Raw genomic sequence first — 72,089 nt, 5'->3', positions numbered from 1 at the left:
CAATTCATAATGACTACTTCATTCTTGGGTCGTGACAAGAGTTTTTGTCCCTAGGAACTTATGTCCACTAGCCACTATTCTCATCCATCATCTTTTGAACCATGTGTTAGAATTGGGAGCATTGATAGTCTTGTAATCCTCACAAGAAACCGATCAAACACCCCTCAACACATTCTCAACTCACCCGGCCAACATACAAGCAACACAACAGTTAATAAAGAACAGAAATAAAAGCATAAACAAAACAAGAAAGACAATTAAACCACATGAGGAGACAAAATTTTATTCTGGTTCATGCCACGTGAATAGCATTACATCTAGCCTTAAAACCACCATCGAGTAGCCTTCTTTATTGATGGATAACAGTATAGGACTTTCCCTCTTTCTCTCTCCCACAATATAAGTTTTTCCAATAATGTACAAGACTATTCTAACTCATAGCCTTCTCACTCTCTTGGCTCTCATGAAAATAAAAAGAGAACATGCGATTCTTAGACTCTCAACCCCCCTGGCTTATTTATAGAAAATAAGGTGATATTTCTTAGGGCCGGTTATGATATTACCGAATTTTCCTTCCACTAATAACTAATATTACAAGAGTGTCACTCGCTTGTCAACTACCCCATAATCGCATACAAAACACTGCACATAATCCTATCACTAACTCGATACAATCTTCAACAAATCTCCACCATTGTCTTGAGTGTGATACCTTCCATCTTCATCCATCAAAACCTTTGGCTTGCTCTTCCTTCGGTTTCTCGCATGATAACCTGACCATCAAAACAATCAACATCAATAAACATTAAGAACATCAAAACAATGCTGTAAATTTCAATAATGGGACACATTGGATCATACTTCCAACTACATAACCTACACATGCAACTTTAACTAGGATTATTCCTCATTCTCAAGGGGTTTCCCTAATGAATATATTCCTAACATCAATATGATTGATCTTTCCATGGTAGAACTAAATTCTAAACCAATTTGAACTGTCCATTGGCTATCCCAACTTGACATCACCTTTAGGGTTTCTACTAGGCAAACCGCAATCTATACCTCCTAAAAAATACATGGCTTTTCATCTAGATACACTCCACCATAAACCAAATCCATACTCTATGTTATTCCTTAATCCCAAAGATTCCAAACTTTTATACAGCATCACATCAACAGTTTACTATTAAGTTTGAAATGCTATGGCACACACCAAGAGGGGGGTAAATTGGTATATAAAAATTCTTTTCCCTTAAAAATTCTTTTGATAAGAAGGAAATGTTGTCTATGAAGACCATGAGTTCGTTAAACCTCAAGACCTTAAAATGGTACGATGAGGTACCAACCGTATAAAAACAATCTCATCTTGACAATGGAACACAAGATTGAAAAATATGAAATCTTTTTCAATGAAAGGTTAAATATATGAATCAAGTAAGGAATATAGAGATGTTTGAAAAGATAAATAAACAAAGAACGCAAACACAAGAGAACACAAATGATTTATAGTGGTCTGGCTTAAGCCAAGCCTAATCCACTACCTTAGCTCATCACTATGGATTTTGCAAACCAATTTACTATAACCTCCTACTTGACCCCAAGTAGGCCCTTTAGTCCAAGACTAGGAATTGCAACCTTCTACTTACACAAGTAGGCCCTCTAGCTACAGAAGTTAGGAAATACAAGAGTTAAATAATAAGAGAGAATCTAATAGATAAATATCTTAATTACAATGATCTCTTAAAAATAAAGTTTAGGGCTTGAACAAGATAATACAAATGATAATCAAAGCCTTTGAGAGAGAAAAATTAAAGCACAAATACAATTTGAGAAGATGAATAAATTTTGCTAGCTTACTTCACTTCATTCTCATCCATTAGCCTCTTCTTGATCATCTTTGAGTTGTATTTATAGGCATCCCAAAAGATCTAAGAGAAAACTAGTCGTTTGTGATCGTTGGGATTTGAAAAACTAACCATTATGATTTATGTGAAAGAGACTTAGTCGACAGATAAAAATGGTTAGTCGATAGAATTAGGCAAAATAACAAGCTTGGTCGACAAACAAAATAGGTTGGTCGACCAAGACATAAATAACCATGGCACTTAGTCAACCAAAGCCATCATTCTGTCGACAAACTTAAGGAGTTAGTAGACCAAGTCAGAACATAAGCATTGTTAGTCGACAAATCTTATAGCTTAGTCGACCAAGATAGAATCATGTAAACTGTTGGTCGATAGAGCCTATAACTTAGTCGACCAAATCAAGTTTTAAAATTAATTTTACAATATTGAGCATACTGTTAGCTGACCAATGAAGAGCATTTAGTCGACATATGAATTTGATACATAAATGCTCACATTACAACATATTTACATTTCTTTAGTTTAAGTAAATGTCTTCATTTTCTTTAATTTATATTTTCTTCAATTTACTTTAATACATAAATGTAAATAAGAAATTACACCCCATTTAGATTCAATAAAAATATCTAAAAAATCAAAATCTATAACCATAAGAAAATAGAATTTTGGTTTTAGTACAAAATCAAGATTTAACAAATTTACCACTCTCAAAATACATACCTTATATTTATTGAAAAATTCATTAAAAATCGTTTTAACAGGAATGAATACTGGCTATCAAAATACCGGGAGATAGTTTTTCAAAATGTTTATTTAGAAGTTAAATATCAAAATACACAATAGGATGATTAGAGCAATTTGGATCAACAACATGGTCTTTTAACTTTGAAACATTTTGCTTCATTTATCCAATGATTCAAAACCAATTTGAAAAGCCATTTAGGAGATTCTTTTAAATCTTAATACTTGTTTGTGCAAATCTCCATCTATAGAAAATTATAGATCATTTGGTTTTTATTTTCACAAAGGTACTTGAAATTGATTTTTGTTTCCAAATCATATTATCAATTTTGTTTTTTATCATCAAAACTAAACACAAGATAAACACAAGAGTAAAACATCATGCACCATACTCGGATTGGCCTTAACATTGCTAGACTTACTCCTAGCTTCCCAAAATCGGTCTTTAGGCTTTACCACTATCCTTCATTCTCACGTTTGTTTCAAACTTAAAGGCTTCTCATCTTTTTCTTTTAACTTTTCTCTATCTATCAACTTGATAGAGTATGCTTAAGTTTGGGTAATCCTATTCCAACCTCTATGCCTTAGAATTTCCAGCTTCTCCTTTATCCTACACTCTCAAACACTGACCTAAGTTCTCAGCTACACCTTGAGAGTCCTCATGGACAAATTTCCAGAGAAGTTTCCTTACATTTCACTAGGTATACCATTGGAATACTCATAGCTCCCTCATGCACTCAATTTTAACCCTTGGACTTATCCTAAAGGGATCTGATTCCTTATACCTTCACCTTGGGAATTACTATCATTCCTAGAGAGACCTTCTAAGCAATCAACCTTGCTTACCTTTCCCTTCAGCCTCTATTCCCTTGGGCTACTCTATAAGATCAATTTTCCCTTAATTGTCACATGGATCATGGTTGTTAGAGATACCTATTTGACCCAAATTAAGCCTTCATATGCTGCTTTAACCAATGGCCATTTGTCTAGCCTTTTTCCTAGACCTTTTCCCCATTTTCAACACCTTCCTTAATTCTCAAATAGACACTTCATAGAACTCCACCCCTTTAACCTAAGGGATCTTTCATTTAAGTCCAAGTTTCATTTCTCCCCAAATTTACATGGCTCCATGCCATTCATTTGGACAAGAGTGCATCCATTTTCTTATGCAAGAGGTTCTATTTTCCAACTTGTTCCTTAGCACTCAAAACCAGTGCACAAGTATCTTAAACCCAATTCTTTTCATATCTCACTGGTAACTCACTTTATGTTCTATCTTTTACCTATCATAGGCAACACTAGACCTTCTATTCTCTTGCTCATTACCTATAAGATGATTCTCCTTCTCTTTCCTTGCTTAACTCGAATTTTAATCAACATGGGCTACACCATACAAGATAACACTTGCACACACCCTTTTCCTCTCACTGTTCACAAGGACCCTCAGTGCAAGAGCCAAAACTATCTTGAACGCTAGCTTTCTCCCTCTCACAATCCAACCCATGCTTACACAATGAGAATGATAAAATTTTTTTTCTAGATTTTCCTATTGTTGTACCTTAGTTCATAGGCTAGTTTTAGACATTCCCAAAGGATTCGCCTTGTTATTTTTCTTTACATAACATTCCAGATTCCATCCCTTGCCCTTAGCATAAGCTAATTTCATGTCCTATTGGTAGAGTTTTCCCTCATAGGTAATTTCCCTTAGCTTTAGAAGACCTAGACATACCTATTCTACAACTCCACAATACCTAACCCTTCACACCAAAAGAAATTCCAACAAGATTATATTCAATTCCAACAAGCTCGTATACGCTTGGGAATTCTTAAGGACAGACCATCTCCACTAGGTTCACTTCACATAGATCCACCATGAGATAAGGCCTAGATAGGTTCCCCCTAGATCCTAGAAACTAATCTCTAATGAGCTTTTGACATATATAAGATCTGTTTTGGAGACTTCTACATTTGGTAACCTTACCAAAATACATGGTTCCTATTCCCTTATACTTGTAAACTTTTCCTTCCCCTAATATCCCTAGCCTTAGATACATTTTCTTAGTCCTTGCTCAACATGTGAACTATCCTCAACAAATGACGTCGCCTAACTTATCCTAGGCTATCCTTAGTGGCTACAACTTATCCACATAAAAAATGCCAGCTTGCACCACAAAAATTCCATTCTTGAGGGTTGTTTCCATCTCTATAAGAGATCCTTGTGCAACTTCTTAGGACTCCAATTCTCCCCTATAGGAGAATACATTTTTCTATCTAATTCTCCGAAGGACATTAGGCTTCATTTTATAGCTTCTAAGAAATTTTGGAATAGCTCCACCATGCTGCCTAATTTCTCCCATCTCCAATTCCCTTAACCTTCGTTGTTGCCTAGACAAACCTATTCCTCATCCACCATGTCTTCTATTGGAAAATACCTATTTCTTATGAGAAGTGCATCATAAACCTAGTGCCTATGCTGCTTTTCTTGCATACCTAGAAAAACTATAAGACATTTGTACTCTTATAGCCAAAACCACACATGATGCTTGAGCATTTGGGGCTGGTTCTATCTTGGAATTCTTTCTTCCTATTTGGGCTGTCCTTCTTCATATGCCTTTCTTCATGGCAATGAAAGCATTTAACTTGTAACGACTGGGCTCCACGTAGCAACGTATTATCCGGTTCTGGTTGCAACCAATCCCTAGTTTTGTCGCTCTGGGATTTAATCCCAAAACGCGCGTCACTATATAGAACACCCTTTGCACTTATATGCCTAATTCCTTCCCTTTGCATGGCCGATGTGGGATTCGCCTAAGTTGTCTACATGCACCCTCCTTAGGAACTCAACGTCCTTGCTGGGATTTGCCCCACCATCGCGCTTAGAGGCTCGGGGGTTGGCTCTGATACCATTCTGTAACGGCCAAGGTCCACGTAGCAATGTATTATCCGGTTCAGGTCGCAACCAATCCCCAATTTTGTCGCTATGGGATTTAATCCCAAAACGCGCGTCATTATGTAGAACACTCTCTGCACTTATATGCTTAGTTCCCCCCCTTGCATGGCCGATGTAGGATTCGCCTAAGGTGCCTACATAACCACTCTCTTGCCACTCCTTGACTTAGATCGAGACTTCCCATTTAACCTAGGGTCTCTATTTTCTGTTCTAGAGTTTATTGCCAAAGCTTCTATTGCAGATTTTTGGGACTCTATCTTGTGTTGTAAATCCTTAGAATTCAAAGCTCTTATCACATCATCTAGGGTCAGCTTATCTCTCCCATGCTTCAAGATATCTATAAAGGTCTCATAAGACATAGGAAGAGAGTGTAGTAAGACTAAAGCCTTATCCTCATCTTCATACCTAATATTTATTTTCTCAAGATCCAAATGCAATTTATTAAAACTGTCCATATGGTCTTGCAACCTTTGACCCTCACTCATCATGAAGGAAAAAAATGATGTTTTCAAGTACAGTCAGTTAGAGAGAGTTTTAGTCATGTAGAGTGCATTTAACCTATTCCAAAGCTCCTCCGTGGTTATCATCTTTGACACCTCCCACAAGCTTTGTCTCTTAGGCTTAGAATAAGGGTGTTAAAGGCTCTTTTGTCATCTCTTTCCTCCTATCCCTGATTTCCTTTTTCTGGACTTCAGTTAGGGTTTCGGGAATAGGCTTTCCAACCTTTAAGACATCCTCCAGTCCAAGATTTCCCCAAAAGGCTCTCGTTTTCATCTTCCATAGGCCAAAATTGTTTTGGCCATTAAATTTCTCAACATCATACCATGCAACAAAGAGGCTATAGAAGTCATTCATGCGGTTATGTGATGAAATTCTAAGTTCTTGATGGTTCTTGATGAGAAGACCCGGCTCTTATACTAATTTATTAAAATTGAGAGCACTGGCAACCTTGTAATCCTCACAAGAAACTGATCAAACACCCCTCAACACATTCTCTACTCACTTGACCAACATACAACCAACACAACAGTTAATAAAGAATATAAATAAAAGCATAAACAGAACAAAAAAGACAATCAAACTACATAAGGAGACAAAATTTTATCTTGGTTCATGCCACTATATCCAGCCTTTAAACCGTCACCGAGCAACCTTCTTTATTGATGGATAACAGTATAGGACTTTCCCTCTTTCTCTTTCCCACGATACAAGCTTTCCTAAGAATATACAAGACTATTTTAACTCACAGCCTTCTCACTCTCTTGGCTCTCATGAAAATAGAAAGAGAACATGCAATTCTTAGACCCTCAGCCTTCCTGTCTTATTTATAGAAAATATGGTGATATTTTCTTGGGTCGGTTATGACATTACCGAATTTTTCCTCCACTAATAACTAATATTACAGGAGTGCCACCCGCCTATCAACTACCCCATAACTGCATACAAAACACTTCACATAATCCTATCACTAACTCGAGACAATCTTCAACAATATGGCTGTTCTTCTGTTAAGTCAATTTTAATTGTTCCCTTTCTACTAAAACTGACCCTAGAATTTGGTTTACACTAGTTGAAACGACAACAAGACTTTTATATTGTCCAAGATAAAAAACACTCAAAACAATAGGAAGATTTTCTTCCACTGGAATTATTTGAACTTGTTTGATGTGTGCTTTGACCAAAGCCATGAACTCCTCAACATTCTCTCGAACCAAAGGCAAATGAACAATATCCTTAGGACCTTCTTTCTCAAAACCATTCCTCCTAATAGAAGTTCCAGCGAAATAATGCCTTTCCTCAACCTCTAGCTTCTTTCTTTGGTCCAAGTCCTCGTTGAATGCCTATCCATACTCATTAAACTAAAGATCAGTTTCCTTATAGCTATTATTAGTTTGTTATGGTCAGAATTGCTCCATAAAAACTTCTTTAATTGCATGTGGACCTCTAATCTACTAGTTTCTCATAGAATAACTTTTAGGTGGCAACCCATGTTTTTTAAAAATGGCTTTTAGCGCAAATTCTTGCAGTCTAGCCTTTTTTGTAGTTTGTTCTACCATGGTAGACTGTATCATTTTCACAGTAGATCTCAACGCATTGCCAAGACCTCAGATGAAGTTTGATACAAAATAAGACTCATTTAAGGTCAGATGGGAATTGAGCATTCGTGACCTCAATTCCTCAAACCTAACCTTATAATCCATTATAGAGCCTTCTTATTTTAGGTTATTAATTTTTTCACTACACCTCTCATCTCCAACCTAATTTAACACTAATTCATCGATTGTCTGCAAACCGGAAACATTAGGTATGCTTCCAATGCTTGCTCTAATTGGTACTACAATGGATCTAGAGCTTTCCTTTATCTCTGAAAGCTGACTTCATGTATGAGTAATGCTTAAATATCCATCTATCGTCGAATCTTATCCTTTTCTTTGAATAATTGGATTTGAATAAAGTAACTTAGTTGGAAGGTGAGTCTAAAATAGCTTGGCTACCATAATCATTATTTCGTCTAGATGTCTGTTGAGTTTAGTGCATGTTTCCTCAAATCTTACATCCATAGATCACTTTTGAAACTGCTTTCATTGCGCAACTCTTCCACCTAAACTTGATCGATTCAATTGCAACTTCCTGAGAAGCGCCTACTATTCGATTCAATAACTTAGATTCAGTCACTTGAAAATCACCTGAGTATCAATCTAATATGAAATCATTTCCTAAATTGATCGACACTAAGATCTAAGGTGATTAAGTTTGTCACTAAATTGCCTTCAAATGTAGCTAGGATTAGGATCGATTACTCTGGATCACTTAGCAATTGCTGCTGGTCAATCAACCACTTAAGGAACAACTTCTAACAGCTGGCTTCCTGATTCACCTCAATCGCAATGTAGTAGTCAAGATCCAGCCGCTCTAGATCAATTGCTAAAGATCGATCAGTTGACGATCAACTTCTTGTTATTCAATTATCTATGTTATAGTCTCTTCAAAGTCGCCTTTGTATCAACTTCACTAATTCGTCATTATCACCATGTAGCGGTCGTGCATCAATTGTTAAAAGAAATTTTTAGAATCACAGTTGAGAATCGTCAGCGTTGATACCAAATGTCATGCTCTTAGGGTTTACTTAGGTTTCAGAATAGAATTATGAAAAAATCAAGAATGAGAGAGTAGAAAGAGAGAAATCATAAGAAATGAGAGAGAATTCAGAGGAAACATATGATATTTTACTCTTGTGTTTAGTTTTGATGATGAAAAATTTCAAATGTATTTTTTTCTCAATCAAAGCATATGGTTTGGAAACAAAAATCAATTTCAAAGTGCTTTGATCTATGATCTTTTATATTATTTGGAGATTAGCATAAACAAGTTTTAAGATCTAAAAAGAATCTCCTTGAAATCGTTGGTCAAAATAATTCTAAGGCAAAAGACCAACTAGAACATGTTTTTGAAAGTGTGTTCATTTTAGAAAGTGTTCATTTTAGAAAACTATCTCCTAGTATTTTGATATCTAATATCTCTTGGTAATGAATGGTTTTGATAAATGACTATATGAAAATCAATTTCTACTATGTGGATTATATGAATGAGAAAATGAATTTTTAGTATATAAGTTTTGAAGCAAGATATGAAAACTTATAGAAGAAATATTGAGTATGGTTGAGAGTGATTTGAAAAACTTGCTTGTTGAGAGTGATTTGTTTCAAAATATACTTTTGATGATCTCAACTTGCTTTCAAAATAATCGAAATGAGGATTCAAAAGAATCAAATGAGGATTTGATAAATTTTCAATCTTTTCAAAAGGATAGTCGACTATGTTTTTCATTCTGTTGACTATGCCTCAAAATAGTCGACTATTTTGGTTGTTCTGTCGACTATTCAAGGCATCTGTCGACTATTTTTGCCATCTGTCGACTATCGAGTAAGGATAGTCGACTATGCCTTTTGGTCTGTCGACTATTTTTGTTCATAAGTTTCAAAATTTTCTTTACATTTTTGCATCTGTCGACTATTGGAATGTGTCTGTCGACTATTGAAAATTTGTGTTATAAAATAGTCGACTATTCGTTTTGTCTGTCGACTATTTCTTGCTTTACTTGTAAAAATAGTCAACTATGCATTTCTTCTGTCGACTACTTCTTTTTGCAGAAAGCTCCAACAGCTATTTTTTCAAATCCCAACGGCTCCAAACAGCTATATTTCTCTTCAACTTTGTGGGACACTTATATATACATGTCATAGATGATCAAGAAAAGGCTAATGGACGGGAATAAAATTATTTGAGCTTACTGTTATTCTCATTTGTATTTAAAATCGTCTGTGCTTTAATTTTCTCTCTTCAAGGCTTCAATCTTCACTTGTAATTATTTACTTCAAGCCTTGTATCATTTTTGAGAGATCATTGTAACTAAGAGTTGTACTCTTAGATTCTCTATTCGATTGTTTGTATTTTTTCTAGCAATAGCTAGAGGGCCTATTAAATTAGGAGGTTGTATTTTTCCTAGTAGTAGCTAGAGGGCCCATTAAATTGGGAGGTTGTATTTCCTAGCTTGTGTAGCTAGAGGGCCTACTTGTGTAAGTAGGAGGTTTTAGTGAATTGGTTTAAAATCCTTAGTGGGAGCTAAGGTAGTGGATTAGGCTTGGTTTAAGCCGAACCACTATAAATCCTTTGTGTTTTTTATTCTTCTTGCTTTACATTTATCATCTCATATGTTCTATGTTTTAAGTCACTAAAACCTCAATTGGGTCAAAAAGTTTTCAAGTTTCTACCAAGTTTTTAATTATACCAATTCACCCCCCTCTTGGTGTGTGCCATAGCATCTCCCGTTCTAACAACATATATATATATATATATATAGAGAGAGAGAGAGAGAAAGAGAAAATTTGAGAAGGAAACAATATTCAATTCATTCAACATCATTTTCTAATTACTGTAACCTATTTATAGGCTTTATAACTGAAGGTACTAACAAATACAACAAAAGAATACAACCAAAAGAATACATGTAATACATAATGACTGGTTTATCCTTAGGGATTCTTGGGGCCATGACACCTGTCGGCGATGCTATTTTTTTTTCTTCCCCAAACCCCACCAATGCTTATTCTTCCCTAAATCCATCACTGGGGTTACTACTGTTGCTTCTTCTTTTCCAAAACCATCATTGACTTCGCTGTCTTTTCTTTTTCCCCAAACCTATATGTGTTTTTGCCTATTTAGTACAGCGTTTGAAACCCATCATCCCCAAACCCATCGCTGATTTCGAGCCTCACTGTCCATTTAGTATTGTCACTTCTTCGCCATTGCCAGTCGCCGCTCTTCTTTTTTCTTCTTCTTCTCCATCTTTCTCTCTCTTTACTCTTGATTTGGAACCCAAATGCATCAGTTGATGGGTTCCAGCAATGGCGCCCATCTTTAGAACTAGCAATGGGTGCCATCACCACTGCCATTGGTTCTATTGGCCTTTTTTTTTCATTTGTTTACTTTTTAATTACTAATTAGAGAGGTTAATAATTAATTAAATGCCCCTCAAACTTTAATTAAATTGCACTAATACCCAATAGATTTTAGAAGAATTATATTTTGCTTTTACATATATACTCTACAACCCAACAACAATTTAAAATACTAGTATAATAATATAACATCATATTATTAATAGTATTATATAACAATATATTATGATATTGTATAATAATAGATTGCATCAATATTATTTTAGTTAATAATATTATTATTATATTACAATATTATAATAACATTGAAAAATAATAGTAATTTTGAAGAATTTATAATAAATCTCATCATGATTTTAAAATATTGTTTTGATTTTATAATTGATTATTAATTAATGTATTCGTTATTAGTTTGAGATATTGTTATAGTACCACAAAATAGGGTTTATAATACTAGGACTTCAAGATATCATGAATTGAGATTGCACTACCATAAAATGGGATACTCAAAGGTTGTTGGGTTTACAATACTAGGACTTCAAGATATCATGAATTGAGATTGCACTACCATAAAATGGGATACTCAAAGGTTGTTGCAGTATAAGAAATGGTGTTTGGGTACTAGAAATTGAAGTTTTTTTATGGTACTAAGAAATTGGTGTTGCAATTTAAATTGGGGTCAAAAATGTCAAGTCTTCGTACTTGAACATTTAGTTGATTAAGAGGTTATGTTTAATCAAGTAACTTTATAATTAATCAAGTAATTACATGTTTTAGTCAAGTAAAAATTATCAAACATAGTGTGAGTCTCTGCACTTGAATTATTAATCAATTAAGAATAACTTGTACTCGCATTATGTCATATTTTAATTAAGTATCAAAAGTTGTTAATTAAGTAATATTTCCAAATTTACAAGTGGATAAAATGTTAATTAACTATGATATACTTTTAATCGAGTATCATAATCTTACAGTTGAGTAACATCTAAGTTTAGTCGGCTAATCTTTAAGCTTACTCGAGTAACTATATATCTTACTCAAGTAATACCAAGTTTACTCAACTAATGTTGTGTTGAAATTAAAAAACTAGCCATTACAAACAATATTAAATGCACACAGTTTTTAGTTTTCAAACATTCTTACATGCTAATGCTATGTGATAAATCTTTCATCAAAATCAATGTTAAAAAATGCAAACTAGGTTTTAGGTAGCCCCTAGCTGTCGCGATTAAGGGCAACTCGGCATCCCTAGGTGTCGGGTTTGATTAATCGGGCCTAGGTGGCCTGGATCGTTATTTCCCTTTTCTCTTTCCCTTTCTCTATTTCCCCTTTTCCTTTCTCTCTCTGGTCGTTCGCTGCCTGGGTCATTTCTCTCTCTCTCTCTCTCTCTTACTACTACCACCGATCTCATCTCTTGGTCGTTCTCTCTCGCCGCTGATCTCGTCTTTTAGTCATTCTCTCTTGCCGCCAATCTCGTCTCTTGGCCATTCTCTCTCATCGCCGATCTCGTTTCTTGGTTGTTCTCTCCCTGCCGGTTCTTGCTCTTCTTCCTTCGGTACATATGACCATTTTCCTCCAGTAAAAAAAATTGCTCCTTACTGTAGCAAGAAGCAAGCAACAAACGTTGTTGTAACAACTGCTTGTTGTTACTGCTACTTGCTGTAGCAAGCAAGAATGTTGTTGCTACTTGTTCATCTTTCTTAGTTCATTAGTTGTCTATTTTAATTCAATGTTAATTACTCAATACTAAGGGGAAAAAAAAGAGAAAATATAAAGTCAAATGATGTCGAATAGGATTGGGAGTACAAGAGCATCATCCGAGGCCTTCCCAATTCTTAAAAGGAAGTCAAATGATGTCTGATGGGAGTATGGAATGTTAATTGATCCAAAGAATATGGATAACATTAAATGTAAGTTGTGTGGTAAAGTTATGTTTGGAGGTGTTTACAGAGTAAAAGAACACATTGGCCACATTTCTGAAAATGTTTTTGCATGTCCAAAATCTTCTTCAGTTGATCAAGCAAAATGTAAGAATGCTATTGTCGAGGAAAAGAGTAAGAAGAAGGAGGAAGATTTGATGAGATCCTCTATTAATATCTCTGAAAGGGGGGAAATGGATGATAAAGATGAATTGCAAGAGTTAGGGAGCAGAAAAACATCTCGTACTCTTAGCCCTATAGATAAGTTTGCAAGCTCCATTAGCCCTGAAACTTGTTTGAGTGCGTGAATGACACAAAGGCAACAAAATATCAACAAAACACTCTTTAAAGAGAGAACACAGTTTGTTCATGAATATTGTGCTAGATGGGTGTACGAAGTTGGTATACCTTTTAATGCTATTGACCTGATAACTTCAAATTGTTTGTTGAGGTGGTTAGTCAATTTGGGTCGGCTTCAAACCTCCCAGTCAATACCAGTTGAGGGAACCGTTATTAGAGAGAGAAGTTGACAGAATAAAAGAGTTACTAAAGAAGCATGAAGAAAAGTGGGCACGAAATGGGTGCTCCATTATGACGGATGCTTGGACAGATAGAAAAAGGAGGAGCATCATAAACCTATGTGTTAATTCTAACGCGGGTACTGTTTTTCTTTCTTCCAAAGAGTCTTCAGATGAAGCATATACAAGTGAACTCATCCTTGAGTATGTGGACAAGTGCATTAAGCAAGTTGGGCCACAAAATGTCATCTAAGTAATAACTGACAATGCTACCAACAATATGGGAGCGGCAAAATTGTTGAAGGTGAAGAGGCCAAATATCTTTTGGACCTCGTGTGCTACTCATACCATCAATTTGATGCTTGAAAGTATTATAAAACTACCGAGGTGTAAGACAGTCATTGAAGCCAAGAGTTTGACAATCTTCATTTATGCACACTATAAGATCTTGTCCTTAATGAGGTCATTTATGAAGAAGAGGGATATAGTGAGACTGAGAGTCACTAAATTCGCTTCTTCTTTCCTAACTCTACAGAGTTTGATGGAGAAAAAGGCCCAAATGAGGACAATGTTTACAAGTTCTGAATGGGAAGAGTGCAAATGGTTGAAAATTGTTAAAGGAAAAGCAGTTTATGCTACTGTGATGAGCATTTCTTTTTGGAATGATGTGACTGTATGCCTTAAGGTTTTTGCACCTTTGGTGAAGGTGCTTTAAATTGTTAATGCCCATAGAAAGCCTTCTATGGGCTTTTTATGTGGAGAAATTAAGCAGGTAAAGGAAGATATTAAGAAGGCTTTAAATGATCTTAAGAAGAACTATGAGCTTGTTGTGGAGATTATTGAAGCAAAGGTGAAAGATAGGCTAGATAGTCCACTACATTTTGTAGCTTTCCTTTTGAATCCCTACCACATTTTCAAGGATATTGATATACAACTTGATAATGAAGTGATGGATGGGTTTTTTAACTGTGTGGAGATGTTTTATGATAGTGAATTGCAAGGCCATGTTATAAATGTTGAGTTGTCAAAGTATACTTGTAAAGAGAGAGTTTTTGGGAAATCGTGGGTAGCTCAAGGGTGTGTGAAAAATTATGACAATTATAATCCAGGTATAAAATTCCTTTAAACCTTTCTATTATGTAATAATGTATAAATTTGTTAACTTTATACTTGTTTGACCTATGTAGTTACATGGTGGATAACTTATGGAAATCAAACTCCAAACTTGCAACGAATGATGAGAAGGATTCACTCGTTAACCACTAGTTCATTTGGTTGTGAAAGAAATTAGAGGTGGACCGTCCGGACCTAATCTAGGCCCAATCTCGACCCTCCTTCTGGGCCCAATCCTGGTCCTCTCTCTAGGCCTAACCTTGGCCCAGTGCCAGCCTGCCATGGCATCATTGCAACCCCCGCTGGGTATCCGCGCGGTCGCCTCAAATCCCATCCACATTAATAAGGGTCCTGTCGCCACCATGCTACCATTTGGGAACCTCCATTGGCGCCGGATAGTCAGTCCGATTACTTGCAAACACACACATGCATGCATGAGGACGTATCCTCCTCCTATATCAACTAACTTTTCTCAGAGCCAAGGTATGTTTTGACCTCTGACCTTCTGATACACTACATTTTCCTTACTCTCTTACTCACTGGAGCGTCGAAGTGCTTGCGGGTGCCAGCTGCCCCCTGGACGGACCTGTCGCCGGAGCCTGCGCCCTGCCGTTGCGACCCCAACTTCGATCATCATCTTTTGGTCAGGAAGGAACATCTGGCGCCCACCCGTGGGGCTTGATAAAACTTACCTACCCTATAATCTCACGAGAGCCTTTCAAACCAACCTCCCCGTTGCCATACTATGGCACGAACTGGAGACACCCATACCTAATGATTGAGCGACACTCGCCACCACCCACCCAACTACCCACACCCCTACCCACATCAATCCACCCCTAGCTGATTGGATAGTCGGAGTCATTGACACCATTTCCAGAGGTTTTGCCAACAAAATGCGAAACTCAACACAAGAGTAATACTCCCACACAGTCATGTCAATAGATGATACCAAGAAGAAATCAGGAAGAATAGCCCGACACCTTGTGATCTGCTTCACAGACAAAGACTTCGAAGGAGTTGATCCGCACCCTGATGATCCCATGGTAATCTCGATCGTTGTCACGGGCTTTTTGGTAAAAAAGGTCCTGGTAGACCAAGGCAGCTCGGTCGACTTGTTGTACCTACCAACCCTAAGAAAGATGGGTATCCTCGAAGGAAAGCTAGGACCATTTCACGAGAACTTGATTGACTTCTCAAGAGAGTAGGTAGGCGCCATGGGTTATATCGACCTGTCGACCTCATTCGGGACAGCTCCGCTAGACAATACCATCACTATCCAGTACTTGGGTGTGGATTGTCAAGTGCCATACGACGCGCTCCTCAACCGACCGTCCCTCAACGCTTTGGGCGCAATAGTATCCACCCCCTATCTGGCCATGAAATTCCCGGTATCAAACACCAAGGTTGGAGTTGTCCATGCTAACCAAGAGGAGGCTCGTCGGCGTTACCACAATAGTCTAAAAAACTCGGGGCCCCAAGCCTAGCAAGGGCGAGAAGAAAAATGAAGGCCCCGGTGGCAGCCAAGCAACAAGTATCAACAATTAGGGCCCACAACACCATATACATATGGTCGAATTAGATCCGCGAAGTGAACTCTCGAACAGGCGTCCCCAACCCATAGAGGAGCTCTACCTTATAAGCCTGGGTCCTTACCTCGAACAGGTCGTCCGCATAGGCTCCGCGTTACCAAGTGAACTAAAGGAAAGGCTCATCAACTTACTCCGACAGAATGCTAACCTTTTCGCTTGGACCCTTGCTGATATGCCCGGGATAGATCCACTTGTCATTTGCCATAGGTTTCTGTTGGATCCAGAGGCCAGACTTGTCTCCCAAAGAAAAAGAAGTCTGGGAGAAGAAAGACGGAGTGCAGCCGCTGAAGAGACAGCCGAACTCCTGAAGGTCAGATTCATCAGAGAGGTTCCATACACAACGTGACTCGCCAACGTAGTCATGGTAAAAAAATCCTCAAGAAAGTGGATAATGTGTGTTGACTTCATCGACCTAAATGAGCGTGCCCAAAGGATTCATACTTGTTGCCCAACATTAACCGACTTGTAGATGCGGCCTCCAGGTACAAGTACTTGAGTTTTATGGATGCTTACTCTGGTTATAATTAGATCCAGATGCACCCTAAAGACGAAGAAAAAACAACATTCATCACGGAAAATGCCAACTTCTGTTATCGGGTCATGCTGTTAGGACTAAAGAATGCAGGCGCAATATATCAATGACTGATGAACAAAGTATTCACCAAGAAGATTGGCCGGAACATCGAAGTCTATGTAGACGACATGGTGGCAAAAACTTCAGAAAAATAGACCACTGCTCGGACCTAACCGAAATCTTCGCACAACTCCGGCAACACAACATTAGGCTTAACCCTAACAAGTGCCCATTCAGGGTGCAAGCCGACAAGTTCCTGGCATTCATGTTAACCAGCTGGGGAATTGAAGCCAACCCTGACAAATGCGAAGCTATCCTCACAATGCGTAGTCCTGTCAACTTAAAGGAGGTTTAGCAGCTAACAGGCCAAATAACAGCTTTATCTCGCTTCTTCCCAAAAACAACCGACCAAGAGAAGCCATTCTTTCAATGCCTAAAAAAGTCAGTCAAGTTCTAATGGAGGAAAGAGTGCGAAACTGCCTTTCAGGAGCTAAAGGCCTTCCTAGCAGCCCCCCTCCCATCCTTTCAAAACCAGAGCCTAGAGAGGAACTTTCACTCTACCTCTCTGTCATCGTTAATGCTTTCAGTGCAATACTGGTTAGGGAGGAAGGAAAAACACAACGGCTGGTATACTTCATCAGCAAAACCTTTCAAGGAGCCGAATTACGCTACTAGAAGATTGAAAAGTTAACTTTAGCACTGGTGACGGCGGGCCGAAAGCTCAGGCCGTATTTCCAAAGCCATCAGATTAGGGTCCAGATTGACTAACCAATCCGGCAGATACTCTAGAAGCCAGAGCTTTCAAGAAGAATGATCGCTTGGTCAGTCGAGCTCTCAAAATTTAGCATACAATACCAGCCACGTAAGCACATCAAATCCCAGGTACTTTCCGATTTATGTGCTGAACTTTCTCCCTCTAATCAAAACCTGGAGCCTAACCCTTGGATATTGTTCGTTGACGCTCTAAAATAAAAGGAAGCAGGGCCGGGATCATCCTAGAAGGACCCAGTGGGCTGATACTCAAACAGTCACTTTGCTTCAACTTCAAGGCAACCAACAATCAAGCAGAATATGAGGCCCTTATAACCAAGCTAAGCTTGACAAAAGAAGTCGGAGCATCCTGGTTAGGGAAATCCAACTACCTCGGATGACCCCTTTCCAATGATAATAGTGAAAAACAACCGCCGTATTAGATCTGTAGCCAAGAAACTCGACTAGCACCTCGAAACCACACATGAAGCCCCAACCATTTGGATGAAGTTGCGTCGAAGCAACATTCATCACCTATAAAATCGAGCTCTGAAACTTGATTAGAGGGAGCCGAAGATGTAGTTTTGAAAAAAGTACCTCATACATGTAAACAAACTCAGAGTCCGGGATCAAGTGGCAAACCCGCTCCTCTCCCTCACAAGGGTGGTAGACGAAGTTTTCCTCCTTATCCTTCCCCTTCCCATCCTCGGTCCAGGAGGCGAACTTCTTTCTCGTCGCCTCCAAAGACGAATTGGTGGAAAACTTCGACGCAATTCGGGTAACCTCCTCGCTTACCCAGTCATACACGTGAGCGAAGTTCGAGGTCAAGACAACCATCAATAAGTAGACTAGTGCAAATAAGAAAAGGTAAGACAAGCAAATAGTTAAAAAACAAATGCGAGGAAAATGAACTCACGGAAGATACGCATATTAATAAGCGTCGTGTGAGACACCCAATGAGCAAGCAACAACCAGTGCGATTCCACCACGCGTCCCGCAATGAATGCCCTGTTGAACCTGCCCCACCTAGCATGGTGGGCCACCCCATGCGCCCAGATGATGCTCACATTCTCGGATAGGTACGTCGATTCTCGGGGCCCACACGCAATCAAGTAAGGATGTCAGAGTAACACTCCAAAATGCCCAGTCAAGCACAACCAGATAACTCGGTACGTCGCCGTGCCCAATACCAAACTACTCAAAAGCAACTGGAAAAACATCCGCAAGCTCGGATCTCCTCCCTCCCCCCTCACACGCGAGCATCAGACCAAAAGTGCCAAGAGGTCTACAAAAAAAAAAAAAAAATAGGAATAGAACATTACGAAAGAAGAGAAATAGTAGTTTATTATGAAATAAAAAATGCAAAGTTACAAGACTTGTGCATCACATCTCTATAAAAAGCCTACGCTATCATATAGACCGGCTCAAAATCATGACTCAACCTGACTTCCCTTTGTTGGGTCTGCAAGACAGTTGTCCTTGATCACCTTGAGGGGACCAAAGTCTGAGAGATCTAACTTCGAAAAGACAACTCGGATGTGGGACAAAGCCACTTCGTACCCCTCCCTTTTGGCCTCGGTAGCCTCATCCTTCGATCTTACCACTTCGGACCGAGGTACTATCACCTCGGCTTTCGCTTTCATATCTATCTCAACTGCCTTGGCCTTGGCTAATGCTACTTTTGCCTTCTGCCTTACCAGCTCCGCACTGGCAGCATCAAGCTGGCTTTGGAGAACGCCAGCTGTACATTCAACCTCATCGGCCCGCCTCTTTGCCTCAGCAGTAGTTGCCTCCATAGCCTTCTTAATTTCCCCTTTTGCCAATTCCTAGGCCCGACCCAATTCTTCTTCATGGTCTGCCTTCATCTTGGTAAGCCGAGTCACCGTACCCACCTCAAGCAAATGGTAATCTGCAGCAAGATGGAGTACCTGACGCTTGACGTGGTGAAACACAGTTGATTGCCCAAGGCATAGTAACCTCTTTCGGTCCGATAACGGATCAAGATAGGCATCGAAAAGATGTCGCTTCGAAATTCTGGGTCCCAAAATGAAACCAAGTAGCTACCACACCCAGCAAGACTCGAGTAGTTAGACGATCGAATCTCCTTATCAAAACCTTTCTGCTGTTTCTTATGCTGAGGCAGCTCCTCGGAAATGGTAGGCTCCCTAGAGCTTGGGATCGAAGCCGTGGTGGCAACAACCATAGAAAGGGGCTGTGTGGCAGAGGCAACCGACGTTGGTGCTGCCAGGGCCTTCCCAGCTGCTTTGTCTGCTAGCACAGAGCCTGATGCTGGCACGACTGAGTCCTTCCCAACCCCCTTATCCGCTGACACAAAGCCCAATGCAACTTTGTTTTCCTCCTTGTGGAGTATCTCCAACTATTCCTTAATATCTTTCTTACGAAACGCCAATGCCATTTTTTCTGTTCTTGCAAGAAGGAATACACTAGTATGAGAACGAGCAAAGCAATAGGTTGCTTACACACTTGGGAGAATTCCCCGCCGTGCCCAGCATAGGCCCACAATAACAAAAAAGGCCTAGGCTCGATGAGTTACTTGGCCAAAATTGCGGATGGAGGAAGAATGCGAATGGATAGCGCAGTCCCAATCGAAGGCCTCGAAGACAAAAGGGGAACCCCAAGGGCTCAAGAAAGCACGGGGATACAAAGACTGGAAGAAGTAAGGAAAAGAAAACCCTAGACTGAATGGGACCTTTATAAAGGTCACCAAGCGGCGTATCTGACGGTCGAAAGCCATCCATCACGGATCTATCGCTATAAAACCACCACCTGTCACATATTTAAAGAGCTATCAGTTACTTGTCTATAGCACCCCACCTCTCAAACAGAACGCCTTGAATCTCGAAACCACGTGCACCACAAATCAAAATGTGAAGAGAATTGCTTCACCATAGAGGCCAAGCTGGCTTCAAGTGTCCTTAGAACCAACATCTGTCCCCCCAAGACTGTGCGATAACTCAGCCATCTATCTCGGCCGAGTCCTAAAGACAATCTGACCCTCAAAAACTGGCATATATAATAAAACTCGCCCAAACTTCTCCTCCTCTAGCTCAAACGTTCGTTTCTCGAGCATTTAACCTGGGGGGCTGTGAACCATCCCGGCCCAATCTTAGCCCATCTCTCATGCCCCGATCTCGACCCATCTCCCATGGGCCAATCTCGGCCTGATCCTGGCCCTACGCCAGCCTGCAACAGCATCATTATAGCAGTATGCTGGAAACTCGCGTGTTTGCTTAAGATCTCATCCTCATTTATGGCGAATCTCATCCACATTAATGAGGGTCATGTCAATGCGATGCTATTGCTTAGGAACCTCCACCAACGTCTAATACTCAATCCCATAACTCTACAAACATATGACATATGCATGCAGGAGGACTTCTCCTCATTTTATATGAACCTGTTCTCCTCAGAGTTAAGGTATGTTCTTTTCTCTGACTCACTGAAACTCTGCCACTTTTTACTCCTTTATTCACTCGAGCGTCGGAGTGTTTGCAAGTGCCAACTGCCCCTCGACGAGCTGATCGCCGGGGCCTGTCCCCCACTGCTACAGGCTTGCCTTCGACCTTCTTTTATCAGAAAGGAACAGTTGGGCTACTCGCTGTTCCTTCCCGCTAACTAAGAAGAAGAAGTCGTAAGAAAATCCTCTATTTATTTTTTATTTTTCACTTTCTTTTTTTGTTTTTTAAATTTCAATTTCTGCTTTGTTCTCAGCCAAGCTTTTGTCCTAGCTTGTTTTTTAATTTTCTTTCAATTTCTCACTATTTCAGCCAAATTTCCACGAGAAGTTTCTTCTTCTAATATATATATACTAGGGAATGCTCGTGCCTAAAGGCACGCTGTAAATAATATAAGACTAAATAATACTAAGATTAAAAAAATTGTTCTACAATCTCAACAAATTAAATTAAAATTTAAATATCAAACAATACATACCAGTTAGTGCTATTGTTGCCAATCAAATATAAAAAAATTAAATATCAAATACTACTATTGCTATAAATAGAAATTAAAATTAAAATGCACACCAATTAGTGCTACTGCTGCCAATTAATTATAATTACATAAGAAAAATAATATTATATGATCATTCACCAAAAGAATAGGTTAAAATTTTACAAAAAGTGGGTTAAAGCTTTATAAAAAATGTATGCTTTACAAAAAATGTGTCAGTAACATGTCTTCAAACATGTGTTTGCTCGAACTTCCTCCTCATTACTTTCCAAAAAGTCTTCGTATCAACTTGTATGTATCCCCAATGAGGAACATGCACAATAATCTGGTAATTTGTGAAACAAAAAAAATATAGATTAGTACATTTGTTGGAAATATACATATCAAAATATATACTTTGAGATTGAAATTATCTTATTACATCCCCATTGAAGCAAGGTAGTTGTATTTCTCCTTTTAAGCTCCATATATTTTTCGATCCAATCCTACAGAAGTCCATATTTCAAATTATTATTAAATTAAAATTTTAAAAAAATTTATATAATCAATAGAAATAAATCTACATAATTACCTTTTGAACACTACAACAATACTTCAGGATAAACAATATTTGTAGTAGAATCCAAACAATCTTTAGGGAGCAGAATACTTATACGATCAAATGATGTACATCTGGACAATGCCACATATAATTGCCCATGGCTAAACACTGGTATGCGCAAATCAACTCCAACAAATTTCACAGATTGTCCTTGAGATTTATTAATGGTCAAGGCAAATGCCAATCGGACTGGAAATTGACGTCTTGTCATTTGGAAAGGCATTTCTGAAGAAGATGGTGCCAAAGATATCCTTGGTATGAATGCCAAATTGCCAAACTTTTCTCTAGTTAAGATTTGAGCTTCAATTATGCGAGTGTCGCACCTAGTAACCATCAATCTTGTACCATTACATAGTCCATCTTTCGGTGCAATGTTTCTCAACAATATTATAGGACAACCCACCTTCAACTCTAACTTAAAAGTTGGCAACCCAGGAGGATCCAATGAATTTAAATATTCATTAGGATATCTATTTGTAATAGTAGGATCAATTTCATTATCTTAAGACATTTTATCTGTTGCAAGATAAGTATATAATCCCCCTGAAAAGATATTCAACACAGTAGTATTGATGTCACTGACATCATCGTTACGCGCAGATAGAATTGTGCGTTCAGTTAAAAATGTTGGGGTTGACGTCTCTATCTTGTTTAACCGTGGGTAAACTGTTGAGAGTAATTCATTCAAATCTTGACATTTGTGTATTGTTGATGGAAGGTTAACGATTTCTTGAGGATTGGTCCCAATCTAAAAAAAGTGAAATCAATAAAAAATTAAAAATGAAAACATAATAATTTATTAATTTAAAATAATCTATATAATAAAACACATCTATATAATATGGCACAAAGGTTAAAGTAGTATTACCTCCATCAAGAAGTTTGCAAAATTAGCATTTTCACGGCTTTCATGATTCAAGCGCATATTCAAATCCAAAGTCAAGATATGTATATGCTTCCATAGAACAGAGTGTCTTAATGATGCATTCACTATTTGCTCACGAACTCTTTTGGGTATAACTGGTAAGATTTGTCGAAAGTCTCCACTAAGAACAATAGTAATACCCCCAAATGGCTTTTCACTATCACAAATATCCCTCAATGTACGATCAACCGCCTCAACACAATGTCTATGTTGCATCGGAACTTCATCCCAAATTATGAGTTTTGTTTCTCTAAATAACTCAGCTTGTAATGATTGTTTGCTAAGCCCACAATTCGAATAGTCTAAGACATCCAACGGAATGGAAAATGTTGAATGTGCAGTGCGACCTCCTACCAGTAACAATGATGCAATTCCAGATGAAGCCACAGTAACAACGATATGCTCGAGGCTACGACATTTTAATGCAATCGTATTGTACAGAAATGTTTTCCCTGTTCCAGCACCCCCATTCAGAAAGAAAACAGTTCCTTTATTTTGAAAAACTGAAGAAGTGATTGTGTTATAAGTATTTCGTTGTCCATTATTGAGACAATCAATAGTAATTTGTGGATCTGTCTATTGTGCCTCACTCTGCAGTTGTTGATGTTCAAATATCAATTGATTATCAACTACTGCACTCCAATTTGCAGTAGGTTGTGGCATGGGTGGGAAGTCAATTAAACTTTTGCCTGATTCATAAAGCATTTGATTCAAAAGATAGAGACCATAATCTTTAATTTGAGCCTCAGTTGGGTTAGAAATGGCAAATAATGTATGAATCTTATGTGCAAGGTCATCACATATATGCGTTGAGAATTGATTCCATAATGTACATGGATTTAGTGGAGAGCACTGGGTGAGAATAATACTAAACAATCTCCTCAATTGATATCCAGTTTTCATAACTACAGCCTCTTTCAAGCATTGTATCCATTCTTCATCATCTTCTAAAAGCCCCATTGCAACACATGCTAATTTAAATGTATCGTGCACAACATTATCGATCGTGCGTAAAGACTGAAACGACTTTGGTCCTTTGACAACGGTTAGTAACAAACGCAGATAAAATCTTTCACCACAATTAGGGCTAGCAAAGTACATTCTACCAATTGCATATCCCATTTCTCTTGATTTCCATCTCTTTTCCGACTTGAGCCAAACATAATGCTGTGGAAATTCTTGATAAGTGAATGGACATTCATCTTCACTACCAGCACAATATGCAAAGAAGCCAGTAAGAGTTGAGATTTGTTGACCAGCTCTAGACTGAATCGTTTCTAATGACTCTTCTAGATTAAAAACAACGTGATGCATTCCAGGTAAATGAAGTGCCAATCGTACAACTGTTGGCATCTCTACATGCAAAGGATGACCAAATATTCGCCAAGCAGCTTCTGGAGGTCCAATATACCTTGCATCGAGATATTGTTGAATCTCATTTATCATTCCTAATACCATCGTTGTACGATCATAACCCTTATAAATGTACTTATGTATATACTTGACACATCTCATCCCGACACAAACTTCCACATTTATATGACAGTTGAAAAGTTTAGAAAGATATGCATTGTATGGTACGACATCCCTGTTATCAACTTTTTGCCCCCTCACAGTATGTACTTGACCATTATTGCGACGACGATAGATAGGGTATCCATCTTGATCCATAACTGTTATTTCTGTGAAAACTCGAGGATATCTCTTAGTACATCTACCATTTTCCATACATGATGCTTACGGATTTCGAGCACCACACGGTCCATGTACCATACAACATTTGATAGTTTCAAAAAGTATAGGATCATTTTTTGGGTCTGGAAATTCTGCACAGACCAATTTGTCTACTTGAGCACATGTCCGAATTTTGTCTGGGCCCTTAAGAAATAAAAGTGCATGCATATGAGGGAGGCCTCGTTTTTTAAATTCAATTGTAAAAACATGTGCAACTTTATTTCCAAACACTTTATTTGTTTCTATCACCTTCATCAAATATTTTCTCTTCAACTCAAAAACACGGGCAATTAAATCAGGACGATCAATAGGTTTTTGATGTGGTAGTAATGCTGAAGTAATTTCGACCCAATTGGGATTTGCAGTCATGGTAAGAAAAATATCTGGGTGTTGGTTGTATCGCGTGATAGCCATTGAATCTTGAAAGATTTCAAACATATGTCTAGGACTACCAGTAAATGAAGATGGCAAAACAAACCTTTGACCAATTTGACCAGGTCGCACATAATCTGGATCCATATCTGACAACTCTTGGTAAAGTTCAGCCCGAAGTTTTCCTTGATTAAGCTTGTAGTATGTCAATCGATTTTGCTCAGTTGCAGCCCAAGCATCTACCAAAAACTCTTGAAATAGTTTTCCACCTCTCAAAATTGTTGAATACTCTGTGGGTCGTTCAAACAAACGATAACTATAAAAATCCATTTGAGTAAGTCGATCAGTTGAAGGTCGATCATACTGAACATTCCATAATTTTAACTCAGGTTCCCATCCAAGCTCACCATATGGAAATAATAGAACATAATGTAATGGCAAGTATGTTGGGTGACATTCATTAATTTGCATCAACTCATTATTTTCTCGAAAATGCAAGATAATATCTCTCATTCCACTTGCCTTTGTTCCATCACCTAGTATTACAATCGCAATCTCATCTGCGGTTGGTAGGTTATATCGACGTCGATCAGTTCTTGAATTGTAATGAAGATGAGCGGGTAGATTGTGTCTTGCCGAGTCGAATTGATGTAAAATGGCATGAGCCTGGCGAAATTTATCTACAAATGCATTGACTTGCAACAAACTATCCTGAATAGTTTTGAGAACATCCCTTCTCAAGTTAGGATTTCTACGATTACGAATTTCTGGAGCTGAATCAGGGTCATAGATATATAGTTGAGCATAACTCGCATCCTGCCCTGGTTGTGGTTGTAATGATCTTGTTCTATGTTGCAATTCCCCATGAATTGTGAATGATGTAGGGCCTTTTCCACTAAATACTCTAGGATCCAATGTAGCACCAAGACTCTTAAAAGCATTGGCCGCATTGTACAATCGAGTATAACTTCGAAAGGATTTTGATTGCTCATTATTCCCATCATACAACTCTTGAAGTGGTGGAGGAGGTGTAATAAGTAAAGGAAGCCTAATCTTTCCTTCTAAACAGTAAGTTCCAAATAAGGGACGCTTCATAGATGATTTTGTCAATTTTTCATCCATCCAATGTAAGGCTGAACAATAAGGACATAATACATCCATTTTTCCAAGATAATGGTGGGAAGAATCTTTGTGTGCCCGAGCATCAATTGATGTACTCATAGGCATATCTTCTAATTCATCATCAGTACATAGATCTTCTTGAAGAAATCGATTTATAGAAGTAAACCTACGAATATTTGTGTAGAAATATAAAAATTTATAAAAAAAAAACGGTATGAGTAAAAGTATGTATTTCAAGATTATACACAGTAGTTTACCGATTCCTTTGTGGAGCCAAAGATGTGCTTGATATAGAAAACGAACATGTAGAATGTTGGGTAACCATTGTTCCTTTTTTTGCCAAATGAGAATCTTCAGTTGTTGTTTCCCACTCCAGGCCAGTGCGATCACGACGAATTGGTGTTAAAGAATATTGTCTTAATTGAACACATTCTTCTATTCCCTCTTGATCTCGTTGCAAGCATTGAATTTCAAAGTATAACTTGTGATTTTTTTCACGCTCTCGCCGTGCACGTTGGGCCAATGCAGCTTTTGATATTACATTATCAATTTGTGCCTAAAATGAAAATATTTTATCATTGGTGCAAAATGAAACTATCTTCTTTTTTTTCTTTCTTTCTTCATACATTTTGTTTTTTGCTATTCTCTTCATATAAGTAACAACTTATGGATGGTGCATTATATTATAAATGCAGCTTTTGATAACACATTATCATTCTATGCCTAAATGAGAATAAAATGTGAAGATTATCTCATCTCTTGCTTCCCTTTTATCATGTATTTTTTCTTCATTTTAACTAACTACAAACTTACTACATTTTTTCTTATTTTTTTCTTCCCATTAAGCACACAAAACTGCAAACTTACTACTCATCTCTTTAGCGTGTAATGTTTTCTACTTTTCTTTTCATTTTTCTTGTTATTTCCTTAAGGACTTAATATTAAAAAAAATTAAAAAAATGTAGTTTCTTTTTCATCATATATTCGTTTTCTTCTCTTATTTTTTTATATTATTATGCTATGTTATAAATGCAACATGTGTTTTTCTTTTATTCGTTTTCTTCTATTTTTAATGCTTACTTTAACATGCTTTAGATTAATGTTTACTTTAACACGCTTTAGAAAAATAAAATTCAAATTAAATAAAAAAAACATCTATAATAATAAATTCATAAAAAAATCTAAATTCGTAAAAAAAATTATACGACAATATTCGAAAAATAAACTTCTAAAAATTGTGGAGAAACCATACCACGGGATGGGCATTTTTCTTCCATTTGCCAGAAGAGGTAGCCTTTTCTTTTTTCTTTGCTTTTGCCTATAATAATAAAAAATAAGTAGACTATATTTATAATTTTTTTAAATGATAAGTAAATGTATGTCCAACGTTGAAATGACTTTTAGGCTTACCTCACGAATGCGAATAGTATTAAGGTCACGCTCATCACGAATAAGAACATTAACATTTCTTTCTTGAAGAAATCAAACCTATACATGTAAAAACTTTAGAGTGATAAGTAAAACTTTATACACATAAATAAAAAAATTAGTAAACGAAGTCGATATTACGGTTTAGTGTAAGTCTTCATCCACCTGTAAAGTATGAGGAAAAAAATTAGATATGATAAGTATTTTTTTTTAAAAAAAAAATAGGCATTATATTAAATTTATATGAAGAAAAAAAAAACTTACTTGTCCAAAAATAATAATATTGTCCATAACTGTTGCACTTCAACCTAAAAAACAAATCAGTTGCTACCAAATCAGATAATAAAATTAAATATTTTATTTAAATAAATAACTATCATGGATAAAAGGCCAACCCAATGTTTAGAACAAATGTATTTTAACAATCACACTAAAATGATAAAATTAAAACCAAAATCAAATCCTGGTATGAATAATTATTTGGAAAGTCTAAGAGGAATAATTGGAAAGCAAAATTAAGGAAGATGATGACCCTGATTTTTGACACCCAATATTTTTTTATAAAAATAAAAATAAAATAGCATTGATGTTGGGTTAAATGGGCTTTTGGGCAAATTGGATCTTGATAGAGGATTTGCTTGATTTTTGGCTTGAAATTTTCACTTTTATTCCATGAAGAGATTGTTTGTAATTGTTTAATTCAAATTTACAATTCTCAATGAGTTATAATTTACGTACACTACTCCTATAAGTTATAAAAAAAAATAAACACATATATTTGGGTCCAACTCATGAAAAAAATAAAATTGTATACAATAACTGGGTCTAACTGGTATGTATTATTTGATATTTAAATTTTAATTTAATTTGTTCAGATTATAGAACATTTTTTTAATTTAATTTTTTTAATTTTTATTATAAAACATTAAGAGAAAAGAGTGTTAATTCATTGACACCTGGTTCTTATAAAGTTATAAGAATGGGACCTACATAAAATTGTATAATTGGATCCAACTCCTTTTCGTCCCATAAAATTTTTAAAAGATAAAAATGTATATTTGGGTCCAACTCAATTGTACCCAATGTTAGAAATAAATGTTTGAATAAAAGTGTACCCAATATCTTAAATTTTTTTTCTTTTGTTATATTTTTTGGTGCTTCCAATATGAAATTTCCTTTCTTTAGAAGGATGACAAAAATTACAATTTATAATTTTTACAATTATAAATTACAAATTACAATTTTTACAATTACAAAATACAATTAAAAATGACAAAAATTACAAATTACAAATTTTACAATTTAAATTTAAAACTAAATGTATATGAATGGATAAGATAAAATTTAGTGCCTCTGATAGTTAATTAAACAACTTTCATTCATTTTAATTGAATTAGATCAAATGGCCCACTACCTAAATTCTTAATTTTTAATTTTATTTTACAAATTATTATAAACTATTAATAATTTTAAATATAATTATTATAAATTCGTATTTAATGTAAAATTAATAATAATTATAAATTGTGTTGGGCCCCGCCAAGTCCAAGCAAGTTGGGCAGCCCAAGTAATGACAGGCTCTGTGTTGGGCCACTGTGAAAATACATACAAAATGCCTTTAGAGTACAACACACCCATTCATACAAAATATTACAGACATATACATGAGATTTAATTCCCTATGCTTAATAATGGACTGTTATGTTTTTGGTCCCAATCTTTATTTCCAATGAGATTTAATTGCCCTCAATGAAAACCTCTTTCATCATGCTTTGATAATGGCTACGATTGAATGACTAAAGATATATAGCATGTATACACACAGTGAGAAATAAATATCTAATGCAAGTAATGTTGCTACAACGCGTATACACACATACAACAATATACACATTTTATAATATACAACAGTTACACACGCACACACTAAATATATACATACACAAGTTATGTCCTATAAATACTGAACTCAATCTGTAGCTTTCTCATATTCATATCCCAAATCAAATCTTTCTTCTTGAAATTAATTTACAGACTACAGTTTGGTTCTTATTGAGGAGAATGAAGTACAAAGTGGTTTGCTCTCTTTTTTGTCACTTCCTCAGTGGAAGCTGATCATCATGCATCTAAAGAAGAGAGCAAATGTGAGCTCATTGTCAAACCTTTCTAGTTAGAAGTTATGATGTTTGGAAATTTTTTGGGGAGTCGTTTTAATGTTTTTGAAAAGTTTTTGGGTTAGTTTTACAATTTTAGAAATTTTTTATGACCAATAGGGATGAAATTTTTTTTATTTCTAATTCAAAATTTTTAATTTTTTTAAAAATTTGTTTGGATGTATTATTTTTAGATTAAAAAAATAATAATTTTTTTATTTCTAATTCAAAGTTTTTAAAAAATTTAATTTAGTTATCTAATTCAAGCTAATTAGATAGCCATAATAATTTTAATTTAGTTATCTAACTACAGTTATCTAATTCAAGTTAATTGTACCGTGCCTGAAGGTAAATTCTAATTCAAAGTTTATTTTTTTTAATTTTGTGAGATTGAATTAATTTAGTTATATTCTAATTCAAAGTTATGATTGAATAACTATTTTTTATATTAAAAATTACATTTAAGAGATTGAATGTATGATGTTAGTTATCTAATTCAAGCTAATTAGGAGATTGAAGAGAAAGTTAAAAGAGATGGTTTTTTAGTTCTTTATTTAATTTTTTGTTTTTAAAAGAAGATTTAATGTAGCTTTCATTCTTTCAAAAACAAACTAATTAAATGAGCGGCTACCACTCACCTTAATATATATTCCAATATGAAATTCTTTCAAAAATAAACTAACGTTTTTGGTCAATTCAATTCACGTTCTTGCGTCCGATAAACAATTAATTATTTTTTTGAAGTAATCTATAATATTTGAAGTGGTGGTAAGTGAGGAAAGTACTGCATATACAAAGGCAATTTATATATGCAGGAAATCACTGCACTCTCCACCTATATACATACACACAGTATATAAATATTTATGAGTATAACAAATACTTATAAAACTGCAGGAATCTATATACATACACACAGCCGCGACGTATAGCTTCATACACAGAGAGAATGAAGATTAGCAACCACAGTGACTATATAGCAAACAGTGTTTGTATATATAGCAAACATTGACTATATATAGTTGCCATACACACAGAAACAGTGACTATATAGCAAACACGGGTGTGGGTGTGTGTGTTTTGCTTTGCCATACACACAGTGACTATACACTTAGTGACTATATACATACCGTGCCTTTGAGCAATGACTTAGATCTTCGCGCAGCAAACTGAAAGGGATAGAGATACACAGTGAAGAGATATACAGTGAATGGAGGTTCATGCGCAGCGACCAGAACGGGAGGCGATGGACAGAGGGAAAAATAGAGAGGGAGGTAGTGACTGAAGGAGTGAGACGGCGGGTGGCAGTGACTGAAGGAGTGGCAGTGACTGAAAGAGTCCATCAATCAACCAGCCATTGAGCTGCTGCAAATTGGAAAAGAATTTATTGGACGGGAAATACTTTAATCTCAACCATCAAATACATAAAAAATGATCTCAACCATTCAAATGTCTCAAAAATGAGACATTTTCAAAAACCATCCTGTTTTATTATATAGATATATATAATATAATATAATAATATCCCCACTTTATTTTTCTTTTTATTTACATATAATATAATACATACAAAACAAGAATTGAAAAAATAAAAAGTGGAGAATGCATAAACATTAAATGAACCAACATAGTATCAATAGAATTATCACATACATGTAAATTATATAATTGATTTGCGAATTTTTGGCCTCCCAAATTTGGAATTTTGCTTCTTTGTTTGTTTCTTGTTTCCTTCGTGCAATATCTTTTCTTTTTTTTGAGTTGATTTGATTTCTTTTTACTTGAAATCATACGATAGCTATTATAATATTCATAAGCTTTTTTTTTAGATGTTTATCATAGATGATGTCAATTGTTGTTATTAAAATATAATAATAAATTTATTTAACTAGAAACATCATCATCAAGCCCCCTGAGTATGTAAGAAAGAAAATAGTTAAGGACACAAGAATATCCCCGTACAAATACTTCGATAATTAAGTCAGATATTAAAAATAATAAAAACTGTATTAAGATTAGTATTAGAAGCATACATTTTCCAAAAAAAGTATATGTTTATTTATAGAGGAGTTTGAATAATTTTAAGTAGTTTGGGATTAAGATTCTCACAGATAACGTACAACTTAGTATTTTGAAACCCGTTAGAATTATAATTTTTATAGATAACATTTATCTTGACTCTTTCTATTCTTGCTAGGATTAAAATTCTTATATATGGTATTTTTCTTTTCGAAAATTTTTTTAAATATCAAATTTATTTAGTCTGTGCATTTGTGTAGGACTTTGTTTTAAAAAAAAATTACATCTTAATACCCAAAAAATTATTTTGAGTTTTTTTTTACGAGTTTTGGCTATGATACAATATATATTTTGTTAAAAATAAAAAGGATGAGCACTACTTTTAAAAACACGAATATTGTACGTGGTTTTAATTTGCTTTTATTATTTTTATCTATATATAACTTACATAAATTAGATGTTGTAACAGCTAACCTCGCGCCGCCTAGACCCCAATCGACGAACAGGTCCTCTGCCCTCTCGCTGTTGCCTCTTTGTTCGTAAGTTCGTCTTTTACTCCTTTCCTCTCCTTATTCAGTCTTCTCTATTCGTGTTCTTTCTTCTCTTTTTGACACTCTGATGTCTGATCTCCGGCGTTGTATTCTCTGTTCGTCATAGTGTGCTACATGCTCTTAGCTCATTTGGTGCAGTATGCTGAAATTGATTGGTCTGATTACGGATTTAGCCTTTGCTTGGTTGTTTCCTCATGGTCTTCGAGTTTGGCGTTGTCTTCCACTTATTGATTGCTTTCATCAATATGTGGGGAGTTTGCAAATTCTGGGTTATTTATTTATTTATTTATTTTTTTTTTTTTGGGGGGGGGGGGGGGGGGAGCTTTTACAGATTTTGATGTTATTTTACTGCAATGTTGATCTTATGAGCTGGTTCCTACTAATTTGGTGTTAATAATTTTTTTTTGGTTCTGAATGCTTTAGTAATTTGAGCCGGGATTGTATTTGGTGTAGAAGATTTTGTGCTCCAGTTGTTGGGTAGCTTGGTTGCCGATGGGTCAGCTCAATGAGCTCATTGCATAGACTCAAACTGAAACTAAGAATTGCTCTTAAAACTTGAAATTTGAAAATAAAATAAAACAAAAAAGATAAATAAAAGCATATATTATCAAGAATTTGTGTCCCCCCCCCCCCCCCCCCCCCCCCCCCCCTGTTTCTTGTTTTAGTTCATTGACCTAATTAAACAACTTATAAGTAGACCATGAAAATTTCAGTTGTTGCTGATTGTAAACTAGTACAATTTAAAATCTAGTAGTAGTTGTTTTTTAGCTTTTTGCTTGCATTAATATTTTTCTTTTGATTGTTCTTATATTTCTTGTAACCAACGAGTGAAATTAAATAGTAGCATAAAAAATTGTTATGAAGTTATTAAACTATTGAGTTTGTTAAAATGAAACTTACCATGTATGGGTAAGCCAAACTTGAAACTGAGGAGGGGAGGTGTTCATATGGGATGGCTGATTACCTTGAGGAGTATAAGAATAAGGAGGGTGCCTTAAAGGTTCTCGATGAAGCTGGCTGGGAGAATGGCTGGTGCACGAGGGGGTGTTTGTTGGGGGTGGGGTGGGGTGGGGGATGATGCACGGAAATGCCTTAGGGGTGCTGTTTCAGTGTTTGGAACGTTTCTTGTTTCGAATGTCAAGAAACACCAAAAAAACGTTTTTGGGTCATTTATGCAATTTCGAAAACATTTTGGGGCCATTTTATAATATTAGGAAAATTACACCTTTCGAATAAGTTAGAGATAGAAAAAATTCCATCTCCAACCAGCATAATATTAATTCTCATTCAAGGGCTGCCCTCTACGAACCCTTATCTCTCAAGTTTACCTTTGTCACAGCTTACAACTACTCTCTATCTCTTTGACCTTCCTTGTATCATCATTCCCCCTTGTCACCCAATTGCTTGGTGTTGCTGTTGATTCACAACTCTGATTGCTTGGTGCCGCTGTCTATTCACAAACACAAATTGGGCCGAGCTGCTATCGATTCACAAACACGAATCGACATTTCTATGCTCGGTGTTGCGATTTTCGTACAATATGAATCTATTCACAACTTCGATTGCTTGGTGCCACTGTCAATTTAGGTTAAAGGGGTATGATTTCTTTTGTTTTTCTTCTTTTGTGTGTTTCTTGGTCTTATTTTTGGTGATTCTTGTATTGCTTTGTTTTGACTTGAAAAGGTTTGATTCCTGTCTGTAAGTTAATGATTTTGCCTTCATTGTGATAATTTGATTGTGTTGTTATAATCAACCTTTTCTTGCTAGGGTTTTTATCGTGTCGCCCTAATTTTGAGGCTGCCCTTGTTTGATCAAATAACCTCATTTAGAATTATTACAAACTGAATTATTGTTTGTTTTCTTAATTTGAAAGTGAAATTTGTTTGGAGGGAGTTAAAGGGATGTGCCCACTCTCATTTCAACCCAATAGATGCTTAGCATTTAGTAGAGTTGACTCTGTTATCCATCCCAACTCGCCAACTTCTATGCTTTTAACGATTCTGTCATCTCTCTATCTTTTCCATTCCTCTTAATTGTACTGATTCAAGTTGCTAGGCTCTAGTCTGGGAATGAATTGAAATGTGAACTTGGATGTGTTGATTAAATGATATTGGACTTGGTTGATGTCCAAGAGACCATAGAGAAAGATAATGATGAAGTGGAGGAACTTTTATAAATTGTATTATGTTTGATTATTTTTTTTTAAATTTATTGTTGGTTTTTAATTAGTAAATCATGGTTCATGGATGATAGAATTTATGTTTATGTTTGTTTGAATGCATTATGGAATTTATGTTTATTTTTAGATTGAATAACTATTTTTTTTTTAATTTTCTATATTAAAAATTATATTTACAAAAAGGCCCCCTATATATTTTTTTTTTTAGCGCTTCCCCGCGCCACCGTTTCCTACTTTTTTGAAAAATGATGTTTCTCCATTTCTGTTTCTTATAATACCCGTTTCCTGTTTCTGTTTTTGTGCAACCCGGGGGGGGGGGGGGGGTGGAAAGAATGTGTTAATGGATATAGGCCACGTGCAGGTTGTTAGAACCTGATAATTGGTTATTTTCTAGCTTATGAAATTGTATTTTCATTTTAAAAGCAATGCACATTGGACAAGTGAGCCAAGTGTTGCTATGTATAAATAGTGTCAGGTTTTGTGAATGGGGCATGCAAATTGAATTGAATTGAACCTCCTTCCTCCCTAATTTTATCTTCTTTCTCTTCTTCTTTGCATCTCTCTTTTCTGGAGTAACCACTGCTCTTCCAGTGGACCTTATCAACTTTGGTAATTCATATGGAAAAACATTCTATGATTTCAATTGTTATTGTTCTAATAATTGAATTATGGTAATTGGGTTTGAATTCTGCTATGGATTTGGCTTTAGTAATTGAAAATCTTGATCTTGGTGGTTCTGCATATTTGACCGTTAACTGTAAAGTATAGACTGTTAAATTATAAATATAGATTATAAATTATGAATATTTTCCTTTGTCTGATATCCCCAATTTCTAGTGCGAGCTCTGCTCATTGCATATGACAATATGGCATCCCCAATTTACTACTATATTTTCGAGCTTGAGTTAATGATATGAAGTGATGTGTAAGGATTATTAATTTATTATCATGCTTCTTAAGGCTTAGATCTTACTGCTGTACTATGTCGAGAGCTGATAATGTTAAATCTGATATATGAATGACAAGGACTATGTCAATGATTGCTGAAAATTAATTGCTGCATAAAGTCCTCTGTGTACTGCTAACAAAGACAAGTCTTCAAAAAATGTGATTAAGTTTGGTGTGTGTACAAACAGGGCGAGCATGTATGGCTTGTAGGTGTTAAATCAATTATTATGGATGGCTTATAAAGCTACAATTATATTTCTTTTATTTTCAAAAGAAATATAAAAAAATTATTATATATGTCAAATCATTAGAATAATATATATAAATTTAAGCAATAATAAATGCGAATAAGATATACAAAAATTGTTATAAATGCCTATGCAGATCTATTAATTAATATTCATTCTCTAAGAGCAATGTTATATTAATGTAAAAGTAATTATAAGTTTTTTTTTAGATTGAGGATAATATTAAATTTTTACAAAAATAATAAGGGAACATGATAAAAACAATAATATTGTTTAACAATGTTTTTTCTTCCCCTCCTTACACGACAAATTAGGGTGTAAGAAAAATAGGATTGCTAGAGGGGAAGGGAGAATATCATGCCCTTCTATTTCACCTTGAAACTCTCTTCCAAATAACAAAAAAAGTCTTCCTTCCTCTCTCGTACCTTCCCCATTCATAAGCTACACAAACAAGGGGTAATGGTTAAAAAATAATCGGTGTGAAGTGCCAAATAAGTTAGTGTACTTTGGCCTAATGGTCAAATTGGGAAATAATCGGTGTGAAGTGCCAAAAAAGTTAGTGTACTTTGGCCTAGGGCCACATTAGTCGTTATGGTAAATGTCATTTTAACGCCGTCCATCAATGTTTTAATTCCATTAATAGCGAGAACTTCACTTAGTCGCAAACGCCTAAATTGTATTCGAAATCCAAATTTGAAGAACCCCACACAGTCACAAATGCTCAAATTGAACATTGAATTGACATTTGAAAAATCCCACACAGTTGCAATTGCTTGATAATGCAAGAACCCTAGATTGCAATCATGAATGCTTTCATGTCCAATGTATTTGGGATATGATTTTGGGTCTAATTTTAAAATTGGGGTTTGATTTTGGATAGAGTTTGATGCCATTAATTGAATTAAAATGTTGTTGGATGGCTTTAAGACGACTTCTATCATAATAGATAGTGTGGCCTTTGGTTTGAAAGTACAACCAAAATAATAAATACAAAGTAAATGTAAGCCGCCAACAAGTGGAGTGTGTATTGGGTATTAATTCCTTGCTACCCATTTTGTTAAAAGCCATCAATAGAGTTTAGGGATTTCTTACTTCACATTGAATCAATATGTCCTTTTATTGCTATCTAGTAAAATTGCCATGTATAGCATATTCTTGTTTACATTTATAATCAATTTGTTGTTATTTCTTCCAATAGTGGTCATCTCTCTCTCTACTCTATATATATATATATATATATATATTTTTTTTTTCTCCTTTTTGCTGATTCTTGTGATCATTGTTTTTTAGAAATGATGTGGTGAAGTCTAAGACCTAAGAAAGAGGTGATTTGATGATCAGAAAGACAACTATAGATAAGAACTCGAGCCTCCACCAGTGGTCGACCCTATGGCAAAAATGCACGACTCTCCAAGCCCTCAAGCAAACCCATGCTCAAATGGTCATTAATGGCTTCAATTCAAACCGCTTTGCTCTTAGAGAACTTATCTACACTTCTGCAATGACTATCTCATCTGCTATGGACTATGCCTACCAGGTATTCACTCATATCACCAAGCCAGACCTCTTTATGTGGAATACCATGATTAGAGGGTACGCCCAGAGCCGCAATCCTCTTATGGCCATTTCCCTTTATGCCCAAATGGAAAAATGCCATGTTCAACCTGATAACTACACGTTTCTCTTTGTACTCAAGGCTTGTACTAACCTTTCTTGGGCAAGGATGGGGTTTACAATTCATGGGAAGGTTGTGAAATTTGGGTTTGAATCAAATACTTTTGTGAGAAATACCCTCATTTATTTCCATGCTAATTGTGGGGATATAAGGATAGCGAGTGAGATTTTTGAGGGGTCAAGGAAAACCAATGTTGTTACTTGGTCGGCCTTGACTGCAGGCTATGCAAGGAGGGGGGAGTTGGGTGTTGCTAGGAAGCTATTTGATGAAATGCCTGTGAGAGATTTGTTTTCATGGAATGTGATAATTACAGGGTATGCTAAGCATGGGGACATGGATAATGCTAGGGAACTTTTCAATGTGGTCCCAAAACGAGATGTGGTGACATGGAATGTGATGATTGCAGGCTATGTGCTTAAGGGAGAGCATGAGCAAGCAATGGATATGTTTGAGGAGATGAGGTGTGCGGGTGAGCAACCTGATGAGGTCACAATGTTGAGCATTGTGTCGGCTTGTGCAGATTTAGGAGCTTTGGATATTGGGGAGAAGTTGCATTGTTCTCTATTGGAGATGTACTCTGGGAACTTGAGCATTTTAATTAGCAATGCACTTATAGACATGTATGCAAAGTGTGGGAGCATTAACAAAGCACTTGAGGTGTTCCATGGGATGAGAGAGAAGGTTGCATCGACGTGGAACTCAATAATAGTAGGATTAGCCTTCCACGGCCATTATGAGGAATCTCTTTGTCTTTTTGAGGAAATGAGGCGAATGAAAGTTCGGCTAAATGAGGTTACTTTTGTTGGAGTCTTGGTTGCTTGTAGCCACACTGGGAAGGTAAAACAAGGTCGTGAATATTTCAATCTCATGAGATATCAATACAATATTGAGCCAAACATAAAACATTATGGATGCATGGTGGACTTACTTGGTCGTGCAGGACAATTGAAGGAAGCATTTGACTTTATTGACACCATGAAGATCAAACCCAATGCAATTATCTGGAGGGCCCTGCTTGGGGCTTGCAAGGTTCATGGGAACATTGAGTTGGGAAGGCGTGCAAATGAGCAGTTACTTAGAATGAGAAGCGATCATAGTGGCGATTATGTACTCTTGTCTAACATATATGCCTCAAAAGGGGAGTGGGATGGTGTTGAAAAGGTAAGGAAATTGATGGATGTTAGTGGAGTGAGGAAAGAGCGTGGGTGTAGTCTTGTTGAAGCAGATGACAAAGCTCTTATGCATTTCTTGCCTGCTTGATTCAAAGTTTGAAATCAAATGAAAGGAAGAGGGTTCATTGCCTTGCAAATGGGTAGGGATTCTTTCCTTATATGCTTGTATGCATCCACACAAGTAAGCATCATACAAAAAGAAGCAAGATGAAGATTTTAATTCATAGACTTTGGGAAGGTATAAAGGTATGCTCTTTTCCTCATTGAGTTTGAAAATTGGAAAACTGTACTATTTTGTTATCTATCTTGAAGTACTAATTATACTATTTTGCTATTTATTTTCTTGCCCTTTTTTCGGTGTATAATGTCTTATTATGTATAATGTCTAATTATCAATTTAGAGATTTAAAAAATGTGATTTCAAAATATTTTCCATAAATCATATTTGTCTCATAGTTATATGGACTGTGGTATGCGTTTGAGTATGAGGTATGCTGCTTAGCTAGATACAAATTCATGAGGGGTAGGATTAGTTTGTACATCAGTTTGGTTTGTGGTTCGCTTTGAATAATGTATTGGTACACTTATTAAAATTCTAAGGAAAAAATGTTGTTATATTCATAAGATATTGCAATGAAAATAAGGTTCAACTTAATTAAAAGCAAGTCTGCAATAAGCATAAAGCTTAATGATAAGAGCACCATGCAAAGATAAGATGAACTCCCTTTATCTCCCAATGAATTTTTAATTTAGACCTTTGAATTTGGCTGTTAAGTCCCTTTAAAGTTCTAAATTTGGGATCACCATTTTTGGGAATCCAAGTTTTGCCCCTTCTCATTCTAATACGCATTTGTACCATGATTAGATTTGCACGAAAGGAAATGCAGTTAGTGTGTATTTTGGGCGGGGGGCGGGAAGTGCCACGAATTGTTAACTATGATTTATCTTCTTTTTTAACACAATTTACACAAAAGAAATTAAAACATCTCTCTTTTTTGAACACATGTTCTAATTTTCTAGATTGAAGATTAGTTTCTGTATGTCTAACATTTGAATGCATTTTCCAAATTTTCTATTGAAAATGAAAAGTAGAGATTTTATAGAAAATTGGTGTTAAAAAACTAGTCATTTTCCACAACTAAACAGCCCCTGAAGTTTTTGACTTTTCCTCCCTTTTTTCTTAATTTGAGAATCCAAAATTTTTATACATATAAAGCAAAAAATATATATGAAAAACTAAAATATATATGAAGACAATTGTCTTCATAATCATTTAGTTCATTGTGAAATTATTATTTTTAATTATAAGATACTAGCATCATTGAGTTTGATGCCATATTTGAATTTTTAAATTAAAACAAATAAGTAAATTTTTATATAAAAAGAATTTTTATGTTACATGCATTGTACAGATTTATTGGCTAGTTTTCTCAAATAGTTGGGGAGCAATTCTAGGTTGGCCGTGTTCTTGTATCAAATAGTCCACACAATCTCATAGGGGATCCTCAAGTTTGAAGATAAAGATCCATATGCACGTACAAATGAGGGTACAGATCGGCGATCCAATTGATCTGGGACCTTAGGCATAGCATAACAGTATGTTGGAAGCTGCTTATAAAAGGAACAACAATTAAAGGCCTGTCATAGTCTCCCCAAGTATCATGGGATGGAGCCTATTCTATGAGTACCTACGGAGGTGGTCAAACACATGGATTACTCACATTGGTTATGAGTAGGGTGGTGGGAATGGGTCTGGATGCGGTATAGTTATCTATATGTTTAATATTTTATCTATTTATAACTTACATAATTCATGAATTAGAAAACAAAACCCGAAATCAGATATTGCAAAAATGAAGTCCCTAAGCCCATGTTCCTAGAACCTGATCGACGAACAGTTTCTCTGCCCACTCGCTCATGCCTCGCTTTTCATCGACAACTGCAAATAATCTCGTCCCTCTTGCCTCTCCGTTCATTGGCAACTGCTTCTAAGCTGTGGCGTTGTGTTCTTTGTTCATGAGTTTGTCTCTTCTCTTCCCTATCAGTCTTCTCTGTTTGTGTTCTATCTTCTCTTTTCGTCATTGCAATCTGCAGGAGTAGTTTTCTCTGTTCATCATTGTATGCTATATATTCTTTGCTGTTTCTGTGCTATCTGCTGAAATTGATTGGTCTAGTTATAGATTTAGCCTTTGTTGGGTTGTGTCCTCATGGTCTTTGAGTTTGGTGTTATCTTTCACTTATTAATTGTTTTTGTCTATACATGGGGAGTTTGCAAGTTTTTGGTTTTTTGGGGAGCTTTTACGGATTTTGTTGCTTTTTGCTGCAATGGTGATCTTATGAACCAGTTCCCACTAATTTTGGTCTTAAGCATGGTTTTTTTGTGTTCGGAATGCTATTTTGAGTTGGGATTGCATTTGGTCTAGAAGATTTAGTGCTCCAATTGTTGGGTAGTTTGGTTGTGAATGGGTTAGATGGTTGCATAGTCTGAAACCAAAACTAAGAATTGCTCTTAAAACTTGAAAATACAATAAAACAAAAGTTTCTAGAAGAAAACAAAAATAGATATTATCAAGAATTTGTTTTTGTTGGTGAAGGAAGATGTGTGTGATAGTCATAGTATGCAGTTTTAGAAGCTTCCTAATCTGGAATAGGATCTTTCCTAATTCAGCTTTAGGAAACTTTCCTAAGAATGTAAATATGTATCCTTTCCTCATGTTGTATTTCTTGTAGAAGGTAGTTTTCTTTGTGTAGTTTCCTTACTCCTCTTTAAGTATGTATCATTTCCTTATGTAGTATTTCTTGTAGAAGGTAGTTTTCCTTATGTAGTTTCCCTACTCCTTTATAAGAGGACATTACCCTATATATTCTAAAATATTGGAGAATCATTCCAATCAATTTCATTCAGTTTCCTACATGGTATCGGAGCCTACGATACCAGCCCGATCTCTGCCTAAAATCCTAGTGTGCCTTCATTGCACAATTTCCCTTATGTTCCTTCTAAGCCTTCATTGTTTCTTCTTCTTTGTTCTATTGATTATTTCGGTGAACATGTCAGAACTCTCTAAAGCTGCACCCACCCTGACAACTGGAGAATCAACTTTGGTAGAATAGCCAACCGGAGTCGGAGATTTGCCCGGTATGCATCATTCCTACCTCCTAGACGGTAGGAACTATTTGTAGTGGGCTCAACTCGTAAGGAAGAGGGGAAGATTGGCTACTTGAGCCCTTCCTCCAAAAGACTCATGTCCCACTTTCATGGCATGGGATGTTGAGGGCCCTCATTATGTCTTGGCTATGGAGCGCAATGTACCTTGAGGTTAGTAAAAATTTTATGTTTTTAAGTTCAACAAAGGAGATTTGGAAAACAGTGAGGCAAATCCACTCTAAGGTCTAAGATGTCTCGGTAATCTTTGAGATTAAGACCAAGATTAGTGGTACTAGGCAAAGGCCATTAACTGTTACAAAATACTATAATAGGATGAAGGGCTTATGGCTAGAACTCGATCACTATCAAGACATCAAAATGGAGTGCAGTGAGTGTTGCCACCCTAAATCGAATTTTTGAGCGAGATAGGATTGTTGAATTCCTAGCAGGCCTCAATCCATAATTTGATCAGGTGAGGATTCAGGTCTTCGTAGAGATAAACTCTCTACTTTGAATGAAGTATTTGACCATTTGATGCGGACACTGATCAAGACCCGGCCCAAGCCAAGGCCGAGCCAATCACATCGGAACAGTAGCACCAGAACAGTATTTTAATACTTCATATGTTTTAGGGTTCTACTTGATTTAGGATTCTATTTCATGTTTGATTAGGATTTATTTCTATTAGGATTGCAGTTGGATTTTGTTTACAAATATTATATGGATTTGGATTAGCCAAATACTATAAATATGCCTAGGATCTAGAGTTTGTAATCAAGTTTTTCTCAATCAAATTTCATCAACCTATTTGGGTTTTCTTAGCAAAACAGTTTTGTTTTTGCGTCTTCTTGAAAACTAAACTTCGGCCATTAAAGTTTGTTCTTTCAAGGGTTTATTTGGTGTGTTTTTTTCACACACGCGCTACACGCTGCGTCAGGTGGTATCAGAGCGGTTAATCAATCAATCAGATGGCCAATCTTGAAGGTAACGGTAGCAACCAGCCTCGTGATGGTGATCGGGGGTTGTCCGTGGCTTAGAGAGCAATCGAAGAATAACATGAAGTAACTCGTACCATCCAGCAACGATTGGAGCAAATCAGCAACCAATTGGGCATCTTACTACGAGTTGATGATGACAGGAACTTGAATAATGGGGTGAATCAAGCCGGAGCGGGAAGACCACCCATTAATCATGTCCTTGTTAATTCTAGAAGACCAATGATTGAAGATAACGATGAAGAGGATGATTTTGGTCGAGCAATAGCTAACCCTGGTGGTAGAGGGGTTAGGAGGAATGCGCATCAGCACAACCATTGGGGCAACGATGAGTATAAACTAAAAGTTGATATTCCTACCTTTAGTGAGATCTTGATATTGAGGGGTTCTTGGATTGGATCACTGAGGTTGACCGTTTTTTCGAATACATGGAGATCCCAGATGAACGACAAGTAAAGTTAGTGGCTTACAGATTGAAGGGCGGTGCATCTGTTTAGTGGGAGCGATTGAGAGAGACGAGATTGAGAGAAGGCCAACAGCCAGTTCAGACATGGAGACGAATGAAGCAACTGTTAAGAGGTAGGTTTTTACCCCCTGACTATGAACAATATATGCTTGAAGCTTATCAAAGATGTGCATAGGGAATGAAGAATGTGAATGAATATACCTCTGAATTTCTGCGATTGGCAGAGAGAAACCAATTGTTAGAAAGTGACAATTAATAAGCAGTTCGTTACTTGAATGGATTGAAGCCTGCAATTCGTGATGAAATTGGGGTTCAGATAGTTTTGAGTGTGTAAGAAGCAAAGAACTTAGCTTTAAAGGCTGAGTTAATGTTGAGTGAGAGAGCTCGTAATGACAACTATCGTCAGTATAGTGGGAATGAAAATAAACAAGCAGCTTTTGATAAAGGCAAGTTGGTTGAGGGAGCGCAACCCTCTAATCTATCTCATACAATCAATCCTAATATGGCTACAACGGGGGAAAACATTCGAGGTACTACTTCTAATATTCCAAAATCCCCTAATCCTTATGCAAAGCCTATTCTTTTAAAATGTTTCAAGTGCAATGAGGTTGGGCATCAATCTAGTGATTGCCCATGGAGGAAAATAGTTAACATTGTATAAAGGGAGGAGGAAGATGTTGCTGAAAAGGAAGTATATTGCGGGCCTGATGGGGAGGATGACGAAGAAGATTATGGACATGGGGAATATACCTGTGTAGTGAGAAAGGTAATGCTATATCAAAAGAATGAAGATACTACTTAACGGCATAAGCTTTTTCGCACAAGGTGTACAGTGAAAGGAAAAATCTTTGAATTGATTATTGATAGTGGAAGTCAGGAGAACATCATAAGAAGAGCCGTGGTGGCAAAGATGCAGTTAACTCTGGAAAAACATCCAAGCCCTTACATGATTAGATGGATTAAGAAGTTGGTGGCATACATGTGGATGAACGCTCCAGGGTGCCTTTCTCTATTGGTAACTACTCCAACGAAGTCTATTGTGATATTGTTGATATGGATGCTTGCCATATTTTATTTGGGAGGCCTTGGCAATTTGATGTGGATGCTAAGTACTCGGGTAGGAAGAACACATATCAGCTTGAGAAAGAAGGTGTGCGTTATACCTTGTTACCCATAGTGGAAAAGAATCAAACTAAAGCTTCTAAAGTGGAGGGGCGGAATTTTCTTACCATTACATATAAGCACACTGAGTTTGTGAGGGAGTGTAAGGATACTCGAGAGGTTCACTTATTGGTTGTCAAGGGAGAGAGCATGAGTGAGCCACTGAAGGTGAATCAAATTTCAGTGGAGGTGCAAGGATTGTTGGAGGAATTTCACGATGTGGTTCTTGAGGAGTTGCCTACTGAGTTACCTCCTATGAGGGATATTCAACACCACATTGACTTGATTCCTGATGCTAGCTTGCCTAACCTACCACACTACAGGATGAGTCCTAGGGAGAATTTGATTTTGCGTGAGCAGGTAGATGAATTGTTGAGAAAAGGGCACATTCAGACTAGCATGAGTCCATGTGCAGTGCCAGCATTATTAACACCAAATAAAGATGGGAGTTGGAGGATATGTGTTGACAGTAGAGCCATCAACAAGATTACTATTGGGTACAAGTTTCCAATTCCTAGGCTTGATGACATGGTTGATCCACTTGATGGGGTTGTGATTTTTACCAAAATTGATCTCAGAAGTGATTATCATCAAATCAGAATTCGACCTGGAGATAAGTGGAAGACAACTTTCAAGACGAGAGATGGGTTGTTTGAGTGGTTAGTCATGCCCTTTGGACTAACCAATGCACCAAGCACTTTCATGAGACTAATGAATCAAGTATTACGCCATTTCATTGGTAAATTCGTTGTGGTGTATTTTGATGATATTTTGATATACAGTAAGTCTATTAATGAGCATGTGGGGCATATTTGGGATGTATTGAGTGTGTTGAGGGAAAACAAACTTTATTCTAATTTGAAGAAGTGTACTTTTATGAGTGAGAGCTTGTTGTTCTTGGGCTTTGTTATAAGCAAAGAGGGCATAAAGGTAGATGAGGAAAAGGGGCGAGCTATTAGAGAGTGGCCAACCCCTAAAAATGTCAGTGATGTGCGGAGTTTCCATGGGTTAGCAACTTTCTATAGGCGGTTTATCAAACACTTTAGTAGTATTGTGACCCTAATTACTGAGTGTTTAAAGAAAAGAAAGTTCCATTGGAATGAAGAACAAGAGCAAAGTTTCGTCTTGATAAAAGAGAAGTTATGTACTACTTCTGTCTTAACTTTGCTAAGCTTTGACAAGTTGTTTAAAGTTAAGTGTGATGCGAGTGGAGTAGGCATAGGTGCTGTATTGTCCCAAGAGCAGAGACCAATTGCATTTTTTAGTGAGAAGTTGTGCGAACCCAAAGAAAGTGGTCTACTTATGATAAGGAGTTTTATGCAGTGGTGAGGGCTCTTAAGATATGGGAATATTACTTGATTGTTAAAGAATTTGTTCTTTACACGGATCACCAAGCTCTTAAGTACTTGAGTTTCTAAAGGCAATTGAGAAGTGATATACATGCTAAATGGTATGCTTTTATTGGTAAATTTTCATATAAAATTGTGCATAATTCGGGACAGCATAATTGAGTGGCGGATGCTTTGAGTAGGCGTGTGGATTTGATCAAGGCCCTTAGTGTTGAGATTGTTGGATTTGAGTGCTTGAAAGAATTATATGCGACATACGATGATTTCAAACATGTGTGGGAACAATGCATGTCCCAGCAACCATCAGGAGATTTCTATGTGCATGATGGGTTTCTCATGAAGGGAAATCAGTTGTGCATCCCTTACACATCCCTTCATGAGAAAATTATTCGGGATTTACATGGTGGTGGCTTAGCAGGGCATCTTGGCAGAGATAAGACTATTGCAGCTATTATGGGAAGGTATTATTGGCCAAGAGCAAGGAGAGATGTTTCTATTATTGTGACGAGGTGTTATATATGTCAAACAACTAATGGGCAATCTTCTAACGCCGGTCTCTACATGCCATTGCCTGTTCCCTATTCTATTTGGGAAGATTTGTCTATGGACTTCGTGTTGGGTCTACTGCGAACCCAACGAGGTATGGATTCTGTTTTTGTAGTGGTTGACAGGTTTTCCAAGATGGCGCACTTTCTTCCATGCAAGAAGACGGCAGATGCAGTAGCTGTAGCTAAACTGTTTTTCAAGGAGATTGTTAGACTACACGGAGTTCCTAAAACTATTACTTTGGATCGTGATACAAGGTTCTTGAGTCACTTCAGGATTACGTTGTGGAGAATGTTCGATTCGTTTTTAAATTTCAGCAGCACAACACATTCCCAGACTGATGGATAGACAGAGGTGGTGAATCGTACCTTAGGAAATCTGATTCGCAGTGTTTGCAAAGACAACCTAAGACAATGGGATCTAGTCATAGCTCAAGCGGAATTTGCCTACAATAATGCCGTGCATAGCTCAATAGGAAGATCACCATTCTCTATCGTATACATGAAAGTTCCTAATCATGCATTGGATTGGGTAAAATTGCCAAAGGTACCAGGTTTCAGTGTTGCAGCTAGTGACTTAGCTGAGCACGTTCAAGCAGTTCAGGAAGATGTCAAGCAAAAGTTGCACAAGGCGAATAAGAAGTACAAGGCAGCAGCTGACAAGTATAGGAAGCACAAGGTATTTGCGGTTGGAGATGAAGTCATGATATTCTTGAAGAAGGAACAGATTCCAGCAAGGAAACAGATCAAGCTCAAGCCAAAGAAATATGGTCCTTATAAGATTACAAAGAAGATCAATGATAATGCTTATGTTGTGGATTTGCCTAATCATATGGGTATTTCCAAAACTTTTAATGTTGCTGATCTTTCTTTGTATTTTCCAGATGTTGAGTTATTATATCCGGATCATAATTCGAAAACGAATTTTTCTCAAGTGGAGGTGAATGATGCGGACACTGATCAAAACTCGGCCCACGCCAAGGCCGAGCCAATCACACCGGAACAGTAGCACCAGAACAGTTTTTTAATACTTCATATGTTTAGGATTTGACTTGATTCAGAATTCTACTTCATGTTTCTATTTGATTTAGAATTTTATTTCATGTTTGATTATGATTTATTTCTATTAGAATTCTAGTTGGATTTTGTTTACAAATATTAGATGGATTTGGATTAGCCAAACATTATAAATATGCTTAGGATCTAGAGTTTGTAATCAAGTTTTTCTCAATCAAATTTCAGCAACCTATTTGAGTTTTCTTAACAAAACAGTCTTGTTTTTGGGTTTTTCTGAAAGCCAAACTTCGGCCATTAAAGTTTGTTTTTTCAAGAGTTTATTTGGTGTGTTTTTTTCACACACGTGCTACATATTGCGTCATTTGGGGGCCATCCAAAATACCCAATTGTTCTAGGGGAAGATGGTTTATTATTATTTTTTTTTTATAGATGATTGTACTCGTATGTGTTGGATTTTTCCATTAAAAGATAAAGCTTCCGTTGGGCCTGTTTTGCCTTATTTTTGTTAAATGATTTCCAGTCAATTTGGCACCTACATTCAAAAATTTCATACTAATAATGCAATGGATTATTTCAACAATCACTTGCATAAATTTTTCCAACAAGAGGGGATAGTTCATGGATTTTCCTGCATAGATACTCCACAACAAAATGGAGTAACTGAACGGAAGATGAGACATCTCCTCAATGTGGCTAGATCTCTTCTCCACCATCACCATGTGCCTAAACACTTTTGTGGGGAAGCTATTCTAATGGCAGCTTATGTGATTAACAAGGTTCCATCTAAGGTCCTAAACAACCAAAGTCCTTTTCAATGTCTAGCATCCTTTTTTCCAGATTTGAGTTTGCATACTCCTTTTCCCCTTAAAGTGTTTGGTTGTGTGTATTTTGTTCACATTCTTAAAACTAATCGGGACAAGCTTGATCCTAGAGCTCTTAGGTGTGTCTTCCTTGGATATTCTCCTACCCAAAAAGGCTACAAATGTTATAACCCTCTCTCTTGAAAATTTTATGTCTCCAAAGATGTCACCTTTGTGGAATCTTAGTCATTTATTGGTTCTCCTCAAGCTAGTCCGTAGGGGGAGATTGTAGGGTATGATGATCAAGACTCTAGGAATTTCTTCCCAAGCCTAGGATCAACAACACCAAGCTCTAGTGAGCCTGGTGGTACTAATTAGTCTCCTACCCTTCTTCCTTATTCCACTTCCCAGCATACTTCCTCTCCTTAGCATACAAACTGCAATGAACAAGTAGTTCATCAGCTACCATCTCTGGTTAGGTTTAAGGGCTCTCCTTATGTATTCAAAAGAAGACAACCCATTGAAGATCCTCAGTTTGCATCAACATCAGATCCTGACCCAGGTATGGAATATTACCAACAAGCAGTTTCTATTTAGCCCTATCTAATCCTGTACCTACTGATTTGGACCTACCCATTGCTTTAAGGAAAGGGGTTAGAAGCTGTACAAAACATCCCTTGGCCAGTTATTTGTCCTACAATTGCCTTTTCCAAAACCATAAGAGTTTCCTAACATCTTTGGATGTTATTGTTATTTCAAAATCAGTAGAGGAGGCTCTAAAAGATCAGAACTGGAAGGAGGCTATGTTGGAGGAGATGAGAGCCCTAAATAAAAATCAGACATGGGAATTGGTGTCTAGACCCAAGGGAGTTAATCCAATGGGCTATAGGTGGATATTCAATTTAAAATACAGGGCTGATGGAACCCTAGAATGGTATAAAGCCGGGCTAGTGGCCAAGAGCTATACACAGTCCTATGGCAATAGACTATCTTGAGACTTTTGCCCCCGTGGCAAAGATGATGACTGTAAGGGTTCTCATATCTCTAGTAGCCAATTGGAAATTGTAGCAGTTAGATGTAAAAAATGCATTATTGCATGGAGATTTAGAGGAGGAGTTGTTCATGGAGTTGCCTTCGAGATGTTAGGAAGAAGGTGTAGGGAAAGTGTGCTGACTTAAGACGGCTTTGTATGGGCTCAAGCAGTCTCCACGAGCTTGGTTTAACAGGTTTTCTAAAGCCATGAAATCTATGGGGTAGCATCAGAGTAAAGGGGATCATACCTTCTTCATCAAGCATTTGGGAGAAAAGGTAACTGTCTTGTTGGTATATGTTGATGAAGTTAGTGTTCTAAAAATTGCTCTAGGCGGTCGCCTAGGCGCTAGGCGGCCACTGGCTGCCCTGAGTATGCCCTAGTCGGGCCTCCTAGGCATCGGCCTGATTAATCGGCCTAGGCGGCGCCTAGGTGGTCCGCACCACCTGGATCGCCCAAGTTTTTGCTTTATATATCAGCTGATTTTAGGGTATTTTATTTCTTAATCTCGTCTCTCAGCCTCTCCCCCTCTCACCCCAAGGCTGCCGCTGCCTCAACGTTGCCGCCTCACGTCGTCGACTTGCCGGTACTCACTGCCATCGCTGCCTCCAGCTCCATCATCACCGTTAAGCTTCATCAACACCGCCTCTATGCCATTCGCGTCCTCCTCGCTGCCTGAACGTCGTCGCCGCCGTCGAGTCCTCGCCGTCAAGCTCCATCTCCGCCACCAGTGAGCTCCATCTCCTTCGCAACCCTTCTCTCTCTCTCTCTCTCTGAGTCTCTGGTTATTGGTCTCTCTTTCTCTCCGTTACATTGTTTCTATTTTTCATTTTTTATTTTATTTTATTTTTCTGTTCTATTTATATATTAGATATATATTTAGTTTTAATTATTATTAATTATATAATATATGTGTTTTTACATGATGATGAAGATTGAAAACAAAAAATTATATGAGGTTATTGGTTATTTTGCAAAAAATAATTTCTATTTTCATTATATTATAAAATAAAAGTTATTTTGCTGTTTTATTGTTTTAATTTGATTATTTTATAGTTATTTTGCAGTTATGGCATGGCATGATATGTTATTGTTATTTTGAATATTAAGTGAGGTTATTGGTTATATATATATATATATATATATAGGTTTCTATTGCAAGTTTCTTCGATTAAAAAAAAATCAAATTTTTCTAGGCTCTGCCTAGGCGTTAGGCCCCAGCCTGGCGCCGGACTAGTGCCTAGCGCCTTTTAGAACATTGGATGACGTTGTGGTTACAGGAAATAATGAAGAAGAACAACAGATTCTCAAGGAAAATTTAGCTAAGGAATTCGAAATTAAAGACCTTTGAGCTCCCAAATATTTTTTTGGGATTGAAGTAGCATACTCTAAGGTTGGAATTTTCTTATCTCAACGTAAGTATGTACTTGACTTGCTAGCTAAAACAGGTATGATAGGGGGGAAAAGGAGCTAGCATACCCGTAGAGCCTAACATCAAATTGCAAGAGAATCCTAATGCTGAGGCAGTTGATAAGGGAAGGTTCCAAAGGTTAATGGATAGGTTGATATACCTCTCCATACTAGGTCTGACATGGCCTTTGCTGTCAGCCTAGTAAGCCAATTCATGCACAATCCAACCGAGGAGCATATGCATGCAGTATGGAGGATCCTAAACCCCCTAAAAGCTACACTAGGCAAGGGCATTCTATTTAAACAAGGGGCTGATTTAAGTATCGAAGGATTTACTGATGCTGATTATGGAGGGTCTCTAATTAATAAGAGATCTATTATTGGATATTGTGTGTTTTTAGGGGGCAATCTGGTGTCTTGGAGAAGTAAGAAGCAAGGGATTGTGACAAGATCAAGTGTAGAGGCAGAATTTAGGGCTATGGCCCTTGGTTTGCGTGAGTTGTTGTGCCCACGAATCATTCTAGAGGATTTGAAGATCAAGGTGCAAGGTCCTATTGAACTATTTTGTGATAATCAGTCAGCTATTAATATTACTCATAATCTTGTTCAACATGACAGGATAAAGCATATCGAAATAAACCGACACTTCATTAAGGAAAAGCTGGATGCTGGCTTACTTCAAATCCCCTATGTGCCATCAGAAAATCAAGTGGCAAATCTTCTCACTAAAGGGCTGGCTGTAAAAAGGTTTGAAGATCTAATAGACAAGTTGGGAATGATAGACATTCATTCACTAGCTTAAGGAGGAGTGTTGGTGAACGAAGATGTGTGTGATAGTCATATATGCAGTTTTAGAAACTTCCTAATTTGGAATAGGATCTTTCCTAATTCAGCTTTAGGAAACTTTCCTAAGAATGTAAATATGTATCCTTTCCTTATGTTGTATTTCTTGTAGAAGGTGGTTTTCCTTATGTAGCTTCCCTACTCCTCTATAAGAGGACATCACCGTGTATATTCTGAATTAATGGAGAATCATTCTGATCAATTTCATTCAGTTTCCTACAGTTTTGATTTTTCCCCATTATTTTTGTTTTGATTCATTGACATTAAAGAACTTATAAGTAGAGCATACAAATTTTAGTTGTTGCTTGCATTGTGAATGTAAATTAGTACAATTTAAAATCCTGCAGTTTTTGCTTTTTAGCTTTTTGGTTGCATTAATGTAATATTCAGTTGTTTCTTGTTGATATTTTTCCTTTGATTGTTCTTATTTTTCTTGTAATCAATGAGTGAAATTAAATAGTAGCCTAAAAGATTGTTTTGAACCTTATTTAAACTATTGAGTTTTTTAAAATGAAACTTACTGGATACAAGTACGCATTACCCTATGGGTAATGGGTTTAGGGTATGGGTACAATGTGATTACAGAGTTGTGGTGAAGGGACCCATACCCTTCCCATTGCCATCTCAAGAAATTGGCTTCAATTACCCAATGCTGGATGGAGAGGTTTGATTAGCTATTGGAGCTCTGCACTGTCACACCCTTAGAGATGAGTTAGGGTATGAAAAGGGACTTGGGAAGATTAAGAGAAGAACTTGGGGGAGAGACCAGTTGGGAGGGAGAGAACAACAAGAAGATAAGGGAGAAGATTATAGAGAGAGAGAGAGAGAGAGAGGGAGGGAGAAATATTAGGGAGAAATAGAATATTCAATTCATTCTCATCATACCTTCTTCCTATGGTAAGGCAATATATATATAGCCTCACTTTAGCTACTAGAAAAAGGTCTCTAACCACCTAAGCTACAAGACAAAAAGGGAAAAGACAAAAGGGAAAAATATCATAACAACCTCTAGTTATAAGACAAACAACCCTAATAGAAATAGAAATTAAAAAATAGAAAACCAAAATTACAGAAAACCAAAAAATACCCTTGGAATGTGACATGCGCCAACTCATCCATATGATAATTAATTACATTTATATCCTAAATTGTAAATATATGGATAAATTACCCCTAAAAAACTTGAACTTTAACCATATTTTTTATTTTTGATTGACTTTTTAATTTTTTCAATAGTCACATTTAATTTATTTTTTTGTTTGTCCCCATCAGTAATTCCTGTTAAACGATAAGTTTAATGGACTGTCTGAAGAATGAGTCTGAATCTGAAAACACGATTAAATTTCATTCACCTTTTGATAATTAACCCTAAATATATAAGCACATTCACACCACATTTGAAACCAATTATTACCCATAGGGTAAATTGCCCCCACACTAGCCTTTTGCTTGGAAACCCCCCTGCAGTTTGTTTCTTGCCCAACAGGTCCCTGTACTTCTCCTAAATTGCTAGGACACCCTTTATTTATGGTGTTAATTAAGATCAAATTAAATTAACATTAATCCTAGTCTCTATCTAATTAAAAAATAAAAACTAAAAATAAAAAAAAAGTTAAAAAAATGCCTCATTGCTTAAACCCAGCTGGTTCCAACCATCTCTGGCTGGAACCCTTTCTGGGTTGCAAATGCTTCTAGGGTTCTAAGGTCCGTGCGTCAAGCATTGAACGATCATCATCTTTCCTGGTTTCTCTCTCTCTATATGCATATTATCTCTGTTTTAAAATCAATTTTGGATGACATGATTTTATTGTAAAATCTCATTTTAGAAAAGATTGAGAATTTGTAGTGATCAATGAGTTCAACTCAAAGAGTGGGGCTTCCATTGATGAATCTTGTTAGATTTAAGGGATTGCCGATTTTGAAGCAACTGCACTTGGAGGAACAGCTGCTCCGGACCTCTTCTGATAATTGGTGCCTCATAAATGATGGAACAGATGCTCCAACCATTGTCATGGGCCTATCTGGGTAAAAATTTGTTTTTTCCCTTTCTTTTTGTTTCTTAGTTTCAAAAGTATGTTATAGGTTTTGTTGTAGTAAGTGATTTTCATTTTGAAGGGTTGATGCACAAGTGGATGTGGTGTGGTATGAGTAGCCAGTCAGTGTATTGCTAATGAGTTCAGGATTTGGAAGATTGTTACTTGAATGATATTGATCTTCTGACGATAAGCTAATGCCTACAAGTTCTCTCAACTTATTAGTAATAATTGCCTATCAGCAACGTGGAATGATTTCTTAGCTCTTTTATTCATATTGCCATATTTGGATGTAGGATTTCACATATAGAAGAAAATGAAAGGATAATGAAATTACTTATACATTTTTTAAAGGATAATCGATCTAGAAGCTGATCTATTTTCTAGAACCTATTGATTTCAAAGTAAAACCAAAAAAAGAATAAGTACAACATCTAGCTTTAGTACCTTCATTTTCTTTCCTGTCAATTTCTGCCACAGAACCCAAGTTTCACATGTAGCAAAAAGGGAGGATCAAGTCATTTTATCTCATCTATTGTTCTTTTAAACCTGAAACAGTTCATGCCATTGGAAGTGAAGTGTTTTTATAATTATTAGCCAATATTAGTTATTTTATCATCCCTGAATATTTGTTTGGATCAGGTCACACAAAAATCAAGAAATTGATAACACGGAAAATTTAACATAGTTCAATCTCAACAGGCCTACTTCTACAATCCTACAATAATGGGAAAAATTCACCCAAACAATGATAATGTAGCTTTTGAACAGAAAAACTATAAATCCTCTCACAAATATAGTTTTTGGATGGACAACTGAAATCCTCACAACCACACAACTTTGAATGACCTAGTTACTCACACTCACACTCACACTTAAATGACACTAGTTATTAAATCATGACATCCTGTGTGTTCAGTGTTCAATCTCTACTATAGGGGACCTATTTGTAGGCAATTAACCTATCAGGTTAGAATAGTTTTTCCATACATACTTAGATTTGGTTATTCTAAGAAGAAAATTTTATGTACTTTGGGATTTGAAGAGTTATCCAACATATTTTTGTTAATCAGGATTTGCAATTGGTGTCTAAAGCATGAGTCAAATTCTTCGGAGACTGTCTTTCTTAGCTTCTAGTTTAGGTGTCACATTTTGATATTTGAGATAATGCATGAGGGAATTATTGTGATTCGTGGTTGCTTTATGCAGGAAACCTTTTGAACTTCTTGAACTTGGATCTGTATTACAAGATCAGATTCCTGTCATCAGGAGGTTTAGTGGGGGAGGCACTGTAATTGTTGATTCTGGAACAATATTTGTCACCCTTATATGCAACAGGGATGCTGTTCCTGGTGTACAACCATATCCCCATGCCATTATGCATTGGAGTGGCCTGCTGTACAATGAAGTTTTCAAAGGAATTGATGACTTTCAACTCCGAGAGAATGGTAGAAAGACTTTCCTTTGCATTAAACATGGTTTTTTTGCTGCTACATTTGTTTAGACTATAAGATTCTGTGCCTTTTGGTGCTTTTCAACTACTACTTCTTGTTGTGCCAACACCTACTACTAAAACAAATGAATTATAATGATAGCATGCAGCATATTCACTTTAGCTTCTTCAAAATCTGCAGCAAAAAGTCTAGTACGTTAAGATCGCTATCCACAACAATGAGTTAAAATATTACTCAAGCATTGCTAGATGAACTTGGTATGAGAAGTGGTTTCTGGATTTGTAGTTGACACGCTCATGAGTCCTGTCAGAGGTAGGTGTTTTAAAAATATCCCCATGAGCTCAGTCACAATCACTTTTAGGTTATAAATCCAATGTGAATATATGCACTCTAGTGGTGGTGATACACGCTGTTCTTTATGGAAAATGTTGACCTGTGATGATAATGATAAAGAGCATTCATGTTACAGGCCATAGGCAGAAAGTAGTAATGTTCTATGATTTACTTATCTGGCGTCTTTTGAAATTGTCTCTACTATGACGTCACTTTTAATAGCTTCTCAGATTTCTTTCTTTTTTGTATTTGGGTATTATTACTCTCAACAGTCAACAAGGCCATTACAGAAAGTAAATGTCACGGACCACTCCTAAATCCCCTTACTACCCTTAATTTCTTGTTGTAAATGCTAGTATAGGAGAGTAACTAACCGCACATGTAGCGGTAGTTATAGGGCGGGAGTAATAAGAGCGGGAAGCTCCTTTTCATATTCGGATTTGTAAGTGATCAGTATAAAAGGCTGATTGCTCATGGCAGAAGCATGAATACATTGATTCCAATTCAAAACACTCTCCTTCTCTCTAAAATTCTCTCTCCCCCTCTAAATTCTATTCCTCTCCCTTTCTTTATCAATTCTCTCTTTCATGTGAGTTCTCGAAGAACTGAGAGTTCATCGCTGTCAGGCTGCACCTGACAGTAAAATGTTATCAAATATATTTCATATTTTACCTAGCCGGATCTTTCACCTTGCTGTTTGTATTACTGAATTAGTCAGCATCATCTCTAGGTATAATTTTCAGTACCTCTATGTTCATGTATTTCCTGGTCCTGTCTGATGAATGTTAAATTGTTTTTCAGATTATTCTACATTTAACTGATATATGAAGCATTCTCTCGTGAAATTGATTAAGACTGTTTATCAGTAATTGGATATTCCTCCATTTGGATCTAGATTATGTCTTTGGTAATTGCAAATTTGGAGGGAATGCTCAGTCCATAACGAAGAAACGTTGGGTTCACCACACTTCATTTTTATGGGATTTTGAAGCCAGGAATATGGCCTACTTGAAATTGCCCAGAAAGGCTCCAGAATATCGATTGGTATGTATCTAATTCTCTTTAACTAATAGTATTGTATTTTTCATAGTTTGATTGGGAGTATAATGTTTCACTGGTTATTGTATTTGTTTATTTATTTTTTCAGATTGATTCCTATAAAAAAACATGTGCATATGCATAAATGTACAAGGGATTTGGTTCTTGCGTAGCGAAATGTTAGAACATTTAAATGAAAGGGAAACATTCTCAGTCTACCATGAAATCTTTATGGTCCTTGTTGAGTTATTATCAATACTACAACCTCAGATCTATTTCTGGTGTTTGATTGTGTGATGAAATTCTCTCAATATGGGTGCATATTTATGCAATGACACTCGGGGCTGCTATGCCTAAGGAATACTCCTGTTATGCATAATGATGGATGAGACTAGCAACAAAACCACAATGATATATAGTCCTGAGGTTTAAGTGCTATTTTAGTGAGAAAATAGGTTGACCGAAACATAGATGTTTGGCGGGGTTTATCCATTTATATAGGGAATAGGATAGTGCATTCTGCTAGGTTGTTCGACTTCAATATGTAAAATGGCTTCCATACCCCTACTTATGTAAAGCATGGTTGTTTTCTGGATTTCCCATGGAGGGACCTCATTTAATTCACTTGAAACTGTACTGTACTGTACTGTTTTTTACATGTTAATATATACGAACTGCAATGGAAGTTGAATGAAACTATAATGAACACTGTGGGGACTTGTATTGGTCCTTCGCTATTTAGCTGATAGTTACTCAGAATTGGTTTTACCTCTCACTTGAGAGGAGAATGGAAGTTCAGTTCAAGGCCTCATTTAAGTTGTTTTTGAATTCTACCGTTGAAAAAACAATGTGATACTTGAGCGCCGTGAAGGTTCCTCAACTTTCATAGTTTACTCAAAATATTTGGTGTTTTCACGCTTGCAGACAAGGAAGCACATGGAATTTGTTTGTCGAATGAAGGACTACATTACCAGGCCTCTCTTCATAGATAGGACAGCCAAGGCAATTGAAAACCATTTCTATGTAAAACCTGTTGACTTGGAATTAGATGCTGCTGCTTGTGAGGCAGGATTTGTTAGATCCACTAGGCTTTTGATGAAGCAGGAACTTGAGGAAGCTCTGTGCACCTCCACTTGAAAAATCCGTCCCAGTGATATTAAGTATTAATCAATCCATTACTTTTGTTTGTTTTCAGGACAAGTGTTAGTAGTTTTGCTTTTGCTTAGATTGTTTTGTTTTGTGCAAGTGTAGCGAATAAAAACTATGAAGGTGGTTTCTAATGGGAAGGAAGGAAGAGGGGTCCGTCTTTATGCTATGTCTTTTACAATGCTTTACCTAACGGCAACTGTCTGACCCAACGTGCTGCATCTTTTAATTAACTGCTATGTTTTGTGCGGACGTTACCATCGCCCACCCACGCATGACAATTCTAATCTGCCGACAGGTGAAATTTTTTAAAACCATGAAGAAATTCAAAGCCCTCCGATAATAATATATATTGTCTTATAAAATAAAAATAGCTATTATTTTGATGATATATATATATATATTTTTGGTATAAAAACCCTTCATCAAGAAATCTATTCCGTATTCGGGTTTAGGGTGGTAAAAAGTGTGCTGAGTAAATAATACCCATTGACTATGAGTGAATGAGTAAATGATATTTGGGAGGGTGTTGTCATGTACTGTACTTCTTAAACTTTTATATATAATTATTAAAATTATATCCTTGCAACATATATAATTAATTTCATACAGTACTAAAGCTAGAAAAAAAAAAAATTACGAACCATCATCATCTGTCTTTGTAATGCGATGGATGATAGTAAATTAACGAAGCAAGAAAGAAGAATATTAATGGATATTGGGAGTAGTTAAAACTTTAAATTTAAGATGCAAGTAATTTAATTAAGTTGCTAGCGAAACTGGCCGCCGCTGTAAGTTTGACCGAAGGACCAGTTTGGTGGGGCGACATTGTAAGACACGACGGTGCGGCCGTCGCCGGTAGTGACACTGAAAGAGAGGCTCTGGCCGTTGAGGTAGCTGTTGCTTTGCCAGTTCTGGCCCCAGTTCCTCGACATCGGCTGCCAGCTGGTTCTCGATCCCTTGATGGACACTGCGTGGACATCTCCGGCGCCGGCGACGTTGGTAATGAGCACAAGGTTGAAGTAGGAGTTGCCATTGATGGTGAACCTAATGCCTCCACTTCTCCTGCAGGGTACCCTACAAAACCAACACCTTAATTAGTTACAAGACAAATGGAGAATTAATGATATGAATGCTTTCTAGCTGTTCTAAACGTTGTAAACCTTTCCCGTTACCGGCTTTTGTCGGGTTTTAGGAAAATGTCAAGATAAATGCAGAAAATTATAACAATACAAAAACAAAAATGAAAGAAAGACTTTTAGCGACAAACTATTTTGTAAGTTAAAACCCTATACTGACGAATTTTCTGCATATGCTGACCCAAAATAATTCTGTAGCTAATATTATGTCGCGGTAAATATTTAAATGATTGGCAACAAGAGGTATAGTCTGTCAGTATATAAACTGTACCTTCTGAAATTCACTATATATATTATGTCGCGGTAAATATTTAAATTTTTCCCTGGCATTTTTCAGCGAAATTCACTATATATAAACTGTACCTTCTGAAAGCTACGGGGACAACCCCAGCTCTATACTGAGCAATGTGGAGGAAGACAGGCTGAGAGAGATCAAAGTGGAGGTTAGGAGGGTCACACCAGCCGCCCGGCGGGCAGAAGTTGGTGGCGGTAACGACGATGACGCCGGGGAGGCACCATTGGGGATCATTCACACACCTGATCTCGAAACAAGCCCCACAGCTCAAGCCATTGTCAAACAGTGCTGTGCTCAATGCGGCAGTGTTAGTTCCATATCCCTGGCTATACAGGTTCCCGTACCCACAAGCCCCACCTGCCAAAATTTCAAATTAATACAACCCACAATATTCTTATACCATATAGATTTAACGTCTCTTAATTTCTTGCAACAAGAAGGTGTTAGCAACTTAAATTTTAACTATAAAAATATATCACACAAACGCGCACACACACACACACACACATATATATATATATCAATATTAATATTTTATGACACTACAAATATATCTTCTACATCTATATATATATATATATATATATATAGAGAGAGAGAGAGAGAGAGAGAGAGAGAGAGAGAGAGAGAGAGAGTAGGGTAATAGTAACACACCCATTGTGCCAGAGGCATCACCACCGCCATAAAAAGTGGCACGAGCATTGGTCCAGCCCCAGTAATCGTAGCCATCAACAGAAGAGATCATAGAGACAAGGCCCATCATCATCATGGCTATGCCAACAGGAACAGGTGCCATTTTTCCTGCAGAAAAAACATTCAAGTCGTTTATTTTCTAATTAAGTCATAACTGAGAAATTGAATGTACGTACGAGTGGTAATTAAACACAAGCAAAAAGGTGAGAAAATTAAGAGATGCATGGTTACAGAGAAGAGAAGAGAAGAGAAGAGAAGACGATGGATGGAGAGGAATTGTGAGGAAATGACGAGTGGTTTTGAGGGGAATAAATAGAGATCATCAGCTAACTAGGTTGGACTTGGAGCCCCAAACATTAGAGATAACAGTTTGATAAGTTTCAGCTGTTGTTTGGGACCCCAGAAGATGTTTCCATGGTGAGTTGTCATGTGGGGGAGATTAGAAATTAAGTAGTAGAGACTAGAGGGAATTGGTAGGGTACGTAGGAAGTGGTTTCATGATATATATATATATATATATAATATGATGTCTTTATAGAATTTAATTGTATGCTGGAATTTTCACTAAAAAGAACTGCAATATATAGAAACTTGTTCATCGGCCCAATTACATTATATTGATTGAAGCCCATTCAAAGGGATGAAGCCCATTCAAAGACCAAAACTAAAAGGAAATCTCAGCAACTAAGATGCCACTGGTCAACAAGGAAATCTCAGCATAAGCCACTCGTATACAAAGGCATGATTTAGCAGAGCATACAAAGCAGTATCTCAAGAGTAGGAAGAAAGGGCATTAGTTAGCTTAAATATTGTTGGGCTGAGACATGCATACACACACATACAAATGTCCCAACCACCTCTAACACAGGAAGATAATAACAAAGACAATTCCCACAAAATAGATCGAGGCAGCCCAAACATAAAAACAGTGAAAGAGGCACGAGGTTTTTACCGTGGTTCACCCTAAAATAAGGCTATGTCCACGTTGAGTTCCGGTTTAAGGGAGCTCACTGCACTATAATAATGATGATAGGTATACACCCTCAGCTTGTCAACACTCCAAACAAATACAGTAAGACAAGTAAGTAAAATGGTAACAGTAATAGCTTACAACCATAAACAAGCCAACACACAAGATCTGTAGGACTCGAACAGCACTGAAGGGGAGGATGACAGCAGTAGACGGAAGAGATCAGTGAGCGCCAGTGTTTCGCCATGGATCGCAGCTAGGGTTTAAATAGCCACGTGAGAGGATAGGTTCTGGAGAGAAGATCGGCAGATTTAGGGCTAAGGATGAGATGGGGTTGTAACAAATGAAGACCAAGTCATTTATATGGGAAAGCATTGGATGGGCCACGGAGCTAACAGATCGCGGAGGTTGCTGAATGGGCCAAGCCCAATTGCCATCCATCCTGCAAGGCCGCGGGAGGTTGCTAAATGGGTCAAGCCCACTAACCTTCCATCCCGCGGCCCTCTTTGAGTTGGGGCTTCACTATCAACATTCCCCACCTTGAAGACTCAACACAAACCTGTAGAATAGTGCAGCATGCTTCAACCTCTCACCTTCATCACTCTAGTTGGTTTTGGGTCAACCAACATCAATGTGCAGCAAATCCAAACAGTGTTTGAATTTTGCTGTTGACACCACCTTAGTCCCCATGTCGGCTGGATTCTCTTCAGTAGGAATTTTCTGAATGCTTACCTTTCTTGTTGCAACCTGATCTCTGACATAATGGTATTTTATGTCTATATGTTTTGATCGTTCACGGTACACCGGATTTTTACACAAGTATATAGCACTCTGATTGTCACAAAATATGCCAGCATTTCTTACCAGTAAGTGGATTTCAGCTAGTATACCTTGAAGCCAAATGGCTTCCTTAAATGCATTAGTCAAAGCCACGTATTCTGCCTCAGTGGAAGACAGCGCAACTAATGGCTACAGCTGTGCTTTCCAGCTGATGCAATTACCTCCAAGAGAAAACATATAGGCTATTGTGGATTTTCTAATGTCACGATCACCTGCAAAATCAGAGTTTACATACCCAACAAGATCAAGATTTTCACCTCTTTTCATATAATTTAACCCTACTCCGGTTGTACCTTTAATATATCTCAGAACATATTTCAGTGCATCCCAATGTGATTTTCCCGGATTAGACATAAATCGGCTAAGCAATGAAATAGAGTATGCAAGGTCAAGTCTAGTGCTTATCATTGAATACATGATAGTCCCTATTACATTAGCATAAGGAATATCTTCCATTTTAATATGTTCAGCATCAGTTTTAGGGCATTGAGATTTTGATAAAATGAAATATCCAGCTAGGAGAGTGTTTACAGGTTTACAGCCAGCCATGCCAAACTTAATTATTATTTTTTCCAAATAATCATGTTGATGAATTTTCATAAAATATTTGCTTCTATTCCTTTCAATTTTCATACCAAGAATTTTATTTGCAGGACCTAAGTCTTTCATATCAAAGTTGTCATTTAATTGAGACTTTAAGTTTTTAATTTTAGATTTAGATTTGCTGATCAATAGAATGTCATCAACATATAGAAGTAGGTAAACAGGTTCATCAGATATTATAAAGTAAAAACAGGCATCGTAGTTGCTTCTAATAAAACCAGCTTTCAATGCAAAATCATCAAACTTTTTATACCATTGCCGTGGGGATTGTTTTAATCCATATAGAGATTTTTTAAGTAAGCAAACATGTTCTGGATGAGAAGGATCTACATAGCCAACAGGTTGATCCATATATATAAGTTCTTCTAGATCCCCATGTAAGAAAGCTGTTTTAACATCTAATTGTTCTAGTTCTAAGTCAAAATGAGCAACAATAGCTAGCATCAGTCGAATTGTTTTAAACCTTACAACTAGTGAGAAAATTTCAGTATAGTCTATCCCTTCCCTTTGGGTAAACCCCTTAGCAACTAGGCGAGCCTTATACCTAATAGGATCATATTTGTTCATTCCCTCTTTCAGTTTATATAGCCACTTACACTTTACCAACTTATGGTTTTCAGGCTTTGCAACCAACTTCCACGTTCCATTTAATTTTAAAGATGCCATTTCCTCATTCATGGCTTGTTTCCATTTTAGGTGTTCACGAGATTTAATGGCCTCTTCATAACAAGATGGTTCAGTAGATTTCATTTCAGCTCTTGCTATCAGAGCACAGTAAATTAAATCAGCGTAGCCAAACCTAGCAGGTGGTCTTACTTCTCTCCGGTCTCTATCTCTAGCAAGCTGATAGTTGCTGAGATCTGGATGAGGGGTGTCTACAGCCACCTCTTCAACTTCACTTTCACTATGGTTAGGCTCAGAATTTTCACCTAAGTGCTCAGAATTTCCACCTAAGTTACTGTCTAATACTGGATCAGACTCCTGAGGATCAGGTACTGTCAGCTGGTCATGAATACCAGCTCGGTGCTCCACCTCAATATAATTTCCACCTCTATGTTCATGATGTTCTGAAGTTTCTACTATTTTATTTGAGGATTTGCAAGGGAAGTTATCTTCATTAAATACAACATCCCTACTTATTATAATTTTTACTCCACCTGAAGTCCTATCCCATAGCCGGTATCCCTTAGTCCCTTCTTGGTATCCTAAGAATATACACTTCTTAGATCTAGGGTCCAACTTACCCTCTGATTGATGAGCAAAGGCCTCACACCCGAAAACTTTAAGATGATTGTAGGTTAGCTTTCTCTTGGTCCATTTTTCTTCTAGGCAAACAAGTTTTAATGCAGTTGAAGGACTCCTATTTACTATATATGCAGCAATGTTTAGTGCTTCCCCCCATAATGATTTAGGCAAGTTAGCAGTAAGTAATAAGCATCTGACTTTTTCTAATAAAGTTCCATTCATCCTCTCAGCTACCCCATTTTGTTGGGGTGTATATCTTACTGTTCTATGCCTAAGTATGCCTTGGGAACTACAATATTCATTAAATTCTTTGTTGCAGAACTCTAACCCATTATCTGTTCTTAAAATTTTAATTTTTCTTTCTGATTGATTTTCTACTAGAGTTTTCCATGACTTAAATTTATCTAATGTCTGATCTTTAGATTTAAGTAAGAAAACCCAGACCTTCCTAGTATAATCATCAATAATAGAGAGAAAATACTTGTTTCCACCTTGAGTAGGTGTCTGAGATGGACCCCAAAGATCTGCATGTAAGTATTCTAGGCATGCCTTCGCAAGGTGAGTTCCTTTAGGGAAGCTTAACCTGCGTTGCTTGCCAAGGATACATGACTCAGAATTTATAGAGTCAGGTGTTAGAGAACCTAGGTAGCCTTGGCTTGATAAAGCCTGCATACCTTTCAAGCTCATATGACCACGCCTCAAGTGCCATAGATCTGTTCCCTCAGATTTAACAGTGCATGCAACAGGCAAGTATGAAGAACAACAACCATTCAAGACATATAAACCATTTTTCTTGGTACCAGAAAGAACTAACTTATCATTCTTAAATACAAACAATGAACCTTTTTCAGCTTTATAAGATAATCCTCGTTCATCTAAAGTGCCAAGTGATATTAGATTTCTTTTTAAATTTGGCACATATCTTACCCCTGTGAGAATTCTTAAGTTATTGTCATGGAGTTTAAGTGATATGTCCCCTATGCCTTATACTTTGCATGAATGATTGTTTCCTATATAGACTGTTCCCTTTTCATTATCATCAAAATTATGAAACCATTCTAGGTTAGGACTCATATGAAAGGAACATCCTGAATCCATAATCCATTCACTAGAGGAAGTTTCAGAAATAGTTAAGACTTCTGCTAAACAATTTGAGGTTCCTACAGGATCAGTCGGGTTTGCCTTTTGATTTTGTCTCTTTAAGTCATAGCAGTACTTTTTAATATGGCCTTCCTTACCGCAATGATAACATTTCCATTTAGGTTTTTGTTTTCCTTTGTTATCTTTTTTCTTGCCCTTAGAGTTAAATCCATTAGATTTTTCAGAATTAAATTGCTTCTTATGAAATTTCCCTTTTGTGAATAGGGCATTACCATGTTTCTTAGAGGCATTTAATTCTAGTTCTCTAGCCTTTAGCCCTGAAATAACTAATTCAAGTATAGGGACTATACCAGTATATTGAAAAGCATGTTTTACCACATTATAATCATCAGGTAGAGAATTTAGTAAGATCATAGCTTCACTAGTGTCTCCTAATGCTTGATCAGTTCCCCTAAGAAGAAAAGACAACCTAGTAAACTCATCTATGTTTTCATCCATAGACTTAGAGGTGTCCATTTTGAAATTAAATAACAGACCTTTAAGATAAACTAAATTATGGGCAGCCATAACAGCATATAAAGATTCTAGTTTATTCCAAAGGTCAAGAGGTGAGGTTATTCCATCTACTTTTCGAATGACACTGTCACCTAGATGCAGAAAAATAAGGTTATAAGCCTCTTCCCTAATCTCAGCTGTCTGATCTAATTGTTCCCTAGTCCATTTCCTATCATCTGGTTCTAGGGCAATGACCAATTTATGATGTGAGAGCAAAACCCTCATCTTTTTCTTCCAACTTCCAAAATCCCCTTTACCATCGAAAACCCCAATATCAAATCTAGTGGTAGTCATCTTGCAATCGAGTACCCTAACCCCTAGTCACTATTAGAGATTTTCTCAGTAAACCCTCAGTGACTGAATCTCTCATAAAACCCTAGAGGACAGTTACTCAAACACGAACAGAAAACAAACAACAAGATAAACAAGGTAATCGATTTAGGGCTCTGATACCACTGTTGGGCTGAGACATGCATACACACACATACAAATGTCCCAACCACCTCTAACACAAGAAGATAATAACAAAGACAGTTCCCACAAAATAGATTGAAGCAGCACAAACATAAAAACAGTGAAAGAGGCACAAGGTTTTTACCGTGGTTCACCCTAAAATAGGGCTACGTCCACGTTGAGTTCCGGTTTAAGGGAGCTCACTGCACTATAATAATGATGATAGATATACACCCTCAGCTTGTCAACACTCCAAACAAATACAGCAAGACAAGTAAGTAAAATAGTAACAGTAATAGCTTACAACCATAAACGAGACAGCACACAAGATCTGTAGGACTCGAACAGCACTGAAGGGGAGGATGACAGCAGTAGACGAAAGAGATCAGTGAGCGCCAGTGTTCCGCCATGGATCGTAGCTAGGGTTTAAATAGCCACGTGAGAGGATAGGTTCTGGAGAGAAGATCGGCAGATTTAGGGCTAAGGATGAGATGGTATTGTAACAAACGAAGACCAAGTCATTTATATGGGAGAGCATTGGATGGGCCACGGAGCTAACAGATCGCGGAGGTTGCTGAATGGGCCAAGCCCAATTGCCATCCATCCTGCAAGGCCGCGGGAGGTTGCTAAATGGGTCAAGCCCACTAACCTTCCATCCCGCGGCCCTCTTTGAGTTGGGGCTTCACTATCAACAAATATATATAACCCACTAATAGGGATTTGGAATGGAATTGACCGCAAAGAGTCAAGAGTCTACAAACAAAGAGAACCCGCGTCTAAACTTCCCCAAAATCCACTTGCACAGTTGTAGCAGCGAGAGAGACCAAAAAACCAGAGGATGGATTCAACAGTACTATAGCATCACCTCTAAACAAAGGATGTGGATTCAAGCATTTTAATTGTTACTATATATCCTGTTCATATAATAATGTAAAAAAGATCCTGTAAATCTAGCTATATGTGTGTGTATAGGGTGAGAAAGGTTTTTCTTCTGCTAATCGCCACCATTTCATTGTACGTGAAAAATAAGAGATGACTCTTGGGTGATGAGGTGGGTATGTTCTTGTTGAAGCTATGATCCTCTTTCCAACAAATTCTAGAAAGTCAAAAAGACCATAGATATGTATATTTAAAGATAGATAGATATATATGCGCTAGATAGATCTAAGATATTTAGACAAGATTTCAGATTTCTGTGTTATTAATATCTACATATCTTAAAAATCTAGATATTTGTACTAAATGTTGCATTAAACAATAATCAATATGTATAAGGGTTCCAAAAATACTACCAGAAATTTATTTCCATAAAACACCATCTCTCTTAACTAGAGCTCTATTTGCCAAAATCTCTTGCATTGATGCTAATTATCACTAAACCAACAACTGGAATCAAAGCACAAGTTGATCCATCCTCAAGCACTAGTTTGATACCAGCATTAGCACTACCTTTTGCATTAGTCTTCCCCCCCATAATATTCTACATATGTGGCATCTTCTAGCTACTCTTTACAAAACAGTCATTTTTTCACAAGAGAAAATTCCGATCACTAGAGCATTAGGTTCAAAGTCACTCTTTGCGCCTCTGATCTTTGGGAAATAGTGGAGCAAGGCATCCTTAAAACACCAACAATAAAGACCTATGCACAAACTATTAAAGAAACAACTCCAGCACCAGATTCTATAGTAGGCAAAACCTCACAAGCATCCACCTCTATATCAAATAATAAAATGGAGGAATGGCTCAAGAAGGATGCACATGTTCTAGTAAAAATCCACCAAGCAACGTGGTAGACTCAATTTTTCCTAAAATCATGAATGTAATGATAGCTAAAGAAGCTTGGGAGATACTTAGAAATGTGTTTCAAGGTACTGCAAAATGTCAATGTCACAACCCTAATTTTAGGGACCATGGTCGGCACTACCCTTTAATGGGCTACGGACCTCATCGAGAGTAGAAGTCTCATATTCGTACTATATTCTAAATTATGTCAATTTAATTTTCAATAACATCATCTCTAAATGAGAAATACCTCAATATTCAATGTCTTCTTACAATTGAGAAGAACAAATTAAATTAAACAATTGTCATTTCAAACCATCGTGTAGTGAACATTCTTTATCCCGATGTATACGCTAGAGTGTGACTATTGTAATGCTTAAGGGATCCCATACCGCGATCTTGGCCGGACATTGATACTTGGACTTACAACTACAAACTGCAGTGGGGTGAATCAAAGGTAAACAAACTCAGAATGGAAAAATATTAGGGTGGGGGAAATAAGAATTAATGTATAGTAAGCCTACTATTAATCAGGCCATGACCATTTATAGAAATAGTGAATAAGGGGTGTAGTATAAGCACGATACTAAACATGGTGATAGGAATATGAGGGTTGGTGTGGGAGTAAGCAAGTAGAACTAACAATTATTCATCCAGTAAATTCTCCATTAAGGATTTGCGACAGGCAACTTATATTTTGGGAATTTGAATTTATAGAGATAGACCTAGAAAATTGATAGGTCTCTTATAGAGCACGTATATAGAGAAAATGCTAAACATGTTTAGTATGGTGAATTTCAAGAAAGGTTTTCTTCCTATTAGGCTATAATTCATCTCTCTAAAGGTATATCCCCAAACACTCCCAATTAAAGAGAAAGATTGCAAAAGTAAGGTACCTCATATTTTGGCAGTTGGGGGCCTTATGTATGCAATAATATGTAAGAAACCTGATATTGCATATACGGTAAGTGTTACTAGTAGATATCAGTCAGATCTTAGTGAGTGTCACTAGATCATAATTAAATATATCTTAAAGTACTTGAGAAGAATTAAGGATATGTTACTAGTTTATGGAGATGGTGATTTCCATATTGATGGATTCATGGATTTAGATTTTCAATCTGATCTTGATGATCAAAAGTCCTCATCAAGATTCATTTTTGTTTGCAATGGTGAAGCAGTGAGCTAAAAAAGTTTTAAGTAGAAAATCATTGTGGATTCCACTATTGAAGCCGAGTAAGTAATGACATGTGATGCTTCTAAGGAAGTTATTTGGATAAGAAGTTCATCTTTGAATTGGAAATGGTTTCATTCATTTAATCGTTGATATCAATATATTGTGACAATAATGGAGCCATTGCACAAGCTAAGGAATGCAGGTCTCATCAGAAATTCAAACACATCGAATGTTAGTTTTACATAATTCAAGAAATTATTGCACGTGGGGACGTGTAATTATAGAAAATAATTTCATCAAATAATGTAGTTGATCCACTTACTAAAGTTATGATGTAGTCACAGCTGAATCACCACCTTGAGATGATGGGTATACGATACCTGCTAATAGGGCATTAGTGTAAATATTTACATATATATGATGTAAATTAGCATTATTGTAAGTGGAAAATTGTTAGTAATGTGCTCTAATGCTAGATTTAGATGACATTGATTGGGGTGTAAATCATGTGATGTTTTTTTGTATATTAATAATAAAGGTAAGTTTTCATCATACATCAGTACTCTTTAATATTTGTATGAATAAGTCCCTAGATTTTCTGTTTGAGATTTCATTTTTAAGATGTTAAGAATATGTGATAAGATTATCTAGAAACGAGATTTCTTAAATGTTTCTAGTCCTTAAATTTTTCAAATGAGGACTCTAATTAATCAATTATGGATTAGCGCGTAAGTTTATCGCCTTAATTAGTATGAGATACTAATAGTAAAGGGTAATAAGTCACATATCACATAGCATAGGATGTAATGCCCAGGAATGATTCGAGGATATAAACGGTATTTAGTGAAGGGCATAAATGGACTTTGTGAAAAAATAAGACTATAGGGTATACTAACGCAACTTTGGACGATCGAATTAGTCAGAGGGAGTACCTTGGACCCTAGATAGCCAAGAAAAATGGTATAGTATCGACAAGTAATACGAGTTATGATTTTAGGCATCAAAAGAAGTTGGATCGGGAACGGCTCCCGGTACAGCTAAAAAGGCAATTGTGATTTAGGCTAAAATATCGAATTATCGTATGGGGCATCCGGGAAGTCAATGGAACCCCGAGGAAGTTCATATTTGGCATATAGAGTAACCCTTCAATAGTTTTTGGAAGAAACAAAAGGGTTTGTAGCCAAAACGAAGATTCGGGCCTAAGTGCAGTTTTTCGAAATTGATAGAGGGAGATCGAAATGATATTTTTTCAGAATTTTAAAGAGAATGTTTTAGGATATTTCAAAGGGTTATAAAGGTCTTTAAAGAGAAGTTCAATTTTTGAGCCAGGGGCAAAATCGTAATTTTTGAGGTTGGGGTAAAATTGTAATTTACCTAAAAATTAAGGGCATTAGCGTAATTAGTCCATTTTTTAGGGACTAAAATGCAATTAAAAATTAGTCCAGGAACCATGTTGAAAATGGTTAAAGTACAATTACCCAAAAGTTCGGGTCAAAGTGTAATTATTGAAACCTTTTTACTAGGGGCATTTGGAAAATTCAGGAAAAGCCTCATAAATGACTTTAGTGGTAAAGATGAAGTTTCATGATAATATTAAAGATAAGATGAAGCCTTATGATGACATTAGAGATAAGATGAAGGCTCATGATGACTTTAAGGATAAGATTTGATTGGATAAGATTTGATTAGATAAGATAAGATTTGGATAAGATTTAATTGGATATGATTTGAATAAGATTTGATTTGGATAACAATGATTATATAAAATCTTAGAAGATTTAGAATGATTGCAGAATATCTTAGAAAATTTGGTAATGATTATATAATATCTTTGAAGATTTACAATGGTTGCAAAAGATATTAGAAGATTTTGGAATGATTGCAAAAGATATTAGAAGATTTGAAATGATTATAGAAAATCTTAGAAGATTTACAATGATTGCAGAAGATCTTTAGAAGATTTGGAATGATTGTAAAAGATTTCAAAATATTTGAAATGATTGCAGAATATATGTTTCTTGGTGGCTAAGTTTCCAAAACCTATAAATAGGGGTTCATAACCAAAGGTTTCTCATTCGAAATTGTGAGAAGTTCGTGCCAGATAAGAGAGCTTCAGGTTTAGTAGATAGAGGGCTTTTTAAGCATATGCGAAGCATCACACGCGCAGAGCACTTGGATAGCGCGTGAGGGCGTGTAAGGAGGTGGTTTGGTCAAAAAACTTGAGGAGTTGCACAAAAGTTGAGGTTCAGCACAAGATTTGAGGCATTTGAGTTTCGTTCAAGGTGAGTGGTCTGATCCTATCTTTACCTTATCTTGAAAATATGTTGGAAGGTGTGTAGTGGGTTCAGGTGGGCGGTGTTACCCTCCCGAACTTAGGTTACACGCAATTGGGACCAGTTCTAGTGAGCGATTTTACCTCCGGAACTTGGGTTGTTCTGCAAAGGCGTTTTACTTATGTATTTGTGGCATCATTTGCATATTGAACATGTGATATATTGCATCAACTGTTTTTACTTATAAAAGAGTCGGTGCATGGCGTGTGATTTTCATATCATCGGGGTATTGATATTCGTGTTGGTGTTGTGTCCGTATGGGACGGGATGGGGTCTACTTGAGATTGGGACAATGTTAATCCAGGTGAACGGGTGTCACACTGGGGCACTCGAGGGAATAATGTTAAACCAGGTGAACGGGTGTCACGACGGTGCACTCGAGGGATTAATGTTAAACCAGGTGAATGGGTGTCACAGTGGGGCATTCGAGGGGTTAAGTATGTCGCGGCAAGCTCAACCCCAATGGTGTGTGGAATGGTGTTTTCCACGGGAGGTTGAGTATGCTAGGGTGATTTCTCAAGCTAGACGTGTCTTGCATATTGTTGTCTTCGTATGCCATGCTCGTGTGTCTTTCATGCATTGTATAAACTATTTCATACCGTTACTTAGATGTTTTATCATCTAACTTGGGCTATGCCCCTGGAACGTTTAATGTTCCAGCCAAGGACTGTTGCGAGGGCAAGGACGTGGCCAGTTGAGGGCCAATGGTGCTTAGTTTGATAGTCGTTGTAACATTTGGAGATTTAAATACGTATCTCAAGTTGTAAATGAACAATTGTATATTAGCAATGTTATCATTTGATTTGTATGGCGTATTTTGCTAAGGAAATGCAATGTAAGAACTACGGTGTTTTGATATTAATGTATCCGCTGCGTCATATTATGTCCCGTTTAATTTAAGATTATTGATCTTGGTAGTTAAAGGGGCAAGGCTGGGGTTCTCGGGGTTTGTATCTGCATAAAAAGATTGTTCTGACACACTGCGCGTGTTGAGCTTGAAAAAAAAAAAAAGAAATCCCAGGGATACCCTTATAGTGACACGCCTGGCGAGACGGGGTGTTATATAGGATGCTCGTAATAAAACGTGGGGTGGTTGTTGGAGAATAATTCACCAAATGTGATGCCGATGACATGACATGGCATGGTGAATAATAATCTTGTCATCTAACTATGATTGTGTAATTGATCCTTTGACTTGAAACGACACAATTTCCTTGTGCGTTGGTGTGAGAGATTTGTGATACGTCAAACCATCTAATTGTGAGGTGGGGATATTCATCTTATGTGGTATTGTATTACTGGTAGATGGAGGCAAATGCTTGTGGATAGAATCCGTAACCCTCATTAAGTTGAGGTCTATGTGGTCTCCTATTAGTGTGATGGGAAAGTTCTCGGTTAAGGCATAATGAATGATCAAGAAAGGAGTTTCCTAATGTGTCTTATAGCCACACTGATGAGATCAGAAACATAGTTATTAGGTTTGTAAGTTTATCATTTCATGACTCTTGCCTGATTGAGACGTTAAGCGATAAAATGATTGTATTACATAGTAAT

At 36.8% G+C, this 72,089-nt stretch overlaps 3 protein-coding genes across 16 annotated transcripts; 1 reads left to right on the top strand and 2 right to left on the bottom strand.

Annotated features, from left to right (window-relative positions):
- Positions 1-19,363: 19,363 nt before the first annotated feature.
- LOC127799809 (uncharacterized) lies at positions 19,364-24,440 on the bottom strand. The gene is made up of 6 exons (XM_052334027.1): positions 23,816-24,440; positions 23,573-23,671; positions 22,926-23,485; positions 22,714-22,805; positions 22,050-22,527; positions 19,364-19,861 (listed from the first exon to the last, which is right to left on the bottom strand). The coding sequence occupies exons 1-6, from the start codon at positions 24,438-24,440 to the stop codon at positions 19,364-19,366; spliced, it is 2,352 nt and encodes a 783-aa protein (XP_052189987.1).
- Positions 24,441-32,279: 7,839 nt separating this feature from the next.
- On the top strand, positions 32,280-57,517 carry LOC127799232 (pentatricopeptide repeat-containing protein At5g15300-like). 13 transcript variants are annotated; one of them, XM_052333067.1, is made up of 5 exons: positions 32,280-32,349; positions 53,244-53,369; positions 54,587-54,825; positions 56,060-56,208; positions 57,127-57,517. In XM_052333067.1, the coding sequence occupies exons 2-5, from the start codon at positions 53,356-53,358 to the stop codon at positions 57,337-57,339; spliced, it is 615 nt and encodes a 204-aa protein (XP_052189027.1). In that variant the 5' UTR covers positions 32,280-32,349; positions 53,244-53,355; the 3' UTR covers positions 57,340-57,517. The 13 variants fall into 13 exon arrangements, with proteins under 13 accessions (XP_052189027.1, XP_052189021.1, XP_052189019.1 ...); XM_052333061.1 differs by having other exon boundaries at positions 32,282-32,349; positions 53,171-53,369; XM_052333059.1 differs by having other exon boundaries at positions 32,284-32,349; positions 53,191-53,369.
- A 418-nt stretch (positions 57,518-57,935) lies between these two features.
- Positions 57,936-59,926, bottom strand: LOC127800031 (expansin-A10-like). 2 transcript variants are annotated; one of them, XM_052334419.1, is made up of 4 exons: positions 59,707-59,926; positions 59,437-59,583; positions 58,851-59,139; positions 57,936-58,425 (listed from the first exon to the last, which is right to left on the bottom strand). In XM_052334419.1, exons 2-4 carry the CDS (start codon positions 59,576-59,578, stop codon positions 58,119-58,121), a joined length of 738 nt encoding a protein of 245 aa, XP_052190379.1. In that variant the 5' UTR covers positions 59,579-59,583; positions 59,707-59,926; the 3' UTR covers positions 57,936-58,118. The 2 variants fall into 2 exon arrangements, with proteins under 2 accessions (XP_052190379.1, XP_052190380.1); XM_052334420.1 differs by lacking the exon at positions 59,707-59,926 and having other exon boundaries at positions 59,437-59,695.
- Between the last annotated feature and the right edge of the window lie 12,163 nt (positions 59,927-72,089).

The sequence above is a fragment of the Diospyros lotus genome, chromosome 4 (assembly GCF_014633365.1).
Source record: "Diospyros lotus cultivar Yz01 chromosome 4, ASM1463336v1, whole genome shotgun sequence".
Taxonomy (NCBI): Eukaryota; Viridiplantae; Streptophyta; class Magnoliopsida; order Ericales; family Ebenaceae; genus Diospyros; species Diospyros lotus.
This window is presented reverse-complemented; position numbering and strand designations above follow the sequence as displayed.

Bases quoted from the DNA above. Each gene is read 5' to 3' on its own strand.
- LOC127799232 (XM_052333055.1), top strand. From the start codon at position 37,070: ATGATCAGAAAGACAACTATAGATAAGAACTCGAGCCTCCACCAGTGG.
- LOC127799809 (XM_052334027.1), bottom strand. From the start codon at position 24,440: ATGGTATTAGGAATGATAAATGAGATTCAACAATATCTCGATGCAAGG. The intron at 22,528-22,713 runs GTTAAACAAGAT...TATTACAAATAG, and splicing joins CTCTCAACAGTTTACCCACG to ATATCCTAATGAATATTTAA. The intron at 19,862-22,049 runs GTATTGTTGTAG...ATTAAGGAATAG, and splicing joins CAAATATTGTTTATCCTGAA to TTGGAGATACTCCACAAGGA.
- LOC127800031 (XM_052334419.1), bottom strand. From the start codon at position 59,578: ATGGCACCTGTTCCTGTTGGCATAGCCATGATGATGATGGGCCTTGTC. The intron at 59,140-59,436 runs GTGTGTTACTAT...AAATTTTGGCAG, and splicing joins TGATGCCTCTGGCACAATGG to GTGGGGCTTGTGGGTACGGG. The intron at 58,426-58,850 runs GTACAGTTTATA...TTGGTTTTGTAG, and splicing joins GTCCCCGTAGCTTTCAGAAG to GGTACCCTGCAGGAGAAGTG.